The sequence below is a fragment of the Spermophilus citellus genome, assembly GCF_964194105.1.
Source record: "Spermophilus citellus genome assembly, chromosome: 8".
In the NCBI taxonomy this organism is placed as follows: domain Eukaryota; kingdom Metazoa; phylum Chordata; class Mammalia; order Rodentia; family Sciuridae; genus Spermophilus; species Spermophilus citellus.
This window is the reverse complement of record NC_138189.1, coordinates 61,050,122-61,105,065: the sequence shown is the minus strand read 5'-3', so window position 1 is coordinate 61,105,065 and position 54,944 is coordinate 61,050,122. Positions and strand designations below refer to the sequence as shown.

The 54,944-nt window shown below is 40.5% G+C and overlaps 1 protein-coding gene and 1 pseudogene across 2 annotated transcripts; one reads left to right on the top strand and one right to left on the bottom strand.

The window, feature by feature from the left end:
- Positions 1-26,404: 26,404 nt before the first annotated feature.
- LOC308654415 (large ribosomal subunit protein uL15-like) lies at positions 26,405-33,351 on the bottom strand (annotated as a pseudogene). The gene is made up of 2 exons (XR_014024277.1): positions 33,254-33,351; positions 26,405-26,857 (listed from the first exon to the last, which is right to left on the bottom strand). The product of XR_014024277.1 is annotated as a large ribosomal subunit protein uL15-like (transcript).
- A 6,148-nt stretch (positions 33,352-39,499) lies between these two features.
- On the top strand, positions 39,500-42,362 carry SOWAHB (sosondowah ankyrin repeat domain family member B; the record flags this gene model as incomplete). Its single annotated transcript, XM_081303769.1, has 1 exon — positions 39,500-42,362. The coding sequence occupies exon 1, from the start codon at positions 40,026-40,028 to the stop codon at positions 42,360-42,362; it is 2,337 nt and encodes a 778-aa protein (XP_081159895.1). The 5' UTR covers positions 39,500-40,025.
- Positions 42,363-54,944: the final 12,582 nt, after the last annotated feature.

Here is a 54,944-nt window from a genome sequence, read left to right as displayed (position 1 = left end):
GTTCAATTCTCAGCACTGCATATAAATAAATGAATAAAATAAAGGTCCGTCAACATCTATAAAAAAAAACTTTAAGTTACATTGTAAAAAAATTTCATTGTTGGGCTGGGGTTGTGGCTCAGCTGTAGAGTGCTCGTCTAGCATGTGTGAAGCCCTGGGTTAAATCCTCAGCACCATAGAAAAATAAATAACTAAAATAAAAAGGTATTGTGTCCAACTACAATTAAAAACTAAATATTAAAAAAAAATTCATTGTAGAAATTTGCTAGACATTGTTAAATTTGCCAATAATTCTCACACTCCACTCCTACCACTTTTTATTCTCTTTGAAAATTCAGGCAATAGTTGCCCTCTTCAGTCCTTTGACTGACTTTGACATTTATTATTTTTCTCTTCCCAAAGCTGACTAATAATATTCATTCTACAATCACTTACGCAGTCTTTCATGGATAATTAATTTAGGCCGAGAAAGTTTAACTCACTTAAAACAATTGGTTGCTTGTTTACCATCTTGGACTTCAGCAGTCTTTCAGTCACGTTTGAAAACATCCTTCTCTTGACGGAGGAAAATGAAAGGTGAGGAATTTTCACTTTTCCTTGTCATCTGATAGCATTACATCAACAGCACCAGGCCTTTCATCCTCTCTTGTTCACCTAGTTCATTTCTGTGGCAAGTAATATTGGAAAACCAAAAAGCATATTTTACAAACTTCTTTTTAAGGGCAAAAAATATCTAAGCCTCTCAAGAAGTATCAGTTCTTGTAGGGTCGTGCAACTCTTTTATTCATGCTCTTTTAAAATCAGGTCTCAAACAGGAATGTCCTGTGCACAGCACACTCCCTGGAGTATGAAGACTTGGCCTGCTGGCCACCTCTTTGGCAGTCAGCCCTGGAGCTGGGTCCCTTGCCCTTAGCTCTGGCTTCGCTCATTCTCAATTCCTTTCTCACCGTGGCCAGTCGTTGTGGGGCCATTAGGATTCCTTTTTATGAGCCTAGAAAATTTATGTAGTTGAAGTCCCTCCGAATATTAGCTATTGCCAAGAAATTAGAAGAGAAGACTGCATGCCGGTATATTTTAACAGCAGTATTATCTACCTTCTCACCTGTTGTCTCATCCTACTCATTATTCGCCAGGCTGCTGTCATCATTTCTACCAGCTGAATAACTCCAGTGCAGGGGGGTTATCCTGCATCTCCTCTTTTTTATTGTAGACTTGTTCCTTTTGAGTGAGGCAGAACTAACTTATTTCACTTATAAGTTCCTTGCTACCTTATCAACCAGTATCTGCTGGATTGTGTTCCTATTTCATTGATTATTCCAAGTTTCATTTTGTTTTGCCACTGTCTCTCTTTCCAACCTCAGATTTTAAAGGTCATCAGCACTATATTTCAGGTTTCTTCTGATTGTTTTATGTAGTCCTTCCTAGATCAGCAGAAGTGGATATTACTCGGTTGGTACAGTGAATTTTGGTGGATTGTGCTGCGTTCCTTGACATTATACCCTTTAGAAAGACAACAGAATCAGCGATTGCAAGGCTGCCTCCTTACTCATCTTCAGTGAAAACCATGGGCTTGAGTCAAGACACTTGGGTTCATGTTCCTGCACTATTGAATATTATGAGCTATGCAAAATTTAAATTGATATATCTGCTTGGGTGTAGATTAAGTTACTGTATTAGAGACGCTTCCCTTAAATAGACACACCCCAAAATTCACTCGCCCAAAAAAGATGGAAGTTTATTTTTCTCTCATGAAACAGTCCAGGGTTTGGTGAGCAGTCCAGGGAACCCTGCCAGGTATGCTCTTGAGATCATCCAGGAGCCCATGTTCCTGTTGCTGCCTTTGTTGCTCCATTAACTTCTGGTTGTTACCTTGTCTACTCTGATCAAAGCTGGTTCACCAGAACCATGTTCACATTATAGCCCATGGGAAGGGTGAAGAAGAGGAGGTAGAAGGAAAGCAGTTTCCTTTAAAGGACATGGACATATCATATTATGTTTTCACATACTAATGGCAGAATCTCCATCATGTGAGGGTACTTAGCTGCAAGGAAGACTAGGATACATAATCTCTTATGTGGCATCAATATGCCTTATTAAAACTTTGAGAAATAAAAGATGGTTAATGGGTTTTGGAATCAGTGGATTCAGAGGTATATATTTACATGATTAAAAAAATAATATAAAATGGTATAGAATGAAGTCACTTACCTTATTTACCATCTGTCCAGTCCCCACAACTTTTCTCAAAAGAGATAAATACTTTAGTGTCTTATATATCATTCCAGAGTTTTCTTAGGCAACTTCAAACAAAGATAGAGATTCTTGTTTCCCACCCTGTGTTTTATGTAAAAGAAAAACATACTATGTATATCCTCTGTACCTTTTTTCACAACATATTTTATAGATCTTTTATATCAGTACATGGTCAATTTCTTCATTCTTTTATACAACTGCCTATTATTTCCAAGGAAATATCAATAAATTTCCATTAAAGACCTATTGGTAAGTTCAAGGTTGTGTATAATCTTATACTTGCAATAATAACCTTGTCCCTATCATTTTAAACATGAGAAAACCTAGCTACAAAATATATTTCCAGAGTTCAGATTAATCTGTCATATTATATTGAGCCAATGTTTTTATCTCTTTAGGTTTTTTTTTTCTTTTGCAGTGTGGGAATTAAAATTAGTGCCTTGTATATGCTAAGTAAGTGTTCTACCAATGAGCTATAGCACCAGCCCTCCATTTTCTTTACTAAGGAAATGAAGTTCATATTTGCATCATAAAAAGGATCATTGTAATAGGGAAATAATCATATATAAAATTATTGCACATTAAAAATGTAAAATAATTAGGAATAAATTTCTCAAAATGTGTGCAAGATCTGTACTCTAATACCTACCAAACTCTGCTGAGAGAAATTAAAGTTAATGTTAAAGTTAAGTTAATGGAGAAATATACCATATTCATGTATTGGAAACCCAATATTGTTAAGATGACCTATAGATTCAATATAATTTCAGTTGAAATCCTACCAAGATATCTTTTATAGAAATTGACAACTTGATTCTGAAACTTGTATAAAAACACAAAAGACCTAGGATAGCCAAAATAATTTGGGGAAAAAAAAAAGAACAAGGTTGGAGAACTTACGCTACCTGATTTCAAAAATTTTGCAGAATCAGCCAAAGTACAATCAAATAGTATAATGGAAGAATAAAGACTCTAGATATAGACACACATGATAAATTGATGTTTCTTTGTTTAGCACTAGGGATTGAACCCTGGAATTTAGGCAGAGTAAGTATGTGCTCTACCACTGAGTTACATCCCCAGGTCCCTTGTCAATTGATTTTTTGAAAAGAGTACCAAGGTAGCCCCACTGAGAAGGATAGTCTTTCCAACAAATCATGCTATAACTCTAGGACATTCATACAGAAGAAAGAACCTCAACCCTTATTTCACCTATTCACAAAAATTGAATTCATGTGGATCAGAACTAATGTAAACAGTTAAACTTCTAGAAGAAAACAGGAAAATTTTTCATGACTTTGGGTTCAGCAAGGATTTCTTAGAACACCAAAAGCACCAAATGACTGGACTTCAAATCAAATCTTTGCTCCTCAAAAGACACCATTAAGAAACTAAAGAGGGCTGGGGATGTAGCCCAGTGGTAGAGTGCTTGCCTAGCATGTGCAAGGCCCTGGGTTCAATTCCCACTACTTCAAAAAGGGAAGGATGGAAGACATGGAAGGAAAAGATGAAAAAGATAAGTCAGACTGGAAAAATGTATCTGCACTAGTTGGAAAATATTTTTTTAGTGGGAAAAATATGTGAACATATACATCATGAAAAAAAAGATATGTATATTTAGCCAAATGTACATGAAATGAAGCCCATTAGTCTTCAATAAAATGCAAATTAAGCCACAATTATAACACCTACCTGAATGGTGAAAATTAAAAGACTAGCAGTGCCAATCGTTAGGGAAGATGTGGAATAGTAGAACTCTTTTGCATTATCTGTGAGAATGTAAAATGTACAAGCACTTTGGAAAACAAGTCGGTAGTTTCTTTTATGTAAGAAAAATAAAGATGTTTCTACAAAAGGCACATCCATAAAATTATCACAATTTGTTTTATTTCTCTATTATTCATAACAGCCAAAAAAGTGGAAGTATTACAAGAATATCTCAACAGGTTAATTGACAAATAAATTATAGCATATGTACACAATCAGATACTAACTACTCAGTGATGCAGTAAGCTATGGATACAAAAAGTGGATAGATTCCCAAAACATCTTGCTGAGTGAAAGAAGCTGGATAGAAACATAGATACAGGATGGTTCTGTGCATACGAAATTCTGAACACCCTACTCCATAGTTACAGAAAGCAAACCAGCATGGCCTTGGGTCTTAGGTAGGAAGATTGTTGTGAGCTCTCAGAGGGACTTGTGGAATGATGACTATGCTCTGTATCATGATTGTGGTAGTGATTCTATGAATGAATTGATTTGTCAAACTCACTTATCTGTTCACTTAAAATGAGTATGTACCCTTGTATACAAATTATACATCAATAAATTTATTTTAAAATCGGTTTTATACATTTATTCCCCCCGACACACACTCCAATACTGGGGATTGAACCCAGGGACACTCTATCACTGAGCTACATCCCCTTGCCTTTTATTTTTTATTTTGAGACAGGGTCTTGCTAAGTCCCCCAGGCTGGCCTCAAACTTGCAATGCTCTTGCGTCAGCCTCCTGAGTATCCTGGGTTATAGGCAAGTATCACTATGCCTAGCTTGTCTTTGTCATGTCAAAAACTCTGAGAGTAGATCTTTTTCTTCAAAATTATCAGATACCATCAGACTTGCTTAGATTTTTCGAATGTTTATTCTGTATTAGGCACAAATGCAAGATACTTTTACACTCATATCATATTTATTTGTTACAACAATCCTCTGATATCTCCCCTGTTTTACATTGAGGATACTGAAGCACAGAGACATTAAGAAAATTGCCCAATGTTGCTGGGCCCGTACATGCCTGTAACCCCAGTGACTCCACAGACTGAGGCAAGAGGATTGCATGTTCGAGGCCAGCCTGGGCAAGTTAGCAAGACCTTGTCTCAAAATAAAAAAATAAAAAAGGCTGGGGATGTATCTCAGTGGTAGAATATCCATTTAGTTTTGTGATGCTGAGTGACAGAACCAGGATTCAAGCCCAGGTTTGCTAGACTCCATCCACATACCTTTTCATCATTCTGTGTTGCTGCCTTAGCACTCCCATCTTTTTTTTTTTTTATTGGTTGGTCACAACATTACAAAGCTATTGACATATCATATTTCATACATTGGATTGAAGTGGGTTATGAGCTCCCAATTTTACCCCAAATGCAGATTGCAGAATCATGTCGGTTATACATCCACAATTTTACATAATGCCCTATTAATAATTGTTGTATTCTGCTACCTTTCCTATCCCCTACTATCCCCCCTCCCCTTCCCTCACATCTTCTCTCTCTACCCCATCTACTGTAATTCATTTCTCTCCTTGCTTATTTTCCCATTCCTCTCACAACCTCTTATATGTAATTTTGTGTAGCAATGAGGGTCTCCCTTCATTTCCATGCAATTTCCCTTTTCTCTCCCTTTCCCTCCCATCTCATGTCTCTGTTTAATGTTAATCTTTTCTTCCTGCTCTTCCTCCCTGCTCTGTTCATAGTTGCTCTCATTATATCAAAGAAGACATTTGGTATTTGTTTTCTAGGGATTGGCTAGCTTCACTAAGCATAATCTGTTCTAAGCACTCCCATCTTAATATAGCTCTTTGGAGTCTCACTCATTCAAGTCTGAAGAGAATTAAAACCTAACTGCGCATGGTGGTGCACACCTGTAATCCCAGTGATTTAGGAGGCTAAAGCGGGAGGATCTCAAGTTCGAGGCCAGCCTCAGTAACATGGTGAGGACTTAAGCAACTTAACGAGACCCTATCTCAAAATTTAAAAAAGGGCTGGGGATGTGGCTCAGTGGAAAAGTGCCCCTGTGTTTAATTGTCAATACCAAAAAAAGAAAACCAAAACACTAAGAAACGTAAGGTTTAGCATTTGAAGGAGAATCTTTAGTTCTGAAGAGAAAGCTGACCAAGGAAATCTAACTTGGTTCTTAATGAATAAATGCTCAGCACAGCTATTATTGTTGTTGTTATATTATTTTACCTTCCCCTTGAGATTCTCTTTCATCCTGCTGCCATCACCATATTGGCAGCGAGGGTCTGCTGATCCACTCTAATGCTCTTGTTCCATTCCAGACCAAAAGCTGTCCCTATATCCCCCTTCGCCCAACTAACATTACTGAAAACTAAAAGAACAAAAAGAAAGGAAAGACCAAAAATAACAATCATAAAAAAGACTTTAATGCTAGTGGAGCACTAAAAACAGATAAGTAAAATGTATATCTTTGGAAGGACACACAGGAAACGGAATTGTGTGCACTGTGAAAGGCACACAGGCAGGTGTAGATCAAAACAGACACTGTGTGACTCCTCCATCTGCCTTTTACCCAGATGTATTCAGAAAATTGACCTTTTGCTCCAGGGATGGTTCTGATGAGTATAAGTATGATTCCATCCCCTTCATAGTGACCTGTTAAAGAACAGATGCTCTGGTTTGGATAAAAGGCATCCCCCCAAAGCTCCTGGGTTAATGAAGAGATATTTAGAAGTGAAATGATTGGGCTGTGAGAGCCGTTATTCATTTTCCCTGTGGTCCCTTCCCCACCTCTCTGCTTCCCGCTGCCAGGTCCTGAGTAGCTTCCCTCTACCACACCCTTCCGTCATGATGTGCTGGCTCACCTCGGGCCCAGAGCAAGGAAGTTGGCGTCTGTGGACTGAGAACTCTGAAACAGTGAGCCCCAAATAAACTTTTCCTCCTTTAAGTTGTTCTGGTAAAGTATTTTGGTCACAGCAGTGGAAATTGGACTAACAATGGGTATGTAGCTCAGTTCTGTAAAATGAGAAGAGAGGTTTGCTAAAAGCTTCTAGGATACTTTTTTTATTCTTAAGAGAAATTCACAGGAAATCACCTTTTCTGCTGTGGGACACAAAGAAGAAAGCACGAAGCCTGACTGTTTCCATGAAAAAAGAAAATAAACAGAACAGCACTAAGAAGTAGAGTAAAAAAAAAAAATTGGATCTAGGTTTCAATATTACTGTTAAAACTCTAAACTATTAACTTGGAACCTATCTCCCTTCTCTTTGATAAGTGAATGAATACATTTCCCTATCAGTTTTAGTTAGGTGTCAAGTTTCTGTTATTTACAGCTAAAATTTCTGGAACTACAAAAAGAAAAAGAAAAACAACTACAATTGCAGATTTTAAGAAGTTTACTTTGTTCCAGGCACAGGGGAAAATAGAGAGCATTCAAAAGAAATCCCCTTTCACCCTAAGGATTTTTTTTTTTCATTTTTTTTCCTCACAATGTATTTTTTTGATAGACCTGCTTCTTCCCATCCATGATCTCAGCCATCCCAACCTCCACAAGGAAGATGTGGATTTACCCTTACAGAATTAACTTCAGTTGAACTGTATGACACTGACTTTTTTTGGTAGGTCAAAGTGGTCAAATATTGGCAATTTCGTAATATAAATCACTAGCCAGTGTTCACATAGAAGAAATTATACATGTGTTGCTACCAGGAACATCAATCCTCCCTGCCAGTGCCCTGCCCATTGGTGAACTTTTCCTCAAGTGCTGGCTGGTTTCATCATTTCTGCCCCTAGGCCACAGAGAATTGATAAAGACAAGAGCCCTAAAGGTCAGATCACTATATGTCACCATGCATTCATTCTGTCCTGGGGTTTGGTTTTTGCATTGCCTTTCAATCACTCTAGCAGCTATTCCATGCTTCCTACTCACCAAAAAAATAATAATTAATTAAAAATAAATAAATAGCTGGGTGTGGTGGCACACACCCGTAATCCCTGCAGCTGGGGAGGCGGAGACAGGAGGATCACCCGTTCAAAGCCAGCCTCAGCAAAAGCAAGGTGCTAAGCAACTCAGCGAGATTCTGCCTCTAAATAACATAGGGCTGGGGATGTGGCTCAGTGGTTGAGTACCCCTGAGTTCAATCCCCCGTACCCCCAAATCCATCCATCCATGCATGCATCTATCAATCAGTCTTACCACGGGGAACACCATTAGGCCATTCGTGTACAAATTGATGACTCTGTCTATAGCCTCAGCATCCCTCTTCCTTCCCAATGACACTGCCCCTAGATCCTGCCTTCTCAATCATCTGATGGTGGAGGAGCAGACAAAGAAAGCAAAAGGACAATAACATATCAGGATAGAGTATTATTCAGCTATTGCTGCATAATAAGTTACCCTAAAATATAGTGGCTTAATATAAAAAATAACTATCCCATAGTTTCTGGGGGTCAGGAAATCAGAACTGGCTTACCCAGGTGGTTCTGGCTCAGAATCTCTTATGATGTGGTAGTCATGACATCATCTAGGGCTGCAGTCATTTGAAGACTTGGCAGAGGCTGAAGATCTACTTCCAAGGTGGCTAATTCCATGCCTGGCACATTGGCATTGGTTGTTACTGGGAGGATCCAGTTCTGAGCCATGTTGATTTCACCATGAGGCTAAGCAAGCGTCCGTATGGCTTGGCAGGTGACTCTCCCAAAACAAGTGATCCAAGACAGCCAAGAGCAACGTAGAAACCCCAGGGTCTTTAATGGCCTAACCTTAGAAAATTACACCAAACCATTTCTACGATATCACACTAGCTCTATGCAGTCCAGAGGGTGACTACATGGAGGTGTGAATACTGAGAGGCAAGAATCATTAATGATAATCTTGGAGACTGATCACCACAGATGGCTATTTTCTCCATGGTACAGATGAGAGGTTCATAGGGTCTACGAGATATGTCAAAAATCAGACCATTAATAGGAAAGTGGTAGAGGCTGATAGGAAGCCAGTGTAGTCGACTCTTAAGCCTAAGAACTTGGTATTCTGTCAAGGGTGTGGTGTGGTGGTATACTATTAGGAATGACTTTGAATTGTTAGGTCACTGTTATTATTTAAATTTTTTTGACTAGCTATATTTTATAGATTTTCATTTTTCTCACAAGGTTGCTAGATAATCACCAAAGTTCCATGTATTGAAGGCTTGGTCCCTTTCTTGGTGCTATTGAAAGGTGGTGGCAACTTTAAAAGGCGAGGCCTCTTGGACATCTTCTGATCATTGGGGGTGTGCCCTCGGAGGTGACTATGGAAACCCAACCCCTTTCTTTTCCTCTGTCTTTTACTTTCCAGCCATAAGGTGAACAGCTTTGCCCCACTAGTCTCCCTACCATGAGCTGCTACCTCACCACAGGCTCAGAGGCAAGGGGGCCAATCAACCGAGGACTGAAACATCCACGGCTATAAATCAAAATAAAACTTCTATTTAAAGTCAATTATCTCATATATTTGTTACAGTAACAGAAGTGTGACAAACACCTAGGCTGTGCATGTGTTAGACATTCAGTAAATAAGTATTCCATCTAATAAATCAACTTAGAAAAACGGAAGAGCCAACATAACATGTTTCTGCATGTTCAAAAATACGAGGCATGTTCTATGGTGTTCCAGTTCCAGTGGGAGCAAATTATATTAATAATAATAATTAAGGGAGCTGGAAGAATGATATGATCTGAATATGAATCAAACTGTTCCTAGCAAAAAGGATTAGGGAAAAAAAAACAGGCCATCAATTTTTCTTAGGATTAATCCCAAACTGGATCACTTTCTTTCTCTCTGATTTTTTTTCTCAACATCCTTTCTCATCAGATGAAATCCCCAAGTCAGAAAGCAGTTGAATTCAATTCTTTCTGAGGTCCTATGCAATAACAGGGTTTAATGGTATCCAAATTTAAATTTTATATATATATATATATATATTTTTTTTTTGTGTGTGTACAAATTTATTTACATATTAGAATCTTTTTTTCTTTTTTCTTTTGGTACTGGTGATTGAACCCACAGATATTTTACCACTGATACGCATCTCAAGCCCTTTTAAGTTTCTATTTTGAGACAGAGTCTTGCTAAGTTGCTTAGGGCCTCGCTAAATTGCTGAGGCTGGCCTTGACTCACGAACTCCCTGTGATCCACCTGTCATCCTTTATTGTCGCTAGGATTATAGGCATGCATTACTGCACCCTGCAAATCTTAGAATAATATAAGCTTTCAGAGAAAAACCCACAGTCAGCTTCCTATATAGTTAACACCTTAAATTAGTATTGTACATTTGTTTGAACCGATGAACCAAGAGCTGTGGGTATAGCTCAGTGGCAAAGCACCCGCATAGCACAAGGTTCTGGGTTCAGTACACAAATTGATGAACCAGTATTGATGTGTTATTATTAACTAAAATTTATACTTTATTCAGTCTCCTTGGTTTTTAAACTAGTGGATTTTTTTGTTTGTTTTGTTTTGTTTTATTTTGTTTTTGCATTCCAAGATACCATACAGGATAGTCCCTAATATTCTTAGATGTTCTTAGGCTTTTCTTGACTGTGACAGTTTTTCAGATCTTCTATGCTTTTGATAACCTTGACAGTTTGAAGAAAACTGATTGTTTTGTATTATGTCCCTCAATTTGGATTTGTCTGATATTTTCCTCATGATTAGACTGAAGTTGTGAGTTGTAGGTTCATGGTAGGAAAAGCATAGGGGTAATGTGCCATTTTCATCAAATCATGCCAAGGGCACACACCATCAACATGACTCATCACTGTTGAAGTTAACTTTCAAGATCTGGCTTAGATCGTATTTGTTGTGTTTCTTCACTATATCATCTAATTTCCATACTATTCTCCTTGGAAGGAAGTCACTATGTGCAGCTCACCCTAAATGGATGGGGAATTATGCTCCTGGAGAGTAGAGTATCTACAAAAAATATTTCATATTTTTCTGTATCATGATAGATTTGTCATTCTTCCCCTTTATTTAAGTACTCAACCATTTATATCACTATAGATTCATAGATATTTATTTTATTCTTTGGGTTATAATCCAATATTGCATTATTTATTTTGTTGCTCAAATTTGTTTCAGCTTTGGCCACTGGGAGCTCTTTCATTTGGCTTCTGTGTCCCTTTGACAAACCCCCATCACTGTGTGTTGGTTGCAAATTTGCAGTCCTCCTGCCTCAGCCTCCTGAGTCATAGGCATATCCTGTATATGACCCTCTCTGGCATTTCTCTTTGGTTCCTTGAATTGGAAAATGATATTAGAACAAAATCTGGGCACTAAGTATACTCATTGCTACTGGGGTGTGGTTGCTTCCTGGCCCTCTCAAGCTGTCAAAGCAAGGAAATGAGTGTGTATAATAACTGTGGTTTAGTGCCCCTGGGTTCAATCCCCAGTACTGTGAAAAAAAGATTAGGAAGATCTGGGCATATACGCCTGTAATCACAACTACTTAGGAGGCAAAGACAGAAGGATTTTAAGTTCCAAGACCCTATCTCAAAACAAAAAAACATGGGTTGGGGATGTAACTCAGTGGTAAAGTGCTTGCTTAACATGTGTGAGGCCCTAGGTTCCATCCCCAGCACCACAAAAATAAATGAATAAATAAATAAATTTCAATAAACAATAGAAAGGGCTGGGGATGTAGCTCAGTGGTACAGTGTCCCTAGGTTCAATTTCCATTACAGGGGGTAAGGGGAAGGAGATAAGGAAGATTTCTCTCGCTGGTAGATGAGTTCACCTGGAGGCATTAATTTCTGGATAGTTCTGGGCTCTATAAATTCCTGTTGCACCAGAAAAATTAAAGGACAAGATAGGCCCAGAGGTGGCAGGTAACAAGCTATGGTAACTGTCCCCTGCTAAATGCAGTGGGCTGAGGAGCTATGAAGCAGAGCATCAATAGTGTCTGCTAATTAACTCTAGTTAAATAACCTAGAATTCAGAAATGTGACATGTCCAAGGTTATACTGCAAGTAAGCAGAAAAACTGGGTAGCCATTGTGTGTGACCACAATCCCAGGCTCATTACTCCTACTAAAACCTGTCAATGTTACAGACAAACCCTGAAGATTATGGAATTAATCACAGAAGTTTGGAGCTGGGAAGAATATTAGAGATTCTTGAGCTGATCCCTAGGATAGGAAACTGAAATCCAAAAATGCTACCCTAAATTGCAAGATTCAGATCACAGAGCTGATTGGTTTCAGAGCAAAACATAAAACCAGCAATCCAGACTTCCATACTTACTGCTCTTATCATTACATTGCAAGGCCCTTCGAGTAAATACCTGTAACCACTAAAATAAATAAATAAATAAAAGACACATATTAATTTTTATTACCAATTTAACACACATTGCATTGGAAAGTTAGTTACAGAAGGGCCTTATTCCTTCTATAGTATCATAAGCTCTGTGCCTGATGGCATCTTAAGGATTATTACATGGTTATTATTTTTCTTCTTGCGGCCTAATGCCTTCTCCTATGAAGTCATTTCCTAAATATAAGCATTATAGTTGAAATTAAATTAGCAATTAAAAATAAATGAACTACTTGTTATAGTCTCTAATAACCACTTTGGATGAACTAAAGTGTTATTCAATTAGCAAACTAAAAATTATCTGCTTAATTTTATTCATGTTCACAATTTACTAAAGGTGTTATGAATGGGCTCATATAATTTTAAAATATTATAAAGGTAAAATAAGACATTTACTCTAATGTGAAAGGAAGTGTATAAAGACCCATCATAAGACTATAATTTCTATCTTTTAAAATGAGGGAAAAAGTCATTATACCTTTCCAATTGTGATTTGATGAACTAATTCAGTGAAGTACAGTTAAATATTCTCATTTGAAATAACACTAAAACTACTGCTTGAATCTAGGGGAGAAACAAATCTTTTATTAAAATATTAATTTGCAAATTCATGTTGTATGTGGGGATTTTTATTTAGTAAGAGAAATTCACAATATGATAATGATATTATTCCTCAAAAGAAAGACTCTGTATCCATACAAACTGACCAACCCTATTCTTCATTATTTTTTATGTGCTTCTTTAAAATCCATCATTTTTACATTCACTTTGCAAATATTTAATTTATATTATGCCATATGAACTGCTTTGAAGTTTTGTCCTTGTCTATATCTAAAAGCATGTTTATTCTTTTGCCTACTCACTGCACTGAGAATCCAAAAGGAATATTTTTGCTGGGTGCAGTGATGCATGCCTGTAATCCCAGTGGCTCCTGAGGCTGAGGCAGGAGGATCATGAGTTCAAAGTTGGCCTCAGCAAAAGCGAGGTGCTAAGCAACTCATTGGACTCTGTCTCTAAAGAAAATACAAAATAGGGCTAAAGATATGTCTCAGTGGTTGAGTGCCTCTGACTTCAATCCCAGTATCTTCCCACCCCCAAAAAAGTGATATCCTTTATTACCATCTTATTGGAGTGATATAATTTTTTCATAATGAACTATTTCTTGTCCCTTTAAAATATCAATTTCTGTCAGTGTATTTGTCAATTTTTTTAAATGTCCTTCTTCATATGGAGGGGACTATTGGGTGTGTCGAAAGACAAAATTATAACAGCTTATCTTAATTGGCTTTATTTGTCATTCTAGAATCCAACAATACATCATTCTACAAAATGCACCAAGTGTTCCAAGGAGGTGAGTAGAGGAGTTTGGTTCCATAGACAGAAAACTGTTGAGGAAGCAGAAACAGAGCAAAAGGTGGACTGGTCATTTTGTTGTTGTTGTTATTGGTGCATTATATTTGTACATAATGTGGGATTTGTTGTTACATATATTGTATACATGCATACAATATAACAATGTAATTTGACCAATGTCATTCCCCCCACTACTCCATTTCCACTTTGCCACCCTGCCACCCTGCCACCCTGTCCCTTTCTTCTATTCTACTGATCTCCCTTTGCTTTTCATGCAATCACCCCCCCACACACATTTTTTTTTTCCTTTTTCCTCAACAACTTGCACATATAAGAGAAAACATAACCCTTAACTTTCTGAGTTTTGGCTTATTTCACTTAACATAATGGTCTCAAGTTCCATCCATTTTCCTGCAAATGATATAATTTTTTTTCATGACTGAATAAAACTCCATTGTGTATATAGATAGAGCTCATTTTCTTTATCCATTCATCTGTTGATGGGTACGTGGGCTGTTTGCATAACTTGGCCATTGTAAATTGTGCTGCACATACATGGGTATGCATATATCACTATTGTATGATGACTTTAATTTTTAATACCAAGGAGTGGTTAGGGTCACATGATGGTTCCATGCTTAATCTTCTGAGAACCCTCCATACTGATTTCCATAGTGGTTATTCTAATTGACAACCCCACCAACAATATGAAACTGTTTCTTTTTCTCCACATCTTCTCCAGCATTTATTATTGTTGATATTCTTGATGACTGCCATTTTGACTAGTGTGAGATGAAATCTCAGTATAGTTTTGACTTGTATTTCGCTAATTGCTAATGATGTTAGCAATTAATCCCATTAATCCATTCCATGGATTTTTTTTGGCCATTTGCATTTCTTCTTTTGAGAAATATCTGTTTAGTTCATTTGGCCATTTATTAATTGGGCTATTTGTGTGTGTGTGTGTGTGTGTGTGTGTGTGTGTATTAAGTTTTATGAGTTCTTTATATATTCTAGATATTAATCCCCTGTCAAAGAGTAGCTAACAAAGATTTTATCCCACTCTGTAGGTTTGCTCTTCACTTTCTTGCTTCCTTTGAGGTGCAGAAGCTTTCTAATTTGATACCATCCCATTTATTAACTCTTGATATCTTCCTTTAAGGGGTCTATTGAAAAAGCCATTGCCTGTGCCTATATGCTGGAGCATTGACCCTATGTTTTCTTCTAGGAATTGCATAGTTTCTGGTCTAATTCTTAGGTCTTCAATCCATTTTGAGTTGGTTTTTGTGCAGAGTGAGAGATGAGGGTCTAGTCTTATCCTTTTACATATGGATAAACTGTTTTCTTCACATCATTTGTTTAAAAAGCCGGGGGTTTTTTCCAATGTTTTTTTTTTTTTTTTTTGGCACCATTGTCAAGGATCAGATGACTGTGTGGGTTTGTCTCTGTGTCTTTTTTTTTATACTATTGGTCTATGTATCTGTTTTTATGCCAGTTCCATACAGTTTTAGTTACCTGTGTAGTATAATTTTTAGTCAGGTGTTGTGATACCTCCTGCATTCCTTTTTTGGCTTAAAATTGTTTTGATTAATCTGAGTCTTTTACTTTTCCAAATGAATTTTAGGAATGTGCATGTGTTTTGTTTTGTTTTTCCGTAGTTCTGTGCAGAATGTCATTGGTATTTTGAAGGGGATTGCATTGAATCTTGTATATTGAATCCTTATAATCTGTATATCTTTTGGTGGTATGACCATTTTAACAATATTAATTCTGCTTATCCATGAACATGGGAGATCTTTCCATCTTTTTATGTCTTCTTCCATTTCTTTCTTCGATGGAGTTTTCATTGTACAGGTCTTTCGCCTCCAGGGTTAGATTTATTCCTAGGTATTTTATTTTTTGAAGCCATGGTAAATGGGACTATTTTCCTGATTTTTTTTTCTCAGCAAATTAATTATTGATATTAGGGAAGCTATTGATTTTTGTATGTTGATTTTGTAACCTGCTACTTTGCTGAGTTTATTTATTAGCTCTAGCAGTCTTTTGGTGGGGCTTTTTGAATCTTCAAGTAGAGGATCATGATAATCTGCAAATAGTGATATTTTGACATTTTTCTTTCTTATTTCATCCCTTTTATTTCTTTATTTTGCCTAATTTCTCTGGCTAGAATTTCTAGTAATATATTAAATAGGAGTGGTGAGAGTAGACATCCTTGTCTTGTCCCAGATATTAAAGATAATGCTTTCAGTTTTTCCCCATTTACTCTGAGATTTGCTTTGGGTTTTTCATATATAACCTTTATGATGTTGAGGCAGATTCCTTCTATCCCTAGTTTCTTCAGTGTTTTTATCATGAATGGGTACTGAATTTTGTCAAAGGCTTTCTCTGCGTCTATTGAGATGATAAAGTAATTTTTGTTCTTAATTCTATTTATGTGATGAATTACATGTGTTGATTTGGGTATATTAAACCATCCTTGTATCTCTGGTATAAAACAAACTTGGTCATGATGTATAATCTTCTTAATATGTTGTTGAATACAATTAGCTAATATTTTATTAAGGATTTTTGCATGTAAGTTTATTAGGGATATTGGTCTGTAGTTTTCTTTCCTTGATGTTGGACTGGTCATTTTAAAGGCACTTTCCTTGTAAGAGGAACAGAGACAGAATGATAGAAAAATAATTAACCAGTTAACATCAGATCACTTCAGATTTCTTTCATACGAATTAAAGAAAAGGGAACTTTATTATCATGCCAACTAACACTGGTCTGTTAGGTAAATTTGGTTATTATCTCTGTCTCTCCTGATGTGTCAGGTTAGATTGATGATATAAACATTATTATGAGTGACTTCATTTTTAATTTGAGTCCAGGCTTTCAGAGCCTTAACTCAGGAACCTCATCCAAAATGATTACCACCTAATTTTTTTTTAATTTAACAGGTAAAAAAAGGGGAGTCCTAAGAGGAATGGAAAGGGCAGAGCAAAGTATGGAGATAACTGGCTCTTCTAAAAGAATCAATGTAATTTAAAGAAATCTATTGAAGAAAATATATTTTGTTACCACTATTCATACTTATTTGGATAGCAACAATTATTTTGTTTCAAGATCCACAGAAACGTTGCCCTGATGGAAACACATAATAATCCTGTGGTTAACAAAGAGAATTGAGACAGATTTATTCCTAAATAATTTTGGGTCAACAGGACTCCTTTTCTTTGAGAAGGTCTATGAGAGGAGAAAGTGGATTTGGGTGATGGTGTATTGTTTGTTTTGCTTTTTTGAAAAGTATGCCTAGTAAACATTTGTATGGTCAAGAATCACTCTAGGGCTGGGGTTGTGACTCAGTGGTAGAGTGCTCGCCTACCATGTGTGAGGCCCTGGGTTTGATCTTCAGCACCACATAAAAATAAATTTAAAAAATAAAGGTATTGTGTCCAACTACAAATAAAAAATAAATAAATAATCACTCTAGACTCTTTTTCTCCCCTATTGGGGACTGAACCCCAGGATACTCTACCACTGATCTACATCCCTAGCCCTTTATAATTTTTCCCTTTGAGACAAGTTCTCACTAAATTGTGGAGGCTGACCTTGAACTTGTGATCCGTCTACTTCAGTCTCTTAAGTAGCTGGGATTACAGGCATGTACCTCTGTGCTTGGCTAAGAACAACTCAACTCTAAAAATCACACTTTCATCTTACTTGAAGAAGTATCTCAAAGTAGCATAGTGCTTCTTTCTTATACTTTTTTTTTTAAAGAGAGTGAGACAGGGAGAGAGAGAGAGAGAGAGAGAGAGAGAGAGAGAATTTTAAATATTTATTTATTTATTAGTTTTCGGCGGACACAACATCTTTGTTTGTATGTGGTGCTGAGGATCGAACCTGGGCCGCACGCATGCGAGGCGAGCGCGCTACCACTTGAGCCACATCCCCAGCCCTCTTTCTTATACTTAAGGTCTAATGCTTTCGTCCTAAGAACTTTTCTGTAGTGTTCTCAAACTTTTTAGATAATGTCCACTTAGCAAATGCTACCTTCGTAGTACACTCCAACGATTCTCTTAACTGTTGGGAGTCCAACAGTTCCATTCAATTCTGAGACCACCCATAGTTTGTACGCACCCATAGTTAGGAGCTAAATTTCACAAGACTTCCCCCACCTCAGATGCTAAATGCAAGGTGTCACCCAGGCTTCTTACTACCCAAGGTGGCTACAAATTCAAAAGTTTCCAAAACTCCCCTTCAAATTTGATAACTTGTTACAAAGATTCACAGAACTCAGGAAAGTGCTGTACTTGCAAGTACCATTTTATTATAAAGGATACAATTAGAAATAGTCACATGGGGCCAAGTTCAGTGGTGCACATCTGTGATCCCAGAGATTCAAGAGGCTGAGGCAGGAGGATCTCAAGTTTGAGGCCAACCTCAGCAACTCAGCAAGGACCTAAGCAATTTAGTGAGACCCTATCTGAAAATTAAATTAAAAGGGTTGGGAATGTAGCTCAGTGTAAAGTGTCCCTAGGTTTAATCCCTGCTACCAAAAGAAAAAAGAAGCAGTCACATGGAAAAGATGTATTAGGATGAGGTCTGAGAGGAGAGGTGGCAGCTTCTGTCCCTATGGAGTCCGGGTGTACCATGCTTGCCCTTTATATTGTATGCTCACCAATCAGGAATTCCACTAAAGCTTCTTAAGAGTTTTTAATCAAGGTTCTTTTATATAGGCAGGATTGATTAAATCATTTAACATGTTACAGTGAGGTAGGACAGAAGAAATAAGAGATAGGTAATAGGAGACAAAAGGAAGGACAAGGAGACTAGAACTTTAGTTGGAAAGCTTTGTGCTAAAGTTCTTCATACCTTTCCTCCCAAGCCAGTGCTCTCTCACAGGCCTGCCACTCCCAATTACCTGGGAAATCCACAAATCTTCATTCATAATTTTAAAGGTACTAAAAATTCACCCACTTATGAAAACTGACCTTGCACTGTTAATTTGCCCACATATTTCTAGAATAGATTACACAGAGAAATATGAAACCTTTAACGTAGTGTACATTTCCCAACATTATCTGTTGATCAGATAATGGAGAAGATGTCAACCTAAGGAACCTGAAAATTGCCAGACCAACATGAAGCATCTTATGATCACCAGACTGATGTCATCCTTACCTACATTCTCATGGCCACCCTTCACCCACTTCCCTTTCAAAGAAGAGCCTGAGAGCCAGGTGTGGTGGTGCACACTTGTAATCCCAACAGCTTGGGAGGCTGAGGCAGAAGGATCGCAAGTTCAAAGCCAGCCTCAGCAACTTAAAGAGACCCTAAGCAACTCAGCGAGATCCTGTCTCAAATAAAATACAAAAGGGGCGGGGGGTGCGGGGGGGAATGTGGCTGGGAATGTGGCTCAATGGTTAAGTGCCCCTGGTACCAAAAAACAAAACAAAACAAAAAAAATTTAAAAGAAGAGCCTAAGAATCCAAGTATCTCTCCCTCTTGAGATGGCCAGCATTGTCCCTTGAATGTACATTCCTTGCTTTCCTAAATAAATCTCTGTGCCTCCCTATCTGACACATCTTGAAATTATTTTTCCTACAAGGACTCTGCCATCCTAAACGGAAGACCTCCCTCTCTGAGACCTCCTCAGACCACCTCTGGTGGCAACTGGACTCAGTCTCTGGCTTCCTCTCCCCTCCCAAGAGAAGGAATTGTGGGGTTGAGACCTCCAGTCCTCTGTACCTGTACTTGGTCTTCCTGGCTGACCAGTCCCTCCTTTGAAACTATCTAAAGGCTTAGCGTGAATCTCTTCATTAGCATAAACTCAGGCTTGGTGAAAAGGGGCTCCTTGTGAATGACAAAAGACATTCCTATACTAGAAATTTGCAAAGGTTTGAGGAAGAACCAGGGAAACAGAACAAATACATATCATCATTCTGACTTCTCTTGGGGGTGGAGAAAACACCCCAGTGATAACAATGAAGACCCTCTGTAGATGCAGGATCAGTGATGAATGGAGTGAAGGAACAGGTTCATACGTATCTACTTTACCATTAAATTTGTTTGTCAAATCATGTACAAAATGGCATATCTCCACACAGTGGTGCATGCCTCTAATTCCAGCGACTCGAGAGGCCAAGTCAAGAGGACTGTAAGTTCAAGGCCAGTTTCGGCCACTTAGCAAGACCCTGTCTCAAGATAAATTAAAAAAGGGCCAGGGGTGTAGATCAGGGGTAAAGCACTTGTCTAGCATGCATGAGGCCCTGGGTTTAATCACCTGTATTGCGGGGGAAGGGAGCGGATGTGATACTTTTCTCATTTCTAAATTGTAATTATAATCCATGAAGACTTTGTGTGTGGGTGTGTGTTCCCTGTTTAGTTTTCAGTAAAAACATGGGAATTTATTAAGATTAAGTAAGAGCAGATCAGGAAATATGAAGCTTCAGACTATGGAAGAGAATATCCATATACATTGTCAAGCTCTCCTCATTCCTCTCTCTCCCCGGCCAACAGTAATTTTCTTCATTCTTTCTTTTTTATTGTTGTTGTGTTTGCAGTACTGGGGTTGAACCCAGGGGCATTCTACCACTGAGCTACATTCCCAACCTTTATTTATTTTTTGAGACAGGGTCTTGCTAAATTGTGAGGTTGGCTTTGACTAGGATCCTCCTGCTTCAGTGTCCCCAGTCGCGGGGATTACAGGTGTGTGTCATGAGCCTGGGGATACTTTACTTTTAGTCTCTATGAATTTACCTATTCTGCACATTTCATACAAGTGGAATCATATAATATGGTCATTTGTAATTGGCTCCCGTCACCTACCATGTTTTCTTTAAGTTTCATCCACACAGTAGCATCATGTGTTAGTAGTTTATACCACCTTTTGTTTTCTCAATCACCTGTCAATGGATTAATGGGCTCTTTCCACTTTTTTGGCTGTAATGAATAATGCTGTTGTGAACATTCATAAACAGGGTTTTGTGTGAACAAATGTGTATCAGTCAGCTTTTTGTCACTGTGATCAAAATGCCTGACAAGAACAATGCAGAAGAGGAAAGATTTATTTTGGCTCATGGTTTCAGAGGTTCCAGTTCATAGTCAGCCAACTGATCCATTGCTCTGGACCTGAGATGAGGCAGAACATCATGGCAGACGGGCATGACAGAGGGCTCACCTCATGGAAGTAGACCAAAAGAGGAAGGGGCCAGAGATAAGATAAGCCCCTCCAGGGCACACACCAGTGACCTACTTCCTCCAGTTAGTTCCCTCTTCCTGGTAGTCCATTCAGCCTTCAGTGGTAATCCACTGCTGAGGTCAAAGCCCTTATGATCTAATCACTTCCCCAAAGTCCCCCCTCTGAGCTCATGAGATTTTGGAGGACATTTCAGATCCCAAACATAACAATATGTTTTCATTTTTCTCAGAGATATAATACTATAGTTAGTTTGGATTTGAATGACCCCCAAAGGCCCAGATGTTAAAGGCTTGGTTCCCTGGTTGGCACTATTGGGAGATGGTGGATGCATAACCTTTAAGAGATGGTGCCTAATGGGAAGTTTTAGGCCATTGGAGCTGTGCCCTCAAAGGGGATAGTGGGAATCCAGCCCTCCCATCTCTCCTTGCTTTTTAGTCACCATGAGGTGAGCAGCTTGTTCCATCACATGTTCCCCACTATGATGTGTGACCTTGCCACAGGCTCAAAGGCAACAGAGGCAACTGACCATGGACTAAAACCTCTGAAACTGTAAGCCTCCATCAACCTTTTCTCCTCATAAGTTGACTATCTCAGGTATTTGTCACAGCGATGAGAAGCTGATTAACACATATTCCTAGGAGTAGATAACCTCATACAAACAATTTAAAGTAGGATAGATGTATTGTGACTCATGATTTCAGAGATTTTAATCCATGGTCAGCCATTGCTTGGGTCCTGAGAGAGACAGAACACATGGCGAAAGAGTGTGGTAGAGGAAAGTTAATCCCCAGTTAGTCGACTTTTTTTTTTTCTTTTTTGGTACTGGGGATTGAACTAGGGGGCACTCGACAACTGAGACACATCCCCAGTGCTATTTTTTGTATTTAGAGACAGGATCTCACTGAGTTGCTTAGCACCTCACTTTTGCTGAGGCTGGCTTTGAACTCCTGATTCCTGCCTCAGCCTCCCGAGCCACTGGGATTACAGGCATGCTCACTGCACCCAGCTAGTCCACTTTTCACTGCTGTGACTAATAGGCCTGACAAGAACAACCTCAAAAAGGAAACATTTATTTTAGGATCTTGGCTTCAGAGGTTCAGTCTATGGTCATCTGATTCCCCCTCTCTGGGCCCAAGTGAGGTAGACTATCACCGTGGAAGGGTGTGGTAGAGGAAAGCTGCTCAGCTCTGAGAAACCGGAAACAGAGAAAGACAGCTCCAGGAGCCCAGGAGCCCAGGAAGAGATATATATATAATCCTCAAAGACATGACCCCAGGGACCTACTTCCTCCATCCACACCCATCCACCCAGTACAGTGGTCCTTTCGAATTATTAATCCACCAAATGGGTTATCCCACTGATTAGGTCACATTCTCATAATCTAATCATTTTAGCTCTGAACATTCCTGCATTATCTCACATGAGATTTATGGGGACAGTCCTTATCCAAACCATAACACATAATATCTCTATGCTTAATATTTTGAAGAGTCGTCATGGTATTTTCCAAAAGAGTAGGCAACTTTACATTTCTTACATTTCCACAAGTAGTATATCAAAAGCCTAGATCTCACATCTCCACTCACAAAGGAACTAAACCATACCCCCTGGGTCTGTTTTTAAAAACCTGGGAAAAGATTTTATTTGGCCCGGCATGGGTCAGATACTGACCTGCTTTCTCATCTCTGTAGCTAGAAAAGAAGAGCCACCCAACAAGAAGGTATCCAACACTTGGCTAGGCCAAGGAGTGTTTCCCTGAAAGGGATACACTAGGCATACAGTAATAGGCATACAATAAGTGGTACTACCCTTATATTTTAGTTTTCTTAAATATAAGGGTAGTACCACCCCTTAAGAGTAAGTGTACAGGAACATTTGGGTTGATACAGTGACTGGGAGGGTGCTAATTGGCATTTAGGTAGTATCTGGGGCCTAGACAGTAAATGTCCTAAAACATTCAAGATGATCCTATTCCCTAAAGATTTTTCCTGCCCAAAGGAAAAAGAACTAGTTGAGGCCTAGTTCTGTGACAATAAAGTCCCTCTTTTTGGGAGGAGCAGCAGTACTAGGGATTGAACCTAGGAGCACTCTGTCACTGAGCTCTATCCCCAGTCTTTTTAAAAATTTTATTTTGAGACAGGATCTCAGTAAGTAGCTCAAGCTGGCCTAGAATTGGCTATCCTCCTGCCTCAGCCTTCTAAGTAGCTGGGATCATCAGCACATGCCTCCACATCCAGCAAAGTCCTCTTTTTCAGTTGAGAATATGCTTACCCAAAATAAAGATTTTATTTCCCAGCCATCCTGTGCAGCTTGAGGTGTCTGTGGGATTGCCCTCTGGCCAGTGAAAAGTAAGCATCAGTGTTGTGTGCAGCTTCTAACACGTGTTCTTCAAGAGAGGCGTTCTGTCTTTTTCTTTGCCTTTCTTCTCTTTGGCTAACTGGGGTGCAGACATGATGGCTGCTGCTGCTACAGTCCTCTCAACTATGGAATGGAAATCTCACTTTGAGAAATAGTGGAGCAAGATGGGAAGAATCCGAGTAAATGATGATTTCAACTCTGGGCTGTGCCTGATTTTGTTTATTATGCAGATAATTTTGTTTTGGATGGGGGTACTGGGAGTTGAAGCCAGGGGCACTTTACCACTGAGCTATACATCCCTAGCACTTTTTTTTTTTTTTTGAGACAGAGTCCTACTAAGTTGCTGAACTTGTAATCCTCTTACCTCAGCCTCCCAGAGTCACTGGGATCCTGTCACCATGGCTGGCAGAAATAAACTTGTATTTTAATGTCACTGTTATTTTGGTTCTGTCACTCTTTTAAGTTGAGTCAGAATCTAACAAATATATGTACCGTGTGCCACCACCTCCTCAAGGCCTTGCTTGTATTTTTATTTACTACTTTTACTTTCCATCTGACTCCAATATGATGCAAATACGCATTCTACAGATACCATGTACTGAGCCTTTCCTATATGCCAGGGATCATCTTGTGAATGCATTTTATATGCATTAATCCAGTGATTCCCTACATCAAACCAATGAGACAAATACTCTTACTTATGTGCCTCTGTGTGTGTGTGTGTATGTGTGTGTGTGTGTTGCTAGGGATCAAACTCAGGGACCTGTGCATGTTAGGCAAGTGCTCTACCACTGAACTGTAGCTACCGCCCTCCCACTGAGACTTAGAGCTCATGAAGTAGCTCAGTAGTAGAGCACATGCCTAGCATGTGGGAGGCCCTGGGTTCAATCTCCAGTACCACGCATACATACACAGAATCCTGAGGCTCAGAAAAATTAAATAATTTGCCCAGCTTCACACATATTGTACATGGGAGACACTCTGATTCCAGAACCCCTCTCTGTAATCATTGTGCCAAGATACCAACAAATTAATGAAACCCAGAACAAATTGATAATGATAAATCTAAACTTCAGTCATTTATAATTAATAAGCAAGGAGAAAGAATCATAATGTCAACTCAATATAATAGTGAGGATGCATGATAAGAAATTAGCCTTTTGAAATTTGGGGGAAATCCAACTATCTGCATATGTGCATTTGCCAAGGATTTCTCTGACTGCCAGACTTTTCTGAAGAGTGCTAAATTAGAATCCTTAACACTCTTTAGATATGTGCCAATTATAGTACATAAATATCCAATTTTAATAACACATTTAGTACATTACAACTAATAGCTCATAACTACAAGTAAAATGGAAAGTCTGGAATTGGATCTACTTCACATGTAATCAGTGAAGATGGGCATTCGTCAAATTAATTTACCATCTGTCAGGAGAACCCAGAGACCCTACCTTCAGACTTGTTCTTGTAAAATGCTATATGTGAAATGAAGGCTCTTGCTTTAAAGTCATAGCTGTCTGCTTCCTCTATTTATATATGACATGAAAAACACATCATATTGGTCTGGGGTTTAGGACATTGAATACTCTGAGATGATTATATTCGGTGAACACTGGACACACACTACTTGCTACTGCATGGTGTTAAGAACAAGGGAGTGATAGAAGGACCGTTGCCCTCCAGAAACTCGTAATCCACTGGGGGAGACACAAGATTCCAAGGGAGATGTGCCACAACAGAGGTATATTCTAAAAGAAGGAGGAGGAGAGAATGATTATTGGAGCCTCTGAATGTTGGGGAAGATCTGAACAATCAGTAGGACTGTGCCATATGGAGAAGAAAGAAAAAAGAGTAACAAATACAGAAAGCTGTAGAAAATAGCTACGTATAATAGGCTCATGGAGTAAGTGACAAACCAGGGCAACTTATTTATTTGAAATGATACGCATGCAGTTCTGTGCTAATGTTATGTATATTATAAAAAGCAAACTTAAACAGAAACCATGTAAGGAAATAAGGAAAAATAAACAATTATAAGGATATTGCTACTCATGATGACCTCTTACACTACCATCAGTTAAAATCAAAAGCTCCAGTATACATTTAAGGAGGAGCTCATCATTAAAGTGGAGAATACAAATTTCTACTTGTCATAATTTTAAGTTTGTGGGCCAATTCTTTTTTTTTAAAGAGGGAGTGAGAGAGGAGAGAGAGTGATAGAGAGAGAATTTTTAATATTTTTTTTTTTAGTTCTCGGCGGACACAACATCTTTGTTGGTATGTGGTGCTGAGGATCGAACCCGGGCCGCACGCACGCCAGGCGAGCGCGCTACCGCTTGAGCCACATCCCCAGCCCCATTGTGGGCCAATTCTTGGCAGAGGTGGTTAGATGGTCATTGTTTCAAGCCTAATGTAACTGAAGGCCCCTACTAAATCCCTTGCACTTGCAGTATTGTTCCCTAGGGCTTGAAGTTCATTATTTCTTTAGACCATGGTTGCTTTTTGAGAATTATTTTATTTGAGGGCTGGGATGTAGCTAAGTGGCAAAGTGTTTGTCTTGCATTCACAAAGCCCTGGGTTCTATCCTCAGTTCCAAAAAAAAAAATTATTTTATTTGAAACCTTCTTGGTGAAGATTAATTTAGTTAAAATTAGATAATGTAACTTTTTTTTTTTAGGTGCTAGGGATCTAATCCAAGGGTGCTTAACCACTGAGTAACAACATACCCATCTGTTTTTAATTTTTTAAACATTTATTTTGAAACAGGGTTTTGATAAGTTGTTTAGGGCCTTGCTAAATTTCTGAGACTGGCTTTGAACTAGTGATCCTCATGCCTCAGCCTACTGAGTTGCAGGGATTACAGGCTGAGAAATGGTGCCCAGCTAGGTAATATAATCTTTAAATCTGCTCAACAGACATACAAATAACAATGCAATTACAGTATACACTGAAGGTAAATGTTCCACAGAGCATTTTCCGATAGAAGACTTTTATTGACTAAGGAGAAGATACGTTTGAAAGATGGAGGTCCAGGCTATCATTTCTCAGTGCTAAAATTATGTTGGCTCCTGTGATCTAAAAATCCAAATGTCTTTTTTTTTTTTTTTTTTTTTTTTGGTTAGCATTTAATAAACCTCCAGTGCTCTTGGTGGCTTTAAGCCACCAGAACACAGGCACCCCCACCATCCTTAATCTTAATCTTCTCCTCAGCTCTTCTCCTGAAGAATTTTACCTTCACAATGACAGGCTGCTGTGGGAGCTTTCCCTTTCCCAAAACTTTGTAGTAACCTGATCGGGCTACATCAATTATGGGAGCAGCTCCCGTCTTGTTTTTGGCAGCATTTACTTGTGTCTGTTCACTGACCAATGTCCACAGTTTATCAAGGTTGACAGTTGGGCAGAAACTCTGGTTCCTCTTTAAGTGGTAATGCCTCATACCAACTTTCCCAAAGGTGATATTTGTTGAAGTTAATCCTGTGGTGATGCATGCCACCAGCATTACCCCGGCCTCCTGGGTGCTTCCGGTGCTTGCCCATGTGGCCATGGCCATGGCTCACGTGTCCCCGAAGTTTCTGGGTCTTCCTCAGTCTGGATGGCATGGCGGCAGCTGAGACGAAAAAACTCCAAATGTCTTAATAGGATGCTCAAAAACTTCCACGGTCTGTGTCCCTATCTCTTGTTCAGTCATTGATTGAGTCCTCCAGCCTTTATAGAGAGCTTGGAGGTGCCACAGTGTGTGGTAGGGTAGGGAGATGAAGAAGTCTTGGTTGCTGCCCTCGGGGAGGTCAGGTGGAGAAAACATGAGGATTCAGTAAAATAAGGATAGTAATAGGAACTATCTCACAGGGTTGTAGCAAGAGGTGAGTTCATACACAGGAAGCCCTTAAAACAGTGTTGAGTATGTGATAACCACTGATTTACATGTACTGGGGCAGAAGATGTGGGTCAAGGATGATTTCCTTGATTCAGTGACAGCTGAATTGAATTCTGAAAGAAATTTTAAGTTAGCTTGAATAAAGGGAGAAGGTGAGAGGTTGGAGAAAGACCTTCCTGAGCTTCGGACTATTCCCTTACTTAGTCAATTAAATGATGCCCCCCCAAAAGCTATGTCAATGTCCAAAATTCCTGGGACCCATCAATGTTTCCTTATTTGTGAAGAGATAAAGGTTTACAGATGTAACTAGACCATTCTGGGTTATCTGACTGGGCCATAAATCCAATGATAAGTGTCCTCATAAGAGGCAGAAGAAGTTGGACACACAGAAGAGAAGGTTTGAAAAAGTGTAGAGGGAGCTGAGATTGGAGTGCCTTGGCCACAAATTAAGGAAGCTAAAGAATGAGAAGCTATGGGCTGGGGATGTGGCTCAAGCGGTAGCGCGCTCCCCTGGCATGCCCAGGGTGTTGGGTTCGATCCTCAGCACCACATAAAAATAAAATAAAGATGTTGTATCCACCAAAAACTAAAAAATAAATATTAAAAAATTCTCTCTCTCTCTCTTAAAAAAAATGCAGAAGCTAGAAGAGAAAAAGAAGGGTTCCCTCCTAGAGTCTCCCAAGGGAGAGAGGCTTTCATTTTCAATGTCTGGCCTTCCGTCCTGTGATAGAATTAATCCCTGTTATTTTAAGGCACACAGGCTGTGAAAATGCATTACAGCAGTACAGGATACTAATATACCTTGTTACTCCAAGTCAATCTCCACAACCAATTCTTTTCTAATGGACAACAGGACATGGTCCTGGTCTCAGGGAGCCCATGTTCTGGATGAGGAATGGCACAGATTGCCCACTTGCCTGCGGTTTTAGTCGGCTTTGCATCAGTGTAACCAATATATTTATTAAGAGCCACTTAGAGAAGGAAACGTTTGTTTTAGCTCCTGATTTCAGAGGTTCAGTTCATGGTCAGCTGATTGCATAGGTCTGGGCCTGAGGTGAGGCAGAATATCATGGCCCAGCTGAGGAACGATGCTCAGCTCATGGCAGGGTCAAGAAGCAGAGAAAGAAAGTGGGGAAAGGGCCTCAAGAAGAATGCCCCCTAAGACTGACCTCCTCCAGCCACGCCCCACCTGCCCACAGTTACCATCGAGTCAGTCCACTCAAACTAGGATGGACTGGTCAGGTTACAAATTTCATCATCTAATCACTTCACCTCTGAATATTCCTGCATTGATAGGAGCTTTGAGAGGACACCTGAAATCCAAGCCATAATGCCATCTCTTTTTAATGCCTAATAAACAACCCAAATTTAACTTTTCCTGAATGGAAGTACCTGGAGGTAAGAAGCCGATTTGTCCAAGGTAGCCAGGAAAGGCCTCTGGGAGGAGGACACCTATGGACATGAGCACAGAGTGATGAGGGAGAGCTGAGGCACTGACCAAGCAGGGGCACGTCAAAGCAAGGTGCTTTTTTTGTTTTGTGTTAAGAAGGAAAACATTCAGTACGTATAGGAAGAGAAGAAGATGCAGATACAAGGGAGATATGTAACAGAAGGTGTCAGGACCCAGAGGAGGCAGAAGGGAAATGGGCTGAGGTGAGAAGGGAGAACACAGATCAGGGGCTTTGAAGGCAAATAGTAAGAACTACTCAGGGAATAACTCATGTGGCCTCCGGACTAGAACTGTCAGGGTTGAATCCTGGCTCCCCACCAACTGGTTATCCAATAGTAGGGAATTCCATTTTCTGGATATTGGTTTCCTCGACTATAAAATGAAGATAATAACAACTCCTACCTCATAGGATATTGTTAGGAGAATTAATTTTATTAATATGGTTAAAGCCCTTGATTCAATGCCTGGTCATAGAATGTGCAATAAATTTCATTATTATTAATATAAGAGAAGTAATAAGAAGTTTAGAATCAGAATGTGAGCACTGGAAGGAACAGCAGAATCATCTAGTCTAATTCCCTGATTGTACAAATGGAGAAATTGAGGCCTAGAGGTTTTATTATTTATTTGTTTATTTATTTTGCATTCCTGGGGATTGAACCCAGGGCCTGACACATACTCGGCAAGCGTTTTACCACCGAGCTGCAAGCCCATCTCTTTTCAAAACTTTATTTCGACGTAGGATCTCACTAAGTTGCCCAGGCTGGCCTTGAACTTGCAATGCTCCTGCCTCAACCTCCCAAATAGCTGGAATTACAGGCATATGCCAATATACTCAGCTCCAGAAAGATTTCAAATTTAAAGAGATAGGGAAAGAGCTAACATGAGACTAATTACTTAAAAGTCAGTACTCTGTAGGTGTGCTACACAAATAGATTTGGGAATCATAAGAATACAGGTGGTGGTGGGCTTAGGCTTAGCTCACTGGTAGAGCACTTGCCTAGCATGTGTGAAGCCCTGGGTTTTATCCTCAGAGCGCTCCCCCCAATCCACTCCCCACACACACCAAAACAGAATATAGGTGATAATTGAATCTGGGGAAATAAAAAAGTTATTTAGGTAGAACCTAGGGAATGAGTAGAGAGAATGTAGAAAGAAGAAATGGAAAAAAAGAGTTAGCAAGGGAGACTCAGAGCTAAGCCAGGGAGGTAGGAGAAGAACCAGAAAAGAGTTATGGCGTAGAAGCCAAGACAAGGATTTTGAAGGGTGAAAATGATCAACTGAGTCAAATACTAGAGAGATGAGGAAAGATGATTCTAATGCAAAATGCTAAACCTGAATTCTACTCAAATACAAGTGAAATTTCTACAAGACATTTGCTATGCTGAATGTTTATAACCTCCTTCCAAAATTCATCATCCCCAAAGTGATGGTATTAGGAGGCGTGGCCTTTGAAGGGGGTGATTAGGTCATGAGGGTGGAGCCCTCATGAAAGGGCTTAGTGCACTTATAAGAGGCTGAAGAGACCAGAGTTTCCACTTCCACCAAATGAAGACACAACTAGAATGCGCCATCTATGTACCAGACAGCAGACCCTCACCAGACACTGAATCTGCTGGGGCCTTGGTTTTAGAATTCACAGTCTCCAAAATTGTAAAAAATAAACTCTCTCATTAAAAAGCTGCCCCATTTATGGTATTTTGTAATAGCAGCCTGAATAGATTAAGACAACACTAAATTCTGAAACTTGGTTTTCCCATGTGTAAACAGAATATACATAGAGAACATACTGCCATGTTAAAAAAAAAAAAAATTTAAACTCACACCTTCTAGATTTGGCAATGGAACGAGGTTTTCCACAGGGAGAGAAGTACACAAACTGTATTTCAGACCCTGAAATTAACCTTATTCCTAGAGTCTTTCATGTTAATGTCTGCTGTAACCACAAACAGTACTGGCCTTAGAGAGACATAACATGAATTTTATAATTCTGCTTATTATAAGGGTCATAGAATGGTTAAGAAAGATAGTACTAAAGGTTGGGCTCCTAGCACTGGGGCAAGCCATGGGACTTTTTTCTTCTCTTTCTTGATTCCTTCCATGGATAAATTCGTCTAATTCCATAGCTTTAAAACACCATCTCAGTGCTTGAGAGTTACAAAGTTCTATCTCTAATCTGACCTTACCTATAAGCTCCAGTCTTTAGTCTATTTTTGTGTTGCTATAACAAAATGCATGGGGATAGATACTTTATAAAAAAAAATAGGTTTATTTGGCTTAGAATTCTTGTGGCTCTAAGGTCCAAGCAGCAGGTCCCTGGCATCCTGTCAAGTGTCCCTGGATATATCCCAACATATTGGAGAAGCAGAAAGGAAAACAGCTGTGTTCAGAAAGGGCATGCATGGCAGGTGGCCTTGCCCTCTATCAACCCATTCTCATAAGAACTTAAGTACTCTTAGGAGACCTTCCCACTCCTGCAAAACAACATCAGTACATTCATGAGGGTGGAACCTCCACGACCTAATTTTTCCACTAGGCCCTATCTTTTAAAGGCTCTACTACCTTAACACTGCCTTGCTGGGGACCAAACTTCCAGCACATGAATCTTGCGGGGACAAACCAATCCAAACCACAGCACCTACTCCAGATCATTACTCAGAGATCTAAGGGTCATCCCAAGCATAATCTTTGCTAAATAGAACATCTGACTTTCTGCTTCTAAACCAGTTCTCAACTCAACACTCTCGATTTTGATAAATTTACATCCATTTCACCAGCAAATTCTCTCAGTTCTGCCTCTAGCATATTTTTCAATGCTCAATCCTCTACCAGATTCCCTGATGTTCCAAGTCACCATCATCTCTCCTTCATCTCACATGCTGCAGGAGTTTCCCAATCGGATGTTCAGCATCCCCTCCAATCTGGTCCCCACACTGCAGTCTGATGAGCTGCTTAATGCACAAATTATATGTTAACTGTTTTCTTATAAGTCCCCAATAGCTTCCCTTCATACTTAGACTAAAACCCAAGCTTCATTAGGCCCTACAACACCCAAATCCCACTCACTCTCTTGACTTCTCACTCCACCCTTCCCATGCTCACTGTGCACCAGCTTTGACCCTGGTTTCTTTCTGTTCCTCAGCTCGTTTCTGACATGATCCTAGCCATTTCCTCTATGGGAATGCTCATCCCATCCTGCTCCCTTCTCCTCCACTCATCTCACTGTGGCCCCTGTCTGTTATTGTCATCTTTGAGAAGCCTTCCTGTTCGTTCTGGCTAGAATCACTCTATCACCTCAGCTGGCTTTTGTACCTGAGCACTTATTGCTAGTGACATTTTCTTATTTATTTTTATGTATATTGACTGTCTATTTTCCATTGGAATCTAAGTTTTCTGAGAGAAAACATTTTTATCTGTCTGGTTTGCTACTGGGTTCCCAGTCTCTCAATAGTGTGTACACCCAGTAGGCTCTGAATAAATAAACAAAGGTTCAGGAAAGGAGAAGGAAAATAAATGCAGGGAGCCCTATGACATGCAGCTATCTGGTATGTAAGTTAGACTGCTCAACTACAGCTCTTAGCCCAAGGGAAAATGCTCTTCCCTTGCTTGACCAGAATGCCCTAGGCAGTGCCCTCTGCTTAGGTTTTTCTCTCCAGACTTCCCACATTTCACTTTACCTGGGGATTGGTTTCACCTGGGGATCAACCCACCTATCTGGATGATGAACACTTCATCTACCTTCTTGGGTGGAGAAACCATCCACAGAAGGGGTTTGGACATTTTACAAGCTGGGGGCCAATGAGTTTGACTAGCCTGGACAATAGTGAGACCCTATCTCAAAAAAAAAAAAAAATTGAAAATAAAGAACACATTTTGCAAGAAATATATACATATAAACAGCAAGGAGAGCTATTTTTCACAAGGTAATTGACTTAATCCACTCAGGGTGCTTTAATATCATAGACTCAGCGGCTTAGACAACAATTTATTTTTCACAGTTCTAGAGGCTGGGAATTCCAAGATGAAGATGTTGGCAGATTTAGTGTCTGGCAAAGGCTCACTTCCAGGTTCCAGATGGCTGTCTTCTCGCTGTGTCCTCACATGGCAGAAAGGAAATTCTCTGGGTTCTCTTTTATAAGGGCATCAGTCCCATTAAGGAGGACTTCACCTCACGACCTAATCATTGTGTTAGTCAGCTTTCTGTCACTGTGACCAAATACCTGAGAAGAATGGCTTAAAGAAGAATGAATTGTTTTTGGCTCATGGTTTCAGAGGTTTTAGGTCACAGTTTCATTGCTTGTGAACCTGTGATGAGGCTGAAATGTCATTGTGTGGAAAAGAAAAGCTGCTTACCTAATGGGTAAGCAGGAAGCAGGAGGTGAGGGTGGGGTCTTAACATCCCTTTCAAGGGCATGCTAATGAATTAGTAAACTCCCTTCCATTAGGCCCAACCTTTTACAAGTTCCACCGCCTTCCAAATAGTACCACATGCTGGTGACCAAGTCTTCAACTATGGCCTCTGAGGGACATTAAAGATCCAAACCATAACAACCACCAAAAGACTTCACCTCCTGAAATCATCACTTTGGGGGTTAGGATTTCAACATAGCAATTTTAGGAGGAACACAAACAGGCTATAACAGTAATGATAATCTGTTGCACACAGTGCCCATACTTACTATGAAGATCCAGTCGAGAGGAGTGGTCTGGGGGCCTAGGGTTGTAGCTCAGTGGTAGAACACTCGCCTAGCATGTGTGAGGCACTGGGTTCGATCCTCAGCACCACATAAAAATAAATAAATAAAATAAAGATATTAAACAAAAAGAAGTGGTCTGGGGTGTGACACATGTGCCTAAGTGGCTGCAGTATGACATTATTTGCTGAGTTTATCGTGGATGAGAGCAAGAACTCCTGGCAGAATGCCATCTGTATCGCTCAGGCCACAATACCAAGAACTTATATGGAGGACTCCAGGCATCCTCTCCATCATCAAGGACTTTAGTATCCCTACAAAGACTCATCATTCAACACCCCTCTCTGTTCCATGATTCTGTCATTTCCAGTGTCTACCATGTTTCATTCACATTGTCACACTCTGAACCTTATCATCACCCCTAACTCTTCTACTCCTGAAGCATTAAGCCCCATGACTTAAGGATACTTGATGTTCTGCTCACAACATCCCAACCTTCTAGTTTTCGTATTCACTTATTCCCATTGCACTTGCTTTTCATCTCCACCAAGACACCCTCAAACCTTGACTTCCGACATCTTAGGCCCCTTCTGAGACTTCCTTCACTAGTCATCCATACCCTTGCCTTCCTCTACATATCTTTTCAAGACCCCACCTGCCCACCCTCAACCCTAGTACAGTCCAGTGCCTGCCTTCCCATTTCTAACTACCTACCCCCAGAGTACTGTGCCCTAATGGAGAAAATTGCATAGTGATTTAGTCTGGTGGCACTATGAACTTCTAAGGTAAATGGGCTCCCTTGACCAAATGGCAATCCTATATGCCTCTCCCCAAACCCACAAATGACAGACAAACCTTATTGAGGTTTCTTTATCTCTCCTGAGTACTCATACTCAGCAAATAGCTGCCTCTTCTCTATCAGAGGGGAAATGGAGGTTTTTATGTATAAAATCTTTCCGATTTCTTCCCTCCATGTGTAAATGCAAAGATGTGCATCCACAGCTGTGAGGAGACTCGTGGTTGTCACCAGAATCTATTCTTCCTTCTTTCTGGACATGCGGCTCCATCATGTTTCTCAATCTCCCTTGTAGTTCAGTGTTCTCATGTGACTACATTTTTTACCAATAGAATTTGAGCATTCATGTTATATACCACTCCTATGCCTGGCCAATGCAAATGTCCCACAGGCATATCCACAGGATCTCTTTTTCTGGCAAACTGTTCAATGATATGGAAATCAGGTGTTGAAGATAATGGAACTGCCGTCAGCCTTAGTGTTTAAATAACTGCATGGAAAAACTGACTACCTGACTGTAAAAACTGCCTTTACTATGATGTGAAAAAAAAAGTTTGTGTTTGCATCAATACAAGGTAGGTTTTATTGGTTATAGTAGTTTAACCTGCCATAATTAATTCATTATCTACTTTTCTTCTATCGGTTCTTAGTGAAGGAAAGTGACTCCTATTCTGCCCCAGGGAATCCCTCTCCATGAACTCTGGACTCCAGCCCCACCTCCAGTCCTTATTTCATCACTTATTTACTCTGTCTCCTAGGCCTTCACCTTATCCTTTCCTGGCTCTTTCCCCTTAGCACACAGACATGATGGCAACTGTTTTAAAAGGAAAACAATCTTATATGATTTGATACTCTTCTTATCTAGATTTGTCTTTTCTCCTTTCATTGATGGTTCAGTACCCCACTCTACTCCTCCTAGCCCTTGCCCCTCTTCGATCTGGGCTCATCCCCACCAGTGTTCTGAAACTGTTCCAGATCAGCCCAGCGACCTGACGGGCTCTGGTCCTGTTTCACTTCTTATCTCCCCTGGCAGCCTCTCCAGAAAGCTGTTCCTCCTTCTGCTCCTGTGCTTCTGTGATATGGTGCTTCTCTCTCCCTCTAGCTGCGCCTTCCAAGTCTCCTTGACAGGTCTCAGTTCCTCTTTCTCTTTGGCAAATGTGGATGCAGTGTCTACCTTCCCTGCCCACTGTGTGTGTGTGTGTGTGTGTGTGTGTATACACATATACATATACATAGATATTTACATATATAAATGTACATATATAAATACATATATACAAACATATAAATATGAAAATATATGCACATATATACATGTATTGTTATAAGTAATTTTATCCTCACCTGTGGTTTAAATAATCATTTATACATGATAAAGTCATATATCCTTGGTGCCCAGAACTTACATTTCCAACTGACTTTTAGATGTTTCTATTTTTATAGCCTCAAACCTAATATACCCCTAACTGAAATTATCATCCTATTTCCAAGAACTCCTCCTCCTACATTTTCTATCCAGGTAGATAGATGCTAATAGGCATCCACTCAGCTACTCAGCCTGGGTGCATGGGAATAAGCCAAGCAGGATCCTCATCCTATAGGTAGGATCCTCTGGCTTCAAATGCTACTGAATTCACCTAGTAAATCTCTTTCAAATCCATCTGTTCATTTCCCTTTCTCGGCCACTGCTGAACTCAACCCTGTTTATCCCTTTCCTGGGTATTCTCAGTAACTTCTAGATTATTCTCCCTGCTGGCAGCTTCACCTCCCTCCCCTCCCTCCTCCAGCCTAAAGATCTGATTTTCTTGTTCATTCATGTCATTTTTGCTTGAATGTCAGGGTTTCGTTGTTGTTGTTGTTTTGTCTTTTGTGGTACTAGGAGTTGAGCCGAGGGGTGCTCTCTTACTAAGCTATCTCTCCAACCCTTTTTATTTTATTTTGAGAAAGGATCTAAGTTACCGAGGCTGGACTTAAACCTGCAAATTTCTTGCCTCCACCTCCCAAGTACCTGGGATTACAAGTGTGTGTTTGGTTCTTGAGTGCCAAATGAAAAAACAATATATTCTCATTGTAAAATACTCAAATAGTTTATAAGGCTATTTTTAAAAAGTTAAAGTCACCCCTCAGGCAGTCCTCAAATCTAATCCCCAAATACACATTTCTTTTTCTAAAACAGTCTTGGCAGCATGATGACACTTGCCTCAAATCATAGTAACTCAGGAGGCTGAGACAGGATTGCAAATTTGAGGCCAGCCTGGGCAATTTAGGGAGATCCTGTATCAAAATTAAGAAAATAAATAAATTAATTAAAAGGGCTGGGGATGTAGCTCAGTGGTAGAGTACCCCTGGGTTCAATCCCATTACAATAAAAAGTAAAAATAATAAAAATAGAATCTTATTAAACATGCTGTAATTTTATTTTAAGAAGTACTTTTTTCATTTAAATATCTCTAAAATCAAAATGTGTCATGCAATCAGTACTGTCTTAGGTTTGGTTAAATACAGCAATGCTCTGCAATGTGTTCTTTTTACTCATTAATATTGTTCATGATTTCAAACCAACATTTACCTCCAGGAGGCCATTCTAAAAACCAAATCTGGTCAGCTTGCTACCCTCTGGAAAATTCTTCAAAGGCTCTGTTTTCCTTCCCCTAAAACTTTCATTCTGACTGCCGCCTTACTTTTACAGTTTCCTGAACATCATACATTCTCTTCCTTAAGGCTAAGCAGGCCAAGCAGGTCTCTTTTCAGTTAGTTCCCCAAAACAGCTAAGCTAAGCCAAGTCAGATCTCTTTGCCTTTGCACCAATGTGTCTTCTACTTTAAAGGTTTTTTCTCACCTTTACTCAAAGATGCCTCTTATTGAAAAATTGTCCTGATCTGCCAAGCTGAGCCTCAGTTCTTTAACACTTCCCTTCAACTTCCAAACATGGTGTATGCCTTTGTTAAATCACTTGCCAAGAGAAAGTATTAGTGGTCAGGTTCATGACATTTATCTTGTCTATTGCTCCCAATGTAAAAGAGAGTTCTCAAGCTCACTTTCTTCTTTATAGCCATTTCCAGCAGTGTGGGCACAAAATAATTGTCCCATAAATATTTTTGGAAATCATGAACTAGATATGAGGGAAGCAGGAAAATACTTCCTGCTATAAGGTACAGAACATTCTTAATTAGAATCCCCTTATCCTGGAACAAGAGAGACAAAGAGGAGGAGAGGTCTGGATGCTTAACCACCAGGGTGCCCAGAAATCTGAAGCAATTGGACAATTTAATTTTTGTTCCCTATTTTCTACTTCTGCAGACCTTCTATCTGCAAGTAACTCCATCCTGATTTCAACAATCACATCTTTGATGACCCCCCACTTCCTCTAATTTTTTTTAAGTGCTTCAAATCCAAGCCTCATTCTCTCTATGACTTTGCAGCAAGTCTTTTATTTTGATGTTTTGAAGAGTACCTACGAAGAAGCTGGGTGTTATGGCATATGCCTGTAATCCCAGAGAGTTCAAAGCCAGCTTCAGCAAAATCGAGGTGTTAAGCAACTCAGTGAGACCCTATCTAAAATACAAAATAGGGCTGGGGATGTGGCTCAGTGGTTGAGTGCCCCTGAGTTCAATCCTGGGTACAAAAAAAAAAAAAAAAAGGAAAGAAAGAAAGAAAAGAAAACCTGGCCACTCTAAAATACCTACCTGTGTTTTCCATTTGGACTCCCTCCTGCCCTACATGTGGTTATACCTCAGTTAATTCCACCAAGACTCAACACTAGGAAATAAATACAAAAGAAAGCTGAAGTTTAATACAAAACATTTATTTTAATAACTATCCTAAAGGCTTGATGTTATGTGGAGATATCTGTGGAAACAATTTCCCCCCTCAACCCACTATTGGATTTAAATTCTAGAAAATACCAAAAATAGACAAAAAATGAAATTTGGGATGTAGCTCAGTAGTAGAACACTTTTCTAGCATGTTGTCAGACTCTGGTTCAATCTCTAGTACTTCAATAAATAAATAAGTATTTCCATTTCTTCTTTCTGACCGAGATAATTTAAAGCCAGAGATTCCAACTCATTCATGGAAAAGTACCAGGGGTAGTGTTGGAGATTTTAAATAAAGCTCAGCTAATGTGGCCTATATGGCAGTTACTAAGATTGGTCCATGCTAAAATATCTTGACTATTGTAGGGCTAGCATACTTTCAATACTTTATCTTGACAAAAACAACTGGGGCTCATGCAAAACAGAAGGAAAAGGAAGAAAAGTGGAAAAAACAAGAGGAGTACAAGAGAGAAGAGTGTCAAATGACAGGAGAGGAGAATTTATAATGAGAAATGCAGCAATTATGAGAGGATTCTATGAAATAGACATGTGCTGTGGCAGCTGGGGCTGAAAGGTAAATAAGACTGTCTTGTATTGAAAAGAAATAGGAAGGCTGACCTAAAGAACGAGAGGGCTTGGAGTGAAAATAGGTAAATATGTTGATTAAACATTGAAAAGCTCAGTGGGCTTGTGAACAGAGCTGATAAAGAACAGGGAGAGGCACACAGGATCTCAAAGACTAAATAGATAAACACGTGGACAGAGAAAAGGTAACAGCTGTTGGGGGTCGGGGAGAGTGCTGTAATTCTACCATCTTGAAGAGGATAGTGACAAAAGTCAGCTCTTCTTTACAACTGGTCTTGATTTGGGTTCAGTTCATAGTCCTTCAATGGAGAATTAGAGTCAAGCCTTCATTCTATCTAACATTAGGAACAGTGGGGTCAAATCAGCCTAGTCTGTCTGTATTTTCAGCATTGTGAGCATGGAGGGAAACTTACATTACAAAAGCAAAGACTTCGCCAGTTAAACCAACCTAAACACAATGCGTATCTCTTCTGTTCACACATTTCAGACTAAATATAAACAAAATAATCCTAAAGAACTGGCTGAGACACAATTCCTATTGATTTGGGCTCCCAAGACAATAAATAATTCAACAGTTTTTTTGTGGTTTTTTTTTTTCCTTGCATCTTAAGGTGAGAAAATTATTTAGGAAAAAGAAAGGCAGATACTAATATTAGCCTGTAATTTTCAGTCATTTCTTTTTCAGTACAGACACCGGTTGGTGTATTTGGACACCATAAAGCCGTAGCCCAAGGAGCAGCCACATCTGTATCTCCATATCAAGAAAGATTTGGTTTGGACGCAATGTAAGTTCCCTGGATTTCAGTACTCCCCTCCCCCCCGCCCGGAATCTGAAATTATTCCCTGACATTGGTAATACGGAAAGGCACCTTCTGGAGAAATCGCAGACTGCCTGTTAATTTGACAACTCCCCGCCCCCATCGACTTGGGTCATAACTTGGACTGCTCATGGAGAGGGCAGGAACAGACCTTGTATTGCTTTTGTTTCCTGCCAGGCGGGGACTCACAGGAGCGGCCGGTCGCCTACCTGCTTTCCACTTCCCGGGCCAGGAGTGACCGCGCGTCCTGCCGAGAAGTTCGCTGCCCGCCGAGGTTCACTCCCGACCTCACCTACCGGTGCTCTCCGCGCCTCTGACCAGCCTGACTCATCCGGGATGGGTGGGGGAGACCTCAGAGGGCGGAGGGACTGGAGGAGGCGGGCCGGGCCCTTCCCCCAGAGCCAGGGAGGAGGCGTCTCCAGGGCAGGTGAAACCGACTCCGACCTATCCCGGGAACTTTCGGTGCGGGGACTGGAGGCCCGCGCCGCGCTGGGGCCGCGGGGGAGCCGCCCTCTCCTATCCGGGCTGCGCGCCGGGGCTCAGCCTGGGGGCTGCCCCCTGAGGACCCTCGGCCCTCCTGGCGCGCTCGTTGGCTGCGGGCAGCGCTGGCCTCAGCGGCTGATGGAGGCGAGTGGTGCCGCCCAGGGCGCAGGTGATACTCTAGCGGCCAGGGTTTCTGCTGTAAGGGAAGACCACTGGAAGGGCAAGACGCAGACTCCTCGTGGGCAAGGGGCAAGGCAGCGATGGCCCTAGAGCTGAGCCAGGAGGCACTACTGGACTTTCTGTGCCAGGCTGGGGGCCGAGTGACCAACGCCGCCCTGCTGAGCCACTTCAAGAGCTTTCTCCGAGACCCCGACGCGTCCCCCAGCCAGCATCAGCAACGCCGCGAGCTCTTCAAAGGCTTCGTCAACTCGGTCGCCGCAGTGCGCCAGGACCCCGACGGCACCAAGTACGTCGTGCTCAAGAGGAGGTATAGGGACCTTTTAGGGGAGGAGGGGCTGCAGCGACCCCGCGAGCCGCCTGCTGCCGCTGCCCCTGCAAGGGGAACTGCGCCCAGCTCCCCGCCGAGCGCACGCCGCGAGGAGCCTCAGCCACCGCAGTCTCGGCCGCGGCGGCGGCGGCGCGACAAGGAGCCAGAGGAGGAGCCAGCAGGTACCGCAGCCCTAGCCGAGGTCGCAGGTTGCAATGGACTCCCGCCCAGAAGAACCCGGGAAGCGACCAGGGAAGACGGCGGCCAGAGGCTTAGCCCCGGCCGAAGGGCTCCGGTGCCGGTGGCTACGGCGGCAGCCGCAGCCAGGTGCGCGGCGGCGGAGACGCAGGGCCGCTGCTGCTGGGAATGTCTCCAGAACAGCCTGGGGGAGCTCCCGGAAGTGCCGCCACTCGGAGCACTCCCGGACCCTGCCACTGCCAAGGAGAAGCCCGCGCGAGCTCAGCCTGCTCAGGATGACTGCGGGGCTCCAAGGCAGCTGCCAGAAGGCGCGCGGGCTGAGCCCACGCCGGTGCCTGCAACGCCCCGCTCGCCTCCCGCCATCACCGAAGCTGCTGAGTGCAGGGTATCTCCTCCAGTTCTCCTGCCCCGCCCCACCCCTCCAGGAGACCGACCAGAGCTGTTGACCTCAGGTTCCCTGCACCATTCCACTCTGCAACTGCAGCAGCAGCGCACTCGAGAATGGGTAGCCAGACACCCTCAGATGCCCCAGACCCGGGACCAGGGTCCCATTCGGGCCTGGTCAGTGCTGCCGGACAACTTTCTCAGGATTCCCTTGGAGCCAAACTTAGAGACTAAATCACCGCTGTCAGAGCTCCCTCATTTCTCTCATTCTCTCTTTCCTGTGGTTCCTGAAGAGTCCCCAGGTTCGTGGCCAGGGAATCCTCCACAGGCTGTCTTTCGTAGCATTCGTTGTCAGTTATCCCTCCAAGATCTGGATGACTTTGTGGACCAGGAGAGCCATGGCAGTGAGGAGAGCAGCAGTGGGCCCAAAGAGTCCCCTGGGGGTTCTGAAGAGGGGTTACAAGTTGCCTTGGGAACCCCAGTTTGGGGAAAGCTCAGGAATCCAGCTGGGGACCTATCTATACCTCTAAAGAAAGGCAGCCCTCAGAGTCCTCAGGGCCTCAGGAACAGAGGGAACGGTCATACCTCTCAACAAGTTCCAACAGGGGCTAAAGGCCCCCCACACCACTCCCAGGAGCCTTTGCCTTGGCCAGCTCCCAAGTTAAGGAGGTCTCTCAGAAGGAGCTTTAGGGCAGGCAAGGCCAAACTGTCTTCCTCTGATGAAGAGTACCTTGATGAGGACTTGCTGAAAAGGAGTCGTCGCCCACCACGCCCCAGGAAACCTTCCAAGGCAGGAACAATGCCCAGCCCAAGGGTGGATGCAGCTTTGACACTGAAACTGGCAGACACTAGGGTCTCCAGTGGGAATGGGTCTGCCGCCTTGGTACCCCACAGAACTTCTGAGCACAAGTCATCACTGGTCCCCCTAGATGCCAGGGAGCATGAATGGATTGTGAAGCTTGCCAGTGGCTCTTGGATTCAGGTGTTGACACTGTTTTGGGAGGACCCTCAGTTGGCTTTGCACAAAGACTTCTTGACTGGATACACTGCCTTGCACTGGATAGCCAAACATGGCAACGTTCAGGCCCTTCAGGACTTGGTCTCAGGAGCACGGAAGACAGGGATTGTGCTTGATGTAAATGTGAAGTCTAGTTGTGGGTATACCCCACTACACCTTGCAGCCATTCATGGCCACCAGGGAGTCATCAAACTGCTAGTGCAAAAGTTGTCTTCTCGGGTGAACGTCCGGGACAGCAGTGGAAAGAAACCATGGCAATATCTGACCAGTAATACCTCTGGGGAAATATGGCAGCTGCTGGGAGCTCCTCGGGGCAAGCCCATTTTCTCTGTATATCCCTTAGTCCAAAGCTCTTCCCCCACTAGGAAGGCCAAGAGCCGGGAAGTATCTAGAAATGTCACCCGAAAGACTTCTTTAGCTGCACTACTCAAAAGTCACCACAACAAATGGAAACTGGCCAACCAGTATGAGAAATTCCCTACTCCACGGGTAGAAGAGTGTAGTGACTGAGGTGGGCCCCTCTCTCCAACATGCAGCAACCACACTCTCATCTTAGAGTACTCAGAGAATTCAGGGAGAATAGAAAAGCAGCTGAGGGGTTGGTAAAGAGAGAGGTCAAGTGGAATGGACTCCCTGGGTTTCCTGTCAGCACAGTGGACCTTAGGAGCCATCTCAGCTTTGTGAAGGCTCATGTTCTTGGGCCAGTGAAGCCTACCAAGTGGCAAAGCCAGCACTCACAACTCAGGAGGTATTCTAGCATTTCCTTTGCCAGTGGAAATTTTAGGCACAGTAAGCTACATTGTTTTTTTGAAGCAGCAATCCTAGGCCTTGGCTAGAAAGGTAACAGATGTCCAACAAAAAAAGAAGCAATTCAAAGAATGCCAAAACTCAGGGCTGGGGGGCGGGGGAACCCCTCTCTGGCTAGTAGCTCTCTGGCATCTATTAATTTGGAGAATAAATCTTGGCAGAACATGGAAAGCACCAGGTTTGAAATCAGATGGCTTTCTTTTTCTTGATATGTTTTCTTGGCATTCAAATCAGTGCAATAAAATTATTACTGGTGAGTACAATTTGATTTAAGAGATTCCTCAGCCTTGAGCCTGAATCTTCTCAATTGAACCTGTGATAGCTAATGCACAGAGCAATGAGTGCCTTCCCTCTTTTGGGTTTCTTCACTGATGAGAGAAGTAGGTGGGTAAGGTCCAACTTCAACCTTGATTCTACTCCGTATAGAGAAATGAATGTCAGTTAGGCCCTGCTTTTTGTATCAACCCGAAGGGAACTTTCCAAATGTATAAAGCATGTGGCTTATTTGCATAGTGACTGAAACCATCTTTCAGAGAAACTCCCTGTGCCACAGAATTATTAGTAGTAGTTTCAATAGGTTTGAATGGCCAACATTGGTATTGATAGAAGAGGGGAATGATTTCACTCTGGGGAAGTCATAAGGGTTAAGAGAAAAATTCCTCCCCAGTAGAAGTTCCCTAAGCTGCTAAATATAATTTTATTTGCACTAAACTTGATGCCAATTAGGATTAAATATTAGCTTTGCGGTACTGTATAACTAACTGGAAATGTTCCTTTTTATTGTGTATAAGGGACTGATCGTTGTGGATATTTGCAATGAGAGAATGGCTAGTCTATGAACTGCAGCACAACATTGAGATTTTTGAATGTAAATTCAAAGAGGGCTGAAAAATTAAATGTTCAAGTGGAAATTCTTAATTTTTTATGATGCTGTGTTTTTAAAATATTTTTCTTTCTTTGGTTATTTCCCCCATTAAAAGGTCAGCAAACCTTTATAATTCATTATACTATACTTATGGCTAATGTTCTTTATAAAATTGTGTCTCAGTGAGTGTCAAATATTTTTATTTCTTTGTATTTTTACTTTATACTTTGAAGTAAGTCAACCTCTTTCCCTCATCCCCTTTTCTCTCCCTCTTTCTGCCGAACTGGGGATCCAACCCAGGGCCTCACACATGCTGGACTAGCAGCTCTACCACTGAGCTACACCCCTAAACCCTATCTTTTTTTTTGGGGGGGGAAGGGGCTTCTTTCCAAAAAAATTACTATTTAAAGGATGAAAATTTGGCAAATCAAATCTAGAAAAGAAGAAAAAAAAATGACAGATAGTGGGGGCATGCTCTAGAGGGATGAAAATTTAAAAGAATTCAAGATAGACATCTATATAAATACTCTACTAAATGTCAACTTCTTTTAAAAGTCAAGGAACGTTTTTGCCATATTGTTATCACTATATGAATTTAGGCAACAACAAATATTTTGCATAATAGTGTGGGATTTGTAAAGGTGAGCGGCACGTGACTTTTCGACTCTTGAAACTTATTATTTAACAATATTTACTTATTTTAAGGCTTCACAAATTTGAGTATCATCCTTGTGCAGGGGCCAGGCTAATCTTCTCTGTATCATTCCAATTTTAGTATATGTGCTGCCAAAGCAAGCAAAAATTTAACAATACTTATTCTTGATTGCTTTGTACCTTGTCTTGCTCCCGAGGTGCCTTTTAAAGCTGCACTGTATCAGATAAAAGCTTGTAAAATTAGGCAAGATGAAAAAAGGTGATACCAGGAATGAGGACAAACAACTGCAGCATAAGCCAAAAGTTGCGAAGTGTCCTAAGCCCGGAATTAGACACTCTGGAAGATATCAGAGGAGGGGGAGAGAAGGGGTAAGAGGAGGGGAAAGGGAGGGGCAAGGAAGGAAAGGGGAAGGAGAGGAGAGAGAGGGAGGAAAGAGAGAAAGAAAGGGACCCTTTTAGGCTGGGGAAATCAGGGAGGGCTTCACAGAGGCCAGGACTCTTTAAAAAGTGAATGATCCTGGCCTTCCCAGGAAACCAGCTTTGTTAGTTCTACCACATTCTTACTTCTGCGTAGTGTGTAGTTTATATAGCACTAGTGTTGGCTGATTGCTCAGTAGTTAGAACACAATCCTAGGTCTCAAGCTGGTTCTCATCAGGAGTCCTCATGTCCCACTGGCTTTTGTCCACATGTCACACCTGATCCGGTCAACTCTCTTATAGAGTCAGCAAGCTGTGTGTTGTGGGGTGGGGTGAAACGGATCTGATCCAGTTGCTCCTGTTGTAATGTCCAGGCTAGGAGGGCTGCCAGGACCAGCACACTCTTCCCTTTCCCTGCCAGCTTCTGCCTTCCAGCCAGGAGCTGGATACTGAAACCACATACCAGACCCACTAGGGTGCTCATGCCCTACCTTCTGTCATGGGGCTAGATTTCTTCAGCTTAGAAATCCCTTTGGCTCTTGTTCTGGTAAGTTTATTCTTTTTTTTTATTTTTTTCTTTTTTTGTACCAGGGATTGAATCCAAGGGCTCTTGATTACTGAGCTACACTCCCAGCCCTTTTAAAATTTTTATTTTGAGACAGGGTCTTACTAAATTGCTTAGGGCCTTACTAAATTGCTAAGGCTGGCCTTGAACTTGTGATCCTCCAGCCTTGGTCTCCAGAGATCACAGGCGTGCACCATGGTGCCAGATACAATATATTTTAAATTTATCTAAATATACCAGATTTTTTTTTTTCTTTTTAAAGAGACAGGTTTTCAGTATGTTGCCCAGGCTGGTCTTCAACTCCTGGGCTCAAGTGATCCTCCTCACCCTCCCAAGTAGCTAGAATTACTATCTTGCCTGGCTAAATATACTGACTATTTATTGAGCATCTAGTATGTGATAAGAACATAATTTCAGCCTTCAAGAGCTCACTGGTGGCCAGGGAAGGAGGCTTTGAGAGTGGAGTCACTGAAAAACAATCTCAGCACCATGTGTTGAGGATAGGTCTGTGCATCGAGACTTGAAGAAACAGAATGGGCTGTTTAGGGAGCATTTTCTATATATCAGGCTATATTTTTGTGCTAGAAATACAGCATTTAGTACGATGTATACTTTTTCCTGCTCTGATGGTGCTTTCCTGGATAAGGGAAGCTGGGAGGTAAGAAGAAAGTTAGGTGAGCCTTGAAGGGCTACGTGAAGAGGATTCTTCTGGAGAAATATCCCAGGAAAGGGAAGGAGTGTGAACAAAGACACAGGATGTGCCTGGAAAGTTCTTAGCTACTTAATAGGACAGCAGTGAGGCTATGTAGGAAGAGGAGAAAGTGGAAACATCATTATCTAACACAAGGTTGAAAAAAAGGGGCAAGTGCTCTACTACTGAGCTATATCCCCAGCCCAATAAATGGCAATTTAATATGAAAGACAAATGTTAGAAATTCTCAATAATCTTAGATAAATGCTGTTTTTGTAGGTATAGTTGTAGTAAATTTTAATGTTATAAATATATTGTGAATATTATAGATATACTATATAATATATAAACAAAATTATGGTTTTATTTTCTACTAGTAAAATTGCTGATAGTTCCAAATGATGTGCTACACATAATATGCCATGGCTTCCAGATGCTTTGATCCCCAAATACATTTTTAAAAAACAGTTGTTGAGATACAATTCACATGTCATGCAATTCACCTATTTAAAATGCAGAGTTCATTGGTTTTAGTAAATGTAGAGTTATGCAACTATCACCATGATAAATCCAAAAATCTGAGAACCACTGACCAGGCAACGGGGGAAACCATTGAAAGTTTAATGCAAAGGCATGACATCTAGGTAAGGGTGGAAAAAAAAAATTCCCCTTGCTGTCGTAAGGGAGATGAGCTAAAAGCAGAGATCAGTTAAACTATTATAATATCTTAGTTTCATCTTAAAAAATATTAGAAATGTTGACCTACCAAGCTGGATAATGTGATGAGATATCTACAATTAGTAAAGAAAATTTTAGTTTAGAGGGGCTGATTTAATTGATAAGAAGAATTAGATAAGGTCCAAAAGGGTCTCTCCATTTTCTCTTATGTCCAAAATGCCCTGGTTCCATAATTAAATCACTTTTTTACTGTGATGATCATCTAGGGTGAATTCAATCTCTGTAAAGGCTGTTTAGCACAACACTGTTGCTGTGTGTGCTTGGTTTGCCAACATCAAAACAAATTTAAAATGTTTAATAAAAGGTAGGATAGTGCAAAGTACTGACGCTTAGTGATGAAGTTAGGCTTCCTGTGTTCCTGATTGAGTTTGGATAAGTACTTCAACTTCTGTTTCCTCGCTTGGGAGGTGGGAATAAATTACATAGCAATATAATATTTTTTTTTGAGAGAATCAAATCAATTACCATGAAGTCCTTAGAAAATGCCTGGCACCAGAGGAAATCCTCAATAAAGGTTTCCTATTATTCATTTAACATACACAGCTCACGTCAATTTCTATCTATGCAGAATTCTACTAGTTGGTTTAAAAGAGTAAGAACAAAACTTACTGATCAAACCAAGCACTTCTCCTATGTCTCTACATTAAAAAGATGCTTGGACTTCTCATTTCAAATGAAAAAAGACTTCAACTATCTCTTGTAACAATCATTAGCTGTGATGATATGTCATTAAATGGAATTATGTCTAATTGAAATCACATAAACTAACACTAGTCAAATTAGCAACTCTGTTGTGGCCTGGAACCCATACAGGCCAAGCTCCGAAGGAGTGAAGCTTATGATGAGGTGTGTGTGTGTGTGTGTGTGTGTGTTTGTGTTTGTATAGAGCCGCCATCGCTCATGAAATCTGAAAAATCTAAAATTCAGTCATGCAATACACTATCCAAATTCCACTAAGTTAGTAAATGTGCAGTCTCAAACATCATTGACCTATTGAACAATTCCTCCTCCATGATGTGAAAATAGTACTTCTTGATTCCTAGCTACCAGGCTTGACTCCTCTTTTTTACTTTTAAGACATGGGTTTAAGAAATAAAGGCCTAAAGTATATATAAATTATGTCTCAAATTGTTTTAGATGGTAAGACAACTAAGGAGAAAGATACTTTTTAAATGTCTATTGGGGGCAAAGCCAGAACTGTTTTGGAAGTGCCTAATTCTTTCATATAGTCTATTTTTTTTTCCTTTTCCTTCCTGTACCATCACTTTGTAAAACCATAGTTTTAGTTAATCTTATAAGACTTGAAGCTCGTCTAGATCAGAGCATTTGGAGTTCCCAACTAGAATGGACTTTCAAAAGTGAGCAAAATGTTATTCACTCTGCTATAACAAAAGCTTTACCTGAATTAATGGTCACACAGACTTGTCTCTGCAGAGAGCCAGGCCTTTACAGTGGTTGTGTGCTCTCTGAGGGGTTCTTAGTTTTCCACCTAGTTTGACCCTAACAGCTTCTATGCCAAAGGTGAAGTCTCTGTGAATCTCAGTTTTGTGAAGAAGAGGAGGGAGGACAAAAATATACCAATAACATTGAGCAACCTCAGCTTTTCAGGACAGACAGTGCTAAAATGTACAATGTTACTCACGGGAAGCAGCAAATGGGGAAGGGGGACATAAAAGATGGACTGTGCTTTATCTTGAGGCCATAATTCTCACAATAGTGATTTTAACTATTTCCAAGGGGCACCTAAATTAAGTAATACTTTATAGTAACATATAATTGTTACTATGCATTGTAGAAAGATCACAAGATGTTGCCCTGAATGAACTAACTAGATACTTCTTCAAGGAAGAAATTCAAACTGCCAATAAACGATGAAAACATGTTCAATATCTTTAGCAATTAGGGAACTGCAAATCAACAGTGCACTGATATTTTATCTCATCCTGGTTAGAATGGGAAAATGCTAGTACAACCACTGTGGAAATCTGTATGGAGAGTCCTCAAAAGACTAGAAATGAAACAAGCTTATGACCCAGCTATACCACTTCTTAGTATTTATCCCAAAGAGTTAAGTCATACGTGCATACTATAGTCATACATGCATGTCCTTGTTTGTAGCAGCACAATTCACAATAGCCAAACAACAGATGAATGAATAAAGAAATTGTTGCATATATACACAATGGAGTTTTATCAGCCATTAAGAAGAATGAAGGTATGTCATTGCAAGAAAATGGATGGAACTTGAGAGTATTATGATCAGTGAGATAAGCCAGACCCAGAAAGTCAAGAGTGGTATTTTTTTTCTCTCGTATATGAAAGCTAGAGAGAAAAAGGGGAAAAACTAAGTAGGAGATGGGTATCACATTAAAATAGAAGGAAGGCCAACAGAGTAGAGGAAGGGAACTAGGGGGAGGTAAGAAGGAAGGAAAAAAGAACGAAATTGACCAAATTATGTCACATGCATGAATGAATCTGTCACAATAAATCCCACTATTATGTATAATTATAATGCATCAATAAAAAACTAAACATACACACACAAAGATATTACCCTGGATTTCTTAAGAAGCTTGCTGATACCTGTCGTAAAATCCTGGGAAAGGTGAGACCTAGAACCACTTTTCAAATTTGGAGTATATATGTTTCTTTCAGGAGCACTATATCCAATGCAGATGACTTTTCACGAGTATTTTATCTTCTGATCTTTATTGTGATCATACCAGTCAATTGCAAGATTCAATCAGGAAATGTCAAAGGGGTTGATAGAAACTGAAGACCACTTTGCTACTTTTTCAGAATTTTTGAATTATTTGAAGTTTCAATTATCAATGTTATCAATAGTATACATCACTGGACACCCTCTTGGGCATAGATAAGGGGAAACTGAATTGATTGTATCTATAGTCTTACACCTTAAGATTTATTGTATTTATTTAAGATGTCTCTCAGACTTCTTGAAAAGGAATGCATCTATCTGCACAACACGGATGACTCCATGACCACAAAGATCTCTAGTCCTGGGAACAGCCAGTGATTCTGTGAGGAGGGGAAAGGATTAATTCTTTAGACACAGGGCAAAGTCAGACATCCCTACCTGTGTGTCACCTTATACTTCTTGTGGTCTCTAGTGTCTAGAAGTTCTCCTGTCTCCTCAAGGCCACCTGGGAAAGCAGAGGCAGAGCAGGTGGAGCTGTGTCACCTGGTGCTTGCAGCATTCTGGACACAGGTGTGGCTCTTTGTCTGCCTTGGTTAATATTTTTGTTGTTGTTATTGTGGAACACTTCTGACTCAAATAAATTCCTGAAGTCTTTGTATGATCAGATTTAAAACTCCATGTAAAAGGGATTGTAGCTCAGAGGTAGAGTGCTTGCACAGCATGTGCATGGCTCTGGGTTTAAGCCCCCGAACCACACACACAAAAACAACAGCAACAACAAAAACCTCTTATGTATCTTCATTCCTTTTCTGAATTGAAAAAAAAAAAATTCTTATCCCTTTCAGATATAAAGGTAGCACTTAGTACTAGCTTATGATAGAAAATGGACAATTTGAAGTTATACTCTATTGGTACTCTTTTAAAAAAATGCAAAATTGATATGGGAGAAGGGAGTGTGGTATAGGGAGGCACTATATATAGTAAGTTCTGCCATTATCAGTAGGTTTCAGAAATGGATTGTTCTGATTTATAAATTAATAGGAATTTCTCACATATTCTTTACATGATAAAGTTTAAAATTTTAAAACTACAATTAAATATAATCAGTGCTTTAAACAGAAAGTATGTTGTTTCAAAAAATAGTACAAGATCTTTAAGCACTTTAAAATGATCAATTTTCACTGCATTTTAGATATATAGACTGTAAGTCAGTTGTATTTTTGTAAATTTAGCAGTGATACCCTGCACCAACCCTCTGAGTAGCTAGAACTACAGACATGTGCCACCACGCTGAGTTTTACATCTATTTTTATGTTTTTAAAATTTTTTAAATTATACAAATGATACATGTTTATTGGGAAAAAAATTACAACAGATAAGGAAAAAAAAAGAAAAGAAAAGAACAAACCAATAACTGCCCCTAATTTCCCTACCAGGTAATCAATGATAATATTTTGTTTTATATCCATATATCTCAGTTCTTGTTGACCTTTGTTCCCCCTTCATGGGGATGCCGAGTGTTCTCATCATTGAGAGTGTTAGCCACTGCCTTCTCTCAGACCAAGTGAGCCAAGAAAGAGTGTGGGAAGCCATTTCTGACACGTGATTGGGTGACTCCCGTAAAGGGTCTGAGGCGCTCTGGCTGTGTCAGAGCTTTCCCGGCCCTTTCCTGATGAGAGAGCCCATCCGTGTGGGGGTGTGCCTGACCACTGACCCCAGGGGCCCAATCACTGACCCTGACCTTGGAGTGCAGCCCCCCCTCAACCTTCATTGGATGGAATTCTCCCCTGAATCTCTTGTTCCCCAATAAAAAGCTACTCCCAGGCATGTTCACTCTCTCTCTCTCTCCTGCTAGCCCTGAGTAATCCTTGCTGCCCTGCTGGGCGGTTAGAGGAGGGAACCAGAGAGGGGAGCCATCTCGGACCTGGCAATATAAATAAGATAACTGAGTCTGTGTGTTTTATTTCGATCTCATCTAGCTAACTTTATGCCTAGAACCTCATTAATGAAACCATTGCGCAGGCCGCATGGTGGAAAAGAGAGCAAAGGCGGAAGCCACGAAGTCTTTCATGACTAGTCACTAAAGTCAGAGTCACTTCTACCATATTCCATTCACATCCAGCATGCCACACTCAAGGGGATGGGAAGAAGCTCCAGCTCTTGAATGGAGGAATATCAAAGATTTGTAAACACATTTCAAAATTATCACATGTGCTAATGGGTAGAAACACCGGTAGAAACAAGAGAGAAGAAAGACCAGCCCCGCTTTATCTTTCTTTGTTTGGGTTTGGCTAATGTTTTCTTAGTGAGTCATGAGGGGAAGGAACAGTTGTAGAAGACATTCCTGACTCTATCACCGTGGGCTTATCTTCTCAGTCTAATGTCAATGACTTATGGAGTCATATTATTTTTAAAAAATAAGAGCTTGTTTACCATATTCCTTTAAATAATCCTTCATCTATCTGAGAACAAGATTTCCTGACATCTGGCAGGGGGAAGAACCAGAGGATGATTGTCTCCTTGGAGCCAGTTGATTAAGGGAGGAAAGGCGGAGTAGGGGTTCAGGTAGACTGGGAGAGTAAGGAGATCAGCAGCAGCACAGAGGCATACCAAGGGCAAAATTTCAGAAGTGCTAGTTCAGAAACCAGGTGTGGGGCTGGGGTTGTAGCTCAGTGGTAGAACGTTTGCCTAGCGTGTGTGAAGCACTGGGTTTGATCCTCAGTACCACATAAAAATAAATAAATAAAATAAAGGTATTGTATCCATCTACAACTAAAAATATTTTAAAAACAAACAAACAAAAAACCCAGGTGTGGTAGAATCTTTGGGGGAAGTGAAGATGGCAAGGGCATAGTAACACATCCACTTTACTCAGACTTATTTGATAGCACAGATCCCCAAAGCCACTTCCTTTATGTATTGAATTCTATACATAAAACAGTCTCTTTTGGCTTTATGTTATACATAAGAATCAACATAAAGGACAGGACTTCCTCATGCAGGTAATATGCCAATTATTTTTAAAAATTACATGTTTGCCATATTATTTAAAGAATAGAAAATTAATTTTGGGGGGATGCTAATTATATCCATACCAGTTTTAAACTTTATTTATTTATTGATGTGCTGCTGGGGATTGAATCCAAGCCTCATGTATGCTAGGCAAATGCTCGTACCACTGAGTCACACTCCAGCTCCTAGTTATGCACTTTAAAAAAGAGTTCTGAAAAACAGTCTACTTGGCAAAAATATCTTACAGATCCTTTCTTGATTGACTAGTCTCAATGTAATGAGGATAATGTTGAACTAAGCCAATTGGAAATGACAGTCAAATACCAATCAATTCATCCTTTTCCAGTGTGGGAAACATTAAGGACCACTAACAGAGCTCAGTATCTTGCCCTGTCTAACTCTGCTTCTTGTTCTGTTACATCTGGACATACTATGCTAAGTCCCAGCCTGCACTGTCCAGTAAGATTTCTTAGCAGCCTTTCCCAGCCTAAATAGTGAGCTTAATATCAAGCAGCAAACTCTTCATTCTGGTAAATGCTTTACCTAAGGATCAGGCCATTGTTAAGCTCTTTTAAATTTATTTAAATATATTTATTTATTTACTTGGTTCTGGGATACAACCCAGGACTATGTACATGCTAGGCAAGGGCTCTTCCACTGAGCTACTCCTCAGCCATTATAGAACTCTTTAACCAAGAAATTCTACTTCTTGGAATTTATCCTACAGAGATATACAAAGTGTAAAATTGCATAAAGTAGAAGAAAGCTTTTCATTACAGCACTGTTGCTGAGGGCCATTACCAAGTAGGAATGACGCATCGATTTCCTTGCCAGCGTACCCCATGTTAAATTTGCTGTGACCTTGCATGTGTGTTTGAGAAAGATGACCCTACTCAAGGACGAGGGTGGATCCAGGATTAGGGTGTATCCTGCAGTTTGAGGAAGTATAGTATCCCGGTCCTTGGGTTTAGGGCATTCCCAGTTTAAGACCTTGGGTTTTAGGGAAGTTCGATGTTGAGGATTATTGCTGCTGGAAATAGGGCGTTCCTGCTACCTGAGCTCCCTTTGAGTTCTCGTGAGATTCAGAGAGGATTTGGGGAAGAAAGCCTTGTGGAGTAGGTGAATTGGGTGGCAGCAGAAGGGGATTGCCCGAGAACGTGTGTGGAGGCCGGTGTGAGTTCGGGAATAAAGAATTGCTGTTTGAATCTACAAAGCTGTGTGGTGGCTCGTGATTCTGTGCCCAGCCAAGACTGCGGCACACTGTAACATTTTAAAAATGGAAATGAGTCGGATGCTATGGTGCATACCTATAATCCCAGCAACTCAGAAGGCTGAGTCAGGAAGATCCTAAGTTTGAGGCCAGCCTGGGAAAGTTCAAGACCATCCTGAGCAACTTAGTGAGATCCTGTCTCAAAATTCAAAAAAGTAGAAGAGAGCTGGGAGGGAGGAATGGAACTGAGTAGTAAAGCACCCCTGGGTTTGATCCCCAGCACTGTTAAGAAAAAAAAAAAAAAGAGGAGGAGAAAGAAGGAAATGAAGGCTGGAGATACAGCTTAGTTGTAGAGCAATTGCCTGGCATATATGAAGCCCTGGGTTTGATCCCCAGCACTGTTTAAAAAAAAGAAAAAAAAGGAAATGACATAAATGTCAACCTGTAAGAAACCAATACAACACAATACTTCAGCCATCAAAAAGAATGAGAAAATTCCAAATCCTGATATGGAGTAGTTTCTCACAGAAATGATATGTAGGGCTAGGGGTGTAGGTCAGTGAATGTGAACGGATGACTGCCTAGCATGCAGGTGGGCAGCCCTAGGTCTGATCCCAAGCACTGGGGGAAAAAAAAAAAACAACCAGATACATACACACAAACACAAATATATGCAACATCTGGCATAATGTGTGCTACTATTTACATAAAAATGAGGAGAAAAAATAAAGTAACAGAGATGTACTTACTTGTCTATGAAACAAAACAAAACCTCTGAAAGGTTTAGATCTTAAACTATTAACATTGATTCTCTGCAAGGGAAGTAACAGGTGGCTGCCATCCAGGATAGAGAAGTGACTTCTCACCATATAAATTTTGAACCATGTGAATCTTCTACCTATTTTTTTTATTTAAAATAAACATTTCCTATAATAATAGATAAATATTTAGTATGCAGATGAGAAAATGCTTTTAATTTTCATATCTCAGATTATCATACTAATTTTTAATGAATTAAAAATTCTGTTCAGCCAATGAGCAGAGCTGGAACAATTTGAGCAACAAAATAATATTGAATTATAACCCAAAACATAAGATAAATACTGTAAACAACTGGCTGTAAACAACTGGCTATAAAACACTGGCAGAGAAAATTTAGAATTGGAGAAATGAGGTCAATCTCTCTTGCAGAATTCCAAAGTAATTATGAGGATTTTCCCACCTTTAAGGTGACACACAATTCTTCACCCACTGTAACACATAGTGACTTCCTTCCTAAGAGTGCTGTATGGAAGGGGTGGGGGAGAGTGAGTTTACAGGAGAGAAATTTGGTGAACACTTCCTCAGGCAGGTGATTATAGTCACTATCAACAGTGGTGAGTCATGGTGATAATATGTGACCTTGATATGATGTAATGAGAATGTCTCAATACTGCTGTGTTCTTGGTCTAATCATGAGAAAAACGTTTGACAA